This window comes from Calypte anna, chromosome 2 (genome assembly GCF_003957555.1).
Source record: "Calypte anna isolate BGI_N300 chromosome 2, bCalAnn1_v1.p, whole genome shotgun sequence".
NCBI lineage: Eukaryota > Metazoa > Chordata > Aves > Apodiformes > Trochilidae > Calypte > Calypte anna.
The window spans coordinates 106,119,334-106,191,422 of record NC_044245.1 but is presented as its reverse complement, the minus strand read 5'-3'; the positions used below and the strand labels follow the sequence as shown (position 1 = coordinate 106,191,422).

Sequence of the window (72,089 nt, the reverse complement as noted above, 5' to 3'; positions counted from 1 at the left end):
GTTTTATGCAGGGCAGAGTTCTGCACCAATTCTTTCTGGTCAATCAATTTACCATGTAGACCATTTAGCGAAATGCTTATTAAACCAGAGCTCTTATGAACTATATAAATAATTTGAGATGCAAATCCTGGAGCAAACCTAGGAGCCTTGCTGTAACAGCCTATATCCCTCATGTCCCACCTTCTGCATCATCTGACGCTAATCTAATATACTGAAGCTCATAAAACATGAGCCTAGTTAAGTCTGTAGTTATCAGGCTTGTGTCTGTGGAAGGACTGGCCTGGTACTTACTCCTGTGTCCTGGCATGTGTTTCTCACCCTCCTGTTAGTGGAATAATGGTTGTTGAAGAGGTTGAGTCAAGGTAATTAAATACATGAATAGAATAAATGAGGAAGTATTCAAACATAAATGATTTCTTAATCTCGAAGCACAAATAGCAGGCATGCCTCTCTCATGTATAACTGGGATGGGACTCCTTCCAAGCAGTGGATCTTCTGCAGTTAGGTATTTGTTAGGAGGAAGTATGTGATCTCTTCTGCCAGCTTGTCTGAAGGGCTCAGCTTCCAGCTGCTAATTTTGCTCCCTTCTGTCTGTGTGTATTTCTTACCTCAAATCTCAGAAATTTTCAAAGAGAAGAAAGCCTCTTTCTCTAAAGAAGAAAATGTCTTTCTCTAAGACTACTAGTATCTTCCTTAGCCAGGTAGTGTATCTTCATTCCGCAGCTGGTACTCTTTTAAGCCTGGAAGGGTCTTGATTGGGATATGCCTTGTCGTAGCAGTCCAAATTCATGTTTGGTTAGCTGCTTGGGCATTTTGAGAGATGTGTTATGTTTTCAGTAGCTTCAGTGGTTATGTAAGATGTTAATTCCACAGAGGAAAGAAGTATAACCCAAAGGTTCAGAAAATCAGAAGAAAGTCTATGGCATCTCTTCCACTCTGTACATGATTTCCCTCTGTAATCACAATTCACTTTTTTCCATAAATGGTAACTATAGGAACTGGAAACTTTGCACCATCTTCTGACTTTAATGCTCTTAAGTCTTCATGGCATCTCTGCCACTGTGAGGTTGTACTGAGAGCAAAGCAGAGCCTCTACAAAGTGTAGTCTGGTTTTTTGGGAGATGTTGTGTCCCAGCTTGACCACAGTTGTTAGCAGAAAGATATCAAAGGCCTTAAACTTCAGACTCAAGTTTTAGAGGTAAATCTTACATGCTATGGAAAGAGCAAGAGGTAAAGCAGTCAGCAGTCCGTCTCCATCTGAGCAGACTGAACTCTGCATGTGTAAGCATGGGTTTGTGGGGCCCCTTTGCTGGGAGGGGAGCAGGAGCAGGTGGCAGAAAGTGCTGCTGTCTGCTGAGAACAGGGCAGGGAGCATGGTGAAATGGCAGTGATAATCCCCTGATAGGCAGTGAAGCTAAGTGCATCACAGCCTAAACACAATGGGAACCTCTTATTTTTATCTGACTCATTGGACTCAGAACTATGTTGTGATTTCTCCTTTCCAGCATAAGATCCTTCCTCCGTCCAACTGGCACATCTTCTCATTTATTAGGCCTTATGCCCTTGTTTTGCAGTCTTCCACTATTATTTCTGTTGCTCTTCCATACTTAGCTCATCACAGTTTTCTTCAATGGCCTATTAAAGCTTCCCTCTGGATTCTTCCTGCTCAGTTGGGTACTGCTCAACCATTTATGGGAAGCTTTTTGTTTGTGCTCGTCAACTGCAATGTGAACTAGAGAAGTCATTCCTCCTTGTCAAGTGACAGCACTAATTGCAATCCACACTGGGTATATCATCAAGGCTATTTCAGATCTAGTGGTGGGAGCATTTGCCAGGCCAGCTGGTACCCATTCAAGGTCAGGACTTGTGTATGAGTTCCCAAGGGGCAAGTCTGCACACATCTAGCAGTAGCTCACTGGAAGGGTTATATCAGAACACAGACTTTTGAAAGGCTGGTCACCCTCAGACGCTAATTCTTGTCTAGACTGTTTACCTGTAGGCAGTCTCGACTTCAGAATTGTAAACAAATTTTTCAGTAGTTTTTTTCCTCTGGATATCTATGTATAAACAGCCTCTGATTCGTACTGACTCACTCTCCTTTTCAGAAACACTACTTAAAAACAGGCCCTTGTTTCAGTCCAGTTAATCTTGCTAAGAACAGAACTATTTTATAAAGAGGTTATCATTTTTACATAAGAAAGCAACCAACCAAAGATAAAAAAAAAACAGCCAAAACACCCTTACTCCTCCTTGCAATTGCTGTTTTTAACTTAGTGGAAATATTTGCATAGGTGGATTAGACCATTTTACTGGTAGGGCATGGAGTTTTCTTGTGACTTCAGTTAGTTTCATTTATCATCATCATCAGCCAAGGTATTTATTTTGATAACACCAAAGTACCTTTTGGGTTTGAATATGCCCTGCAAAAACTGACTTAAGACATTTTCACAGCCCTCTATGCAGTTGCAAGCACTTCCGAAGTTTCAGAGAAGAGATGTTAGCTGTGGAAGCAGCCCCCCAGATGTACATCTAGAACCAACTGATCTTGGATCTTAGTTTGCTGGTGGTTTGCACAGTAGCCCTGTGCAAGTCTTTTGACTTTGTATGTTTGCCTTTCCTCAGCTGCACAGTAAGAATACTTGCCCAGCTGAGGATAATATTGTGATGATTTAAAACAAACAAACAAACAAAAAACCCAAACAATAAACCAACCAACCAAACAAAAAAGTTTGTGTGCCCAAAGTCTTGTGTCATTTTTTTAAAAAACTATGCGGCTTGGCTTAATGGAAGATACTTTTTCATTTAAAACTTGTTCTTCAATGTTAGGTATTTCGTGTTTGTTGCCTGGGCTTCTGGCCTCTCCAGTGAAGAGGGGAGGTATTTTTAGATGGCATTTTGCCCAGCCTGCCTTAACCCTTTAGGAAAGCAGTTTGTCTTTTGACTGAGTACAGAAAGCATCCAGATGATGAGACATTTGGATTCGCTACAGTTGGTTGAAATGAATTCCACCAACTTCAGCCAGCCATTGCCATTTTTAAGATGCTTATATTTATTTGATAAATTGAGTAGAAAATGGGGTAAAAGATATACCAGATACTTTTCTGGAAATCTGGTTCTTTGGAGGATGAGCTGGAGACATGAGCCTTTTCATAAATATTGGACATTAGAAGCATCCCCATACCAAGGATTTAAATTTACAGTTTACTTAGGGCTGGGATATATAGCACTTGGTGTCCTAAGGCATTGATATGCATTCATATATATTTGCTAGTATGCTCACTTAGAGCATGCATTTATAGACAGACAAAGCAAGTATGCTAAAATGTAGAAAACCTGTTGGTTTAGATTCTGAGTACCTTTTGCATTTTTCTGTATCCCCAACTACTTAAAACATCACTTTTGTTAGGGTTCTGAAAAATATTCTGAAAAATATTTATGTGAGGTTCTCTTGGCATCTAATAATTTGTTTCTGGATAAAAGCCAAAGAAAACATTTTTGAATGGAAACATGTTAATACAAGCAGTTTTGCTGCTGGTCTTTTATTCTTTTGTTCTGCTCTGAAAATGGAAATTGAGCTTTTAATATCAATTACAGATACAGTCTTAAAAAAAAAAGTTTTCAGCAGTGTTACTAGCAAACTTAGTGATTGTGGAGTGTGACCACTTTGGAGTAAGTGTAGCAACATGTATTTTGAAGTCTTGGATATTGAAATTACTTTGAAAATAAGGTTCTAATCCATCAGAGACTTGAATGACTCATGTGAGAACTCAAATGGTTCTGAGTCTACTTAGCAACTTCGCAGGCAACCAGATTTCTTCTGTGAAGTATACTTAGCTGTGTCTTTAGCAGAAAAGGAGCTTGTCAGACTTGATGTTATGAATATTGCATTAGAGGGGAAAAACATTTAATTTTTAATGTATAGTTTATGCAACATTATTGAGTTAGCAATGATTTACCCCCAACTCCATAAAACACACACACACCTATAATTTGAAAGCAAATTGGAAGCCTGTTCATTATAGAACTGGTGTTCCTGTTGCTTCTGCTTAGCAAGCTGTTATGCACACAGTCAAGATCTCTAATATTTATTATAGGGCCAGGATTCTCATTTTGCTTTTCTCCCCACACTCATATTTTCTGTATGTTAGAGCATTCTATCTCTAATCCCTCCTCTACAGTAAGACTCTTTGTGAGCATCAGTGGGAGCTGACAGTAAATAATTCTAGTGAACTTCCCTCTGTTTTGGTGACACAATCCCACAGCAGGAATAGAGGTTCGTTTTGCAATTTTTTGGATCTGCACAGTAGAAAGGAGATTTAGCCTGGAGAAAATGGGGAAGGGATATTATACATAGATTTTTAAAAGTAAGGTGAAAATGAGCTAGAGGAAATAACGTTAAAATATAGTATTAACAGCCTGCTCTGATGGGCTTGAAGTTATTTTTTTGCTATTTTGGAAGCAGATAACTAAATAAAGCAATCAGTCATAGATACCTTTTTACTAGCATCTCATACCATTATTTTTTTACCCTGACTGTTTACACCACAGGAACAGCATGGATGTAAATACCAGCTAGAGCTTTATAAGTAATCTTAGCACCGGGAGTGTAAAAATTAAGTATTTCACCTACTGTATGAATAAAGAGATGTGTTAACATTCTAGGACTGCATCTCCACAAGGATTTATACATATGTCTAATTACAAGCATATAATTAGGTTTGTTGACCATATTTTTATTACTACAGAAATGATGTTACTGGTTCAGACTTTGCTTTCCAGTCAGTATTTCCAGTTGTATTAGCTAGGGCTCCAGAATATGCTACTTGATTGTGTGGTGTAATACTATGTATGTTTATGTTAAAAATGTCATTCCTCAATGATCATCCTTTGTTCTGTGATTTTTGACTTGATTTGTTAGGATGAAGGTTTGGCTTTGGAAAATTGGAAGCAGACCTGTGTTTAGAATTGTATCCATAAGCCACGCAGCCCTTAGTGCTGAAGTCTAAACAAGGAGCAGAATTCCCATAAAACAGTGTAATGGAAGCAGGTGGCTTCTGCTGTGAAGAATGAGACGCCCTTCTCTACTTAGTGATAAAAGTATCAATATGGTAGTTGGCAAATATTTATTTTGGGCATTGATTTTATGAAAATTTATTCCCTTGGCTGGTCATTGCTGATCCAGAAACCATACAGAGGTTTTTTGTCCCAGGTGTTAATACGTGCACAGAGTTTTCATTCTCTTTTAGGAAAAAAAGAAAGGAAGAAAATATTCCAGATTCTAGTTTTTACAGTTATGTTCCTTTCTGTTGATTTTAGGGTTTGGTTTACCAGGACACAGTAGGTGGGTCAGTGCTAACTTGGAAATTTGGCAGTCCCTGTACATGGAGCACAGACCCTTACAAAAGGTCTGCTAAACTGAGCTGCAGTGATATTCTAGATTTTGAGCTGGGGCAGAGGGGAATGCTCTCTAAGTAACTAACCTCTAATTTGCTGTTTCCCAGCTTTGCTATGGAGAAGTAATTTTAATAGGCATCTAGTATATAGGCACAAAGGAACAATTCAGCTATTGGTAAAAGTATGTTATCTTTTCAACTGCACCTGGCTATAAATAGATGTGGTAGAAGATCTTAATTATTCTTTGCCTGAAAAGTAGAATTAGAACTTTTCAGGCTTTTTTCTGGGTGTCAAGAGGAGACCTGTGCATGTGGTTATGAGGTTTTTGAATAGGATCCAAGGGGAAGATGAAAGGGCTAGCTGAAAGTTTCCTTGCCATTATTATTATGAATATTGTGTAATTTTTTTTACCAAATGGATTTGATCTGTAAACACATCTCATGCCCCAATTCTGAGCAGGATGTAAAAGCATCCACTAAAATAATGAGATAGGCTATGTGTGGTCATGAAACCTGAAAAATTATTTTGATGTAAAAGTGTGCAACAAATTTCTAGCTTGTTTATCCTCTGGTTGCTTTGCCTGCCTGTTAGAATGTATCTCTAGTGCAAAATTAAAAAATAAATGCTATTGTTTGCTTTATGAATCTCAGATAATATTTCTTTAGTTTAGTTTAAAAACAGGTGTGGATGGAGAAAGATTATTATGTACTGTGTTCATATGCTGTCATCAAAACATGTTCCTGTGTTTCTGAGCCTGGTCTTAACTGTTGGGATCGATGTCTGAAATCAACTTCATAGAAGGGATGATGATATCAGGAGTGCAAAATTCACCTGTATCCATACCAGAGGACCCCTCTGTGGGAGGCAGGATTTTGCACTGTACTACTGGTGCTCCCCGTTGGATAATCGGGGTTTTGATTTTGCTAACTGAGGAAATAAAATATCTTTTCCTCATAAATGCTGCTGATTGTACTGTCACATGCTTTAGGTATACAGGGTACCTACACCAAGGAGTAGATCATCTGTATACAGAACGTTCTCAACTTAGTCATCATCAGAGAAACTCTAAATGATGCATCAGAGACATTTTTATTCTGCCAAATTGGACCAGTCTGGAAGACTAACAAGAGTTTTAAGATTTGTAATTCTGCTGCTGCTGTTTTTAAGGCAGTACTGGCAGATTTGCATAATATACTTGTGGATGACTGACAACTCAAAGATTGTGCTTTGAAGAGAATGACCAAGCATTGGTCAATAGGATGCTGCAGCCATAGTGATCACTCAGAATTCCTTAGATTTTTGGCTTGTACTCCAAAGGAAGCTGGGGTGTTGAGTAGATCTTGTGTGTTTCAAGTATGGACCCATGAAATTACAAACAGAAAAGAGGGATTTGTCAGTGTCAACCAGTTAGGTAAGCTTCACAGTGTGAGAGTAAAGAAGTGTAGCCAATGTGGACAGCTGTATGTCCTATTTGTGGCACGCCTCTGCAAGAAAAATGTTGCTGGAGGATACTGAACCTTTAGCAGTAAAGCAAACACCTCAGACTGAGCCCTGGGAAGGGTACAGTCAGATGTTGTTTTGGGTGGCATTTGAGGCACACTTTATTGGGGAACAGTATGTCTGGGATTTTTTTAGCTGAAAGTCACAGACTCTTCAACTGAGAAGTATTCTCCTTGGTCTTGATATGTCTAAGCCATATGATGCTGGAAATGAGGTTCCAGAATCCATAGTGTGGTATCTATAAATAATTCAGTTTGTAGCAGTACCAAAAAACACAGCTGCTGTCAGCAATTCAGTAAATACAAGATATTGTTTTGCATCCTGTGGCAAGGCAAATGGGCCAAAATTAAGAGAGATGGTGATCTTACAACTGCTTTACTGTGCAGGCAGATCTGATATGGAAAGACAGCAGCAGCAGTTGATCTGACCAGATTGAGTGCTTTTTGCATAATTTGACCCAGATTTTCTTCTGTTTCCAGTCATAGTTCTGAGAGGGTAGCAGTTGTTTACCTACAGATGTGTAGTTTTACTTAAAGATTTTAAGAGATCTTTTACGTGCATGGTAATGGTGCTGATTATTCCAATATCTCTTCGTTAGGTATGTATTATCTTCCATTTTGTAACCCTTCAGAACACACTGGGATGGCAAGGAGTTATCTTTTCATAGCTGTGCTCCTTCCCTTCTTTTCAGTCAACTGTACAGACAAAAGAAAGGAGCATCATGAAGGAAGAGGTTATGATGTGGAAAATTATCAGTTTTTACCTGTTTGTCTCCTCTTCACCCAGCCTACTGTCAGTCAGAACTAAATGTTGATGTATCATGGATAACTTGTGGGCATAGAACAGTCAGCAGCCCATGAAATCAGGAAATGTATAAACATTCATGCAAGCAGACAACTTGTGTCAGGGTAAGACCTTCCACTTTTTTTTTTTTTTTTCCTGGGACAAATAGATACAACCCCTGTGCTCTCTTTGCAAGTAACACTCAGTATCACACCTGTCCTACAAGAAGTTTAGATTGAGAAGGCAGAGAGCCAGAACCCTTACAGCAGATGTGTTTGAGCTTGTGCTATAACTCTATCAGGGTAGACATAAGCGTTAGAGCTTTGTTCAGGGATTGATGGGTGCATGTGACAGCGTATATCTGAAGCCAGTAGTTACTATTGTTGTCATGGCATCCTCTGATGTAGGTCTGAATTATCAATGAGAAGTGCTGCAAATTGAAAAGATGCTTGTACATGATGTATATACGACAGTGCAGCGTGGAAGAGGTCCATTCAAACTGAGAGCTGCTTCGTGGCAATAGCCTCCCTTTCCAAGCAGGTTAAAGGGGGAGAAAAATTACATGCTTGGCCTGTCTCCTCACAAAGCTAGGATCTGACAGTTTGGTAGCTTGCAAGTTACACATTACAGAGTTACAGGAGTTACTTAGTAATTGGAATAGGAAGCGTTCTTCTTTCATGGCCTATCTAGAAAATAAACTTCCATTGAGATACCTCTCTGCATATCTCATCTGCAGTGAGATTGAAGTTGCTGTTTTTATAGTTACTTAAAGCCTAAATGCCACCAGCCATTCCTCTGCTAGCTGCTGTAAACTCTGACTCTGTTGCCTGAAAGTACATTGCTGGATTTCTGCCTATAGTTTGGAAAGAGCCTTGCAGAAGACAACACGATAAAAAGAGAAAGTCTCCAGGGCACCTCCAGGACCTTTGCACAAAGCAGGAGACAGCACTTGCTTCACTTCTTTTAAATCCGATGATAAGGATGATATGCTTTATTTCTCTTAAATATTATATGATACATGATCCTCAGGTGGAAGGGTTTAATGCCGATACAAGAGCTAAACCTTCCAAGTGAGCAAACACAATTCTCATTTGTTGAAGCTGCTGTGCAGTGTGTTCCTGGGGACAAAGAGTGCTCTGGGGCTGCCTGAAACAAGTCTGAAGCAAGTGGGGATTTCTTCCTCAATGAGCTGGTCCTGCTGCCAGCATTCTCGGCATACCCATCCCAGGGAGGCCCTCCTCCGTAAACTCCACATGAAAGAGAGCAGACTAAAAGCCTTAGAAAGTGCATCCAGCTTTTTGTTTCCTTTGTCATCAATACAGTGTGTTCTGGTGTCTCCAAGACAACCATGGCTAAAAGGCTGACTGCATCTTTCACTGCTGCTCTATAGCGAGCTTGCTGGGATGGGGCTATGAAGGCCAACCTCTCGCTGTTTCTATCCAGGAGTTTTTTAGGTAGCTGCTTCAGTTTCAGTTTCATTGCAAGAATTAAGTCTATCAGTTTTAAACACAGTACTTTGGGGGTTATTCCTGCTTGTCTTTCTTTGAATGAATTTAAGGAACAGTTAGTCTGTTTCCTGCAACAATGCTGGCTTTCTTTACATTTCAGGACCACTCTGCATCTGATGCCTTCCTGCTGCTGAATAGAGATGTACTGAATCTTGTGATCTTCGTTGCCCACGTGTGCTGCCTTCTTGAGTAGTTGCTGGTTTCAAATTTAAGCTTAGTCAAAATACTTACAGTTTTAGGATTTCTGTATAGTTGTGATGTCAGTTTGCAGACTTACGAATCTGCAGAATTTGGAACGGGGAGGAAATCGTTCATTGTATACTTTCTCTGAGCAGCAATGTTAGCAGTCCTTTTGCAGTGCACTCTGCCCCAGAACTGTGGCCTTTAGTGTCTTCTTCTGTGTAAGGTGCTTCTCTGCCACTTGCTTAGAGAAAACTGATGATGAAATACGGCTTCAAGGGCAGCACATGGTGTTTCCCATGAGGTTGGGGGCTTTGGGAATCCTGGTGGTTGTTTCATTATGGTTGTCTAGGAGAAGCTGGATCCAAGACTAGTCTCTTGTCTAAAGCAAAGAGTAGTTAATATCAGTATTTGTGGTTTGTAGCTCCAGCAGTCAAGAACTCTACCCCATCCCTGCAGTGGACCTTGTCAAGGTAGTTACTGTGAGCATCTGTTGTAGGAGTAAAACAACTGCTTTTCCTACTCACAAATGGCTGAGACTCAATATGCTGAGGCAAAGGAGATAAAAATAAAATTGTGCCACGGCAAATTCCAGTCTTGGTGGTTGTAATTCCGTTGTTTTGGCAACCTCAATGTACTGAAAAAATATGGATAAACGTTTAGATAGTTAACATTTATATATATGGGAAATGTTTATTAGGGCTCTTTCATCAAATCTGCTTGTGTTATGTATGTCTTGAAATCTGTTTCAGATCATGAAGATGCTGGATCCATTTAGTGTTTGTTGTTGACCATTAATTAATGGCAGAATGCAGTATGTTAAAGGTAGCTTTTGCAAGCAGTCTGTGTTGGTATAGTTGAAAGGGTAAGTAAGGACTTAGCCTGTAGACGGCAAGAAAGGACTGGGAATAAGGCAGTAGTAGTGGAGCTGTAGCCTGCAGTGGAATGAATGAGAGCAACCCGTGATGTGCATGATCAGGACCATAACTAACTTGGCAGAGGCATTTCCCCCTTATCTGCATGCAGTGGTTGAGATCAGTCCTGTATTCCCTTAGCACTGTCTGTTTAGAAACTTTTCCTCTGGTTTTCTATCAGAGTCTCAGCAGAGCAACCTAATTGAGGAAGGAAAGGGTTATGCTGTCAAGGAGTGGGGAGACTGGGACATGCTTCATGCTTTTCCAGCTTTTCCCTGCCCCATTGCCCCCCCCACCTCTCCCTCCTTCCTCACTGAACATTATCCAGGAGAAACTTCAGGAGAATCCACAGAAGCAAATGCTGTTTGGAGGAAAGATTCAGAAATCGTGTCGTGGTTCATTTCCCTAGGTTGCAGTTTTGCAGTTCTCATGCATACCAAACTCCCAGATCAATACCGTGTGTGTTACAGGGAGGTTTCTGGTATTTTGTGTTTCTTTTTAGCCCTTTCTTTGCAAACACAGTGACTTTATTCTGGAAAAGCTGGTCTTTGGTTGCAGATGGTTTATTTATGTATTAGGTATCAATTTGAGTTGCCTGTCCAAGAAGTTTTTTGTTCAACATCCAAATGAAATCACAAGTAAAAACTCCATTTCCCTTTTTAATAAGTCTATTCCTCTCTTGCCTCATTTAAAGCAAGTATAAATAATGCCAAGATTACTCATGCTTTCAGTCTTTGGGATTTTTTGGAAAACAACTTGAACTCCAGTCTCCAGTAGATACTATCCAACAATTTTAATTGAGCAGTAAACAATACCTAGAGGTTGGAGGGGAGGCTGATTTAATTTTTTTTAGGTTTTAGAATTCAATATAGACTTGAAATAACTTAAAGTTGATTAGCTTGGTCTTACTACACTAACAGGCTATGGATGGTTGGTTCAGGCTTTTCTATTCCTGCTTGAATTTGCCCTAATATTGTAGCTGCCCTCTTTTAGAATTGTTCAGTTGCACCATAAATCTTTTGTTTCATGTAATGTTTTTAGTAACTTGTCTGATGTGGGCATTGAGTTTACGTAATGATAAAGACCTTGAAAGTATAATTAATTTTACTCTACCACATGCTGTCAAAATGACCCAATAGACAAAGCACTTTTCTCTGAGTTATTGTTCGTAGTTGCATTTAATAATAACAATTTATAATATGCTTAAATTTTAATCATTTCAGTGTTTCATAGTAAATGAACATTTTTGTTTTCAAAGGTGGACTGTACCTTTCTGTAAATGAATCAGTATTAACTGAAGTCACCCTCTTAGATTTTAAAGAATGTAATATTTTACAGTTGAATTTCATTTTAGGAGTTTTGACAAAAATTGCACTTTTACCTAGATAAAAGTTGAGTGAGGAAGATAAAATGATTCTTCAAGGTTATTACTGAAATTCCCTGTTGTCACCAGCTGTGTTGTAACTTCTCATTTAACATGTGATAGTGGTGCAACATAAACTACATAATGGCCCATAAATAAACTTTAAAAATCTGTATTTCTGTTTTTATCATTGGTAGTCCCTGCTCAGGCACTGTCAGTTAACTTCTGCCAAGCTGTAAATAAAATTAGTTTTCAGACTTTTATTGCTGCTTTCAGCTTGCTGTTCAAATCTTTATCCGTGTAGAGGTGTTTCTCAAGAAGAATCTGCATGGCGTTGCATTTTCTTATGAAGATGAGGGCAAATTCTTGAACAAACAGGGAACCTTTGCAAAAGCACCTTCCTAGATACTAAGTCTTGGAGGGATTTGTTTGACTGCTTTTTGTTTGCTTTAGGACTGGCATACTTAATGCTCTTTCTGGGCATGTTAAATGGAATAATTGGGGCTGGGAGAAGGAGGGGGAAAAAAAAAATGTGAGTGTGCCACACATAGCATACCGCTTGGCAAACTTGGTAAAGGAACAGACCTAGGATTTGGTCTGATTTCCCTGGATACCAGTCAAGTACAAACGCTTTTATAGCTTTCACTGCCCAAGGCAAGCTGGAAGAATTACCACTCCTCCTAGTCAAAAGCCACTTGCACAGTAAACAAAACAGTCACTAAACAATTTGCTGCCCTTGATATTTTGCTGACCAGTGTGACCTCTTCTCCTGGCTGTGCGGCAGAGCTGCCCCTGCAGCGGCGACACTGGGGAACTCAGGGCTGCAGCATTTCTGTGTCATTCCAATTTCTGCAGCATTCCTCCAAGGCCGTTGTTCTGTAGCTGTGTGTTTGTGTGTCAGAGCATCAGTTCCGAGGCTGAGGATGGCTTCTCTTGGCTGGGAGGGCAGAGGTCTGTAGCAATTATAGAAGTAGAAGCTGCTTGTGGTTGGGCTCAGATGGTGCTTGCCCTGCGCTTGGTTGGAAGCTGCCTGGCTCAGCCGTGGCAGTGGTCACAGTGAATGGTCCTCATCGCTCAATCTCTTGACGTACGTTGTGTTTTCTGCAGGTAAAATCCTCCTGTTTGACCAGGGGCAGATGTTCCTTGGTGTCACCCAGTACAGCATCACTAATAAGGGCAGGCACAGATGCTATGCCCCATTCCTTGCCTCCTTTGCAGGGAATCTATATCATCTATTTGTTTGAGAAGATATTCTGTAGTAGATACGTTTGAAGCCCCCAAGAAGTTTCATGTTTGTATCTTAATTTATCATCCAGTTTAAGGAAAAGGAAAAAGTCACTTCATAACTGTATGTGCATGATGTTTATAAGCAGATGAGAAATGCAGACTTTGCTATTGGTCCAGTAAATGTAATGAAGTACTATGTCAGGAAACATAAATACACTTCTTTAAAGCTTAGTAAATTTAATTTGGGAAAGCAGCAATGAGTTACAATGCAGCATTAAACAGTATCAAACTGCATTTAGTTTTGATGAGCCAGCCCTCTAGTTCAAAGGTACATATATTTGCTAGCTATGCCTTCTAAGTGTATTTCAGCCTTGGATGAAAAAAAGGGCAAAGCCTTCATTCTTACATTAACAGAAAAACCCCAGTGTAGCCTTCTGCAGTTGATTACTACAGCTAAGAGAAGGATCAAGTATTATTAATAAATATTATTGATGTAAAACCTGCTGCCTTTCTGAACAGACAGTAGGGAAATGGATCCTTTCCATTTTCATCTAGAGAAAATACATTGCTTTGGTTTTCTTAAACATTCAGTTTTCCCTTCAGTTCAGTGAGCACCACAGGCTTGACTATGCTTTTGACCTGTTGAAGCTACAAAGAGCAAATGGTCCTACTTGACAAGAGAGGAGGCATTTACATTAATCACACTGGTTTATTTTGTTTATTTTAAATAAGATGACAGTGATTTCTCTATGCAATTTAAGTGGTGACTGGTTTTTAGGAGAGTGTTTTGAGAGTAATGCTTTATTTTTCCTCGTTCATTTTTTTGATAACTCAGTATGACTTCCCAATTTTTCTTCACTTACCTTTGTGCTGATTTTTGATTCTTTTGTGGAAGTCTTCTGAATTTAGGTCTGTTTGTTAGAATGGCTTTAAGAATTGTTTCTGATAGCATGAATTACGTTCACTCTTCATCTGTCATTTGATAAAAACATTTGTAGTTTTGATGGGGAGAATGCATTTGACAGAATAGTGGAAAGAAGTGATGTGTCCCGTGTTATCACCTAAAATACCATGGGGTAAGTAGTCCCAGGTGAGGGAGATCTATTTCCTTAAAAGACTGCTGTTTGTCTTGGTTCTGCCACCCTGCATCAAGATTTTGGTGAGACCATTGTGTCTGCTACCTTTGGAGTTGAAACACTTTTTCCCATCTTTCCCACTTGGGACAATAATAGAAGAGCTCTAACTGGCAAGATGAAGGACTTGCATAGCAATAGTATTGCCCTAAACAACATGGACATACTTTCTGACAAACACATCATGGAGACATCTGGTTGAAAAATGTGAAGGCAGATACTTGGATTGTGTCACGTGGAAGGCAGGTGAAGAAAAGACATGGTGAAGGCAATATGTAGTGAGGAAAGGGAGATTAATTAATACTAAAACAGGTTAATGTTGAAATACTTGGCAAAAGAGCACAAATCTGAAGGTAAGCTAAAGTGAAAACAAAGCTATGTAGCAGTATATGAGACCACTGAATGTGATTTATAAATTGAATGCAGTTACTAACTTTTGTCCTGTTTTTGAGTGCCACAGATAAATCACAGTTGCATGACTAAAGTATCAGATGTCTCAAGTTAATTCTGTTTCCTTTTTCCTTTAAGAAAATGTAGAATTGTAGTATTGGAGACATCCAGCAGAAAAGGAGTTAAGAAAAAGACATGTAGATTGGTTATGTCTATAATGGGCAAAATGCCAACAGCTGCACGTTAACAGTGACATCTCTGCATTTCTTTTTTAAAAAGCACTGTAGTGACCTTTATCAAAATGTTAACTTCTAATAAAGAACAGCAGCCATGTTGTGTGCTTGTAAGCTTACAGAAGTCTTGTTAATTCTACCCAAAACCTTTTTCCGTACCCATTAGAGTATGTAATTCATTTGTGGCAGCACTTACATGTTCCTTGGTAATTTTTCTGATTTATGACACTAGCAAGCATGAATCTGCTAAGACCTTCATGTGGCAGTAATATTTTATGACATCATAGTCTGTTGTCTTTTGTAACATACTTAAAAGTTATGTACACAGCACTACAAGGATCATTGAAAAATAGACGTGACTTTTAAATGGAGTTCAGTTTTCAGTGGCTCTTTGCTTTCCTTTGGCAGCATATCAAAGCAAAGTAATAATGTCTTGGTGCCGGTCTTTTAAAATGTAACTCAGATGCTTAGTGTAAGGTCAGGTCTGTTCCATTTCACTTGCTGCTTCCTCCTGCTGCTAGAGAGGCTGCTTTTAGTTTGTAGAAATGCCTTCCTTGTGGGAAGATGAGCTTTAGATACTAAGACCTGAGTCCTGGGTGGCAAATCTAATGCCATTTACCATAGGCATTGACCAAACTTTGTTATTCTGAATAAGAGCACTCAGTTGGGATGCTCAAATTTATTGTATTGCTTGCAGGAAGGTCTGCAGTATTTTCCCTGTGAGCAGCCTGTCCAAACAAATCTTAAGATCAATAACGCCCCAAGTTCTGGATAGTGCCTTTCGGATAACTACTGAGCTTGTGTTTACAGGCTCTTGGGCTCTGTTTTTTGGGAGCCTCCTCCCACAGCAACTGAATTTTCCTCACTTTTAATATCAAATGAGGTAGGATGGGGTGGATACAACTCCGTTCTCCAATTACAGTGTACACACTTAAATAGAAAGTAGATTGTAATGGAGAACACCTGCACTGAAATTACTTGGACAGAAAACATTGAGCCTTGGTTTTCTTTTGGCTTGATCTTCAGGGTCAGCCTGTGTTGAGGCAGTTGTTTTGTGTTGAGGTGGTTTGTATTTCTGTTTGTGTATTTTTGGTGTGGCTATTGTTGGGGGGGGTTTGTTTTCTTTGTATGTGTTTGATTTTTTTTTTTTTTTTTTTTTTTTTTTTTTTTTTTTTTTTTTTTTTTTTTTTCCTTTTAAACTTCTTGAACCCAGCCCTAAACCCCAGTGCAGTAGATCCTAACCAGCTTAGCAGAGATTGATTTCAGCCTTTGCCTGCAGGACATAGGCTGGCCCAGCCTGTTTGCAGACGGGTGTTAATTCCCTCAGACATAAGTGGGAGAAGCAGGTGGTTTTAGCTCCTGCTGATGAACATTAGACTCCCAACATCTGATGACAGGTTGCTATTTCACACTCTACAGTTTTGTTTCAACAGAAATTCAGTGTGTTATCTCGCTGAATTACTTTGTCTTCTCTCAATAGGTGAAACTATTGCATTTATGGATTGAAAGCATTTTCATCTATATAAAAAGACATGTCTTGGTTATAGTGAATTTCTGAAATTTATTTGCCAGGAACTAAGCGTCATGCACCGGGAAGGGGAAGAATTTTGCCATGAGTAACCTTCACAATCATTTTGAGAGATCATGAACCTGCTTATGTTAGCTATCAAAGTACAGTGTTTCAGTGATCTTTGTACAAGATGTTCATGATAATGCTTATCCTAAGGGAAAATATCACTGCATCAGTGGTTGTTACTGTAGAACCCACTGGGTAGTATTTTCTGAAGTACATAGTGTGTAGTGGGGTTTGCGAACTGACATTGTTTTAAAGAAGAGGAAGTGAAAAGAGGTGTTTGTTCTCGTGAGTGAATGCCACAGGTGCCTTTCATGGGAATCCAAACATTTGGAGGAGTAAAAGAGGGCAGTTGAAATAGCCATTGAAAATGTTATTACAATGGGACTTTTCCACTCAGATTCCTTTTGGAAACAAATATTTAGTATTCTAGTAAGCAAAGCAAGGACTGCCTTCCTATAGGGGTAACAGACTTCTTGGGTTCCTAAAGGCAAATTTAGTTTTGTTTTTGTGATGCATTGATTCTGCAAGTTATCCATGTGCCTTGCTTGATTTGTGTAAATGCTAGAAGTTATTATTTTCATCTGTTAGCTAGGACTCAGTCAAGGATCAGTCCCTTTAGACTGACTGCTGTAGGGATAATCCCCATACACTTTGCAGTCTGGGCATTAGGAGGGCGATGCTACATAATCTTTACTAAGAAACCTAGGATGTCATGACTAATAATTGAAAAATCAAGGCAGATCAGAGTACAATATCTTGCTGCTTCTCAGCAAAATAGTCTTGACTCAGACAGTAATAGGTTAATTGCCACATCCAGAAATGAATCCTAATGATCCCCTTTAGGAGCCATTGTCACATGTGGGGTTTTCATTGCAATATTTACACCTGTAATCTTTGGTCTCGAAGCTCATGTAACTGTTCAACTCAGAAAAAAGGTTCAGAAAGGTAATAGCCTGCTCCCATCCTTAGGCTTTGCTAAAAGTAGAATTTTCAGTTCTAGTTCAATCAGTCAAGCCCCTGCCATTTTCAGGCATTATTCTAATCTAACACAATTTGAATGTCAAGTGTCTTGTGTTTTGTGCTCACAAGGCCCATGGGAAAGTCTAGACACGCATTAAAAAAAAAATTGCTGTATTTATCATAGGAAGTATATCTTCAAATATATCAGAAGTTCTTTTTCTGTTCTTCTGTGGCTGGACTGAGTAATGATTGTTAAATGCAAGTCCGTTCAGCCAGGTTTTTTTCTCTGTCCCCACCTGAAATAAATTGCATGAATTTGCACAGCATTGTCTTGGCATAGGATCCTACAGTATGTCTCAATTTTGCATGGCTCTATTGAAAGCTGCCTCTTGAATGAAGTCTGTCTGTATCCCTCTCATTTGTCTGCATATTGTATCCAAGGATTATTTTTCTATCTCCTTCCTGTATTAGCCCAGGTACCATGTTGTGCTGGTGTCACGCTTTTCTGCGTTTTGTGAAGAAAACAGTTTTTATCAGTGTGTTTTCCTAGCCTAACACCTTTTTCATTCCCCTCAATTTTATTACTCTCAATTTGAATGTAAGTGGATTATTTGAGCCTTGCAATTTTGTAATCCCTAGCCAAGATACACAGAGAATGGTAAATGTTCTTGAAGGAAAGTAGCATCACTTGAATTTTTACTTAAACTGTGTGAGCTATACACAAGTGACCTCACGTTTGTTATTTTAAAGATTTTGCACTGTATAATGCAATCAAGACATGAAGCGATAATACTATTTCTGTTTGTGGCTACTGTTTCTCTAACTCACTAAAGTCAGGTGGACCTTATATGAAATAAAATACTAATTTGAAAAGACTCAAGTCTGAGATTGTGGAGTCTGTAGCTCAGACCCAAAGAGGCTGAATTTCTTCCTCTTTTTTTCTTTTTGTGCTATTGAGATTTGGTAATGTTGCAGTGATGGATGATTTTCAACTGACTGAGAATGTGGTTTAGGTAATCAATCCAGAAGATAAAAAGTAGTTAATAATAATCTGTGAGCATTCACTAAGTGCCAGTCTCTAAAACGTATTTCAGCACTGGATTATTATTTTTTCTGATCACTGTATTTCTTTTAGCTCAAGAGGAAAAATGTGTAAAATACGTACTAATTACTTTGCTGCTATGTATAGCACTGAACACAACTTTAAGGTTTCACTATGGGGTTGCAGGGTTTTGGGTGAACTTCTTTGGCCAGCAATGTCAGCTGAGTCCCTGTATATTTCTAAATCATTTAAACAGGATGGCTAATATTAGTGGCCTTACATTTCTTTCTAAGGTTGTCTACACACATTTGTTGCATCTATAGGGAATGAGAGGTGCTATAACATGCTACTGAATGAACAACCCAGGTGACAAAGGTACCTCCAAATATCAAATTAGGCATATTCCTGCTGGTTCTTTTGGTATTTCCTCTCTTTAATGATTAATTAATGATTAATTAGCATGTCATCATTGCCATTTTAAATGATGAAAGCAGTAAAGTGAGGAAGAGAACACCCATTTAGAGGTTACTTTCACCCACAGGTACTCACTTCTAATGAGACAGCCATTATTGCCCTAGCTTTTTGAGTCCTCTGCTTTGTTAGGGAAAGTATTACTGTGGCCTGGCTGTGAAATACACTGTACTAGCCTCCACCAGTCGCCAAGTGCTTTTTTTTAAGGTCAGATATCAGTGTTTAATAATAATAAATAATAATAGAAAAAAGCCCTGAAGTCTGACTAGATAACATTAAGCTGCCATGGCAACTAGTTTTCTGCCTGAGGCCTACTGGACATGATCCAGTGATAGCATAATCCCCGGGATTTATGATTTTTATTACTATCTAACACATCACTGTAAATACTGCTAGGCTGCCTCTGCTCCTCTTCCACCCTGTTCAGTAACTGCCAGGATTTTTTGCCCTTGTTTGATACAAAAGCACAGCTTTCAAGCAGACAGGGTATTTTTTCCACCATTTAACTATTTGCTAAGGTAACGAGCACCCCTATATTTATAGGGTGGTTCTGCTTTGACATGAGCTGTACCTGCTGTTTGCTGGAGGGCTGCTGGTGCAGTTGTGTCCATGTGTCCACGTCAAGCTCTGGTAGCTCCGAGGTTCTCCAGGTTCTCCCTGGAGATAACAGAATTCATCTACTTAGGAATCAAGTGGCACACACAGCTGCTGCAGTAACTTGAGGATGACTAAGGACCTTTTAAAAATAATTGCAGCTTTGGAAAATCAGACTGTAGTGTAGTCAGAGGAATGACATGTGGGAGAGTGACAAAAGCTGCCAGGGTTGGACAGACCCTGAAGGAAGGAGAAGGGAGAGGAAAAGTAGCACTGATGTTTGTGGGGGTCATCACACTCAAATGGATACTTATTGGTGAAGCTGAAGAACATCTTAAGGAAATCAGACTCCTTTCCCCTTGCTGCATCCATAGCCACAAAGGAGGGACTACAAAATACACTTGCATGGGATGGATGGAGTTTTGGGGTCTGGGGCAGAATGCAGAACATTAAATGGCCTTGCACCTGTTTAAATACACTTTAAAAAAGAAAAAGGAAAAAAAAAAAAAAAAGGAAGTGGGGAGTGTTGGCAGGATCACTGCCTTTTTTTCAGAGCTGGCAATTCTTGTTTGTTGCAATGTGGTGGTCTGCTGAGCATTCCTGTGATTTAATTAATAAAATGCCTAATTTTGTTTTTATTTCTTTTCATGGTAAGAAGTGATGTATAGCCTAAACGTGATATATGCATGCTTCTCTATGTTCTGTTGTTCCTAAACCCTTCTTTGTGTGGGGGCTTAAGCCATTATGTAGAAATGCTGACTGCTTGAATTGGTGAAACAGGTCATCAGCTCTTTTGAAAGTACATCCCCATTTGATTCTTCAGCAAGTCATGGCTCTTTACAGGAACTCCAGGAGCCTGCATTTTTATTTATTTGGTGAATTAGCTTATTTTATTTTTTTTTAAAGACACCCTTCCAATGACAGGCCCTTTATGCCCAGGTGTGCTCGAAGTCTGAGCTGCAACCTGGGATTGTCAGCCTGAACTTAATAACAGGTTGGCACTTCTGTCAGCAGCATGGTTGAAAGAGAGGGCAGAAAAAATGGGAGCATCAGGGAATAAAGTAAGTTTAGAAGAATCTAGAAAACAGAACACCTAGAGAGAAGAGGGGGAGGAAGAATGAAGAAGAAAGAAAGAAAGAAGTGTAGGGGAAAAAAAAACCTGAAACCTGAAGCCTAGGACTTCAGGCCAGGAACAGTTAGCAAAGAGGAAAAATAAAAGCATCTATTCCTGTTCCCTCTCTCCTTCTTGCTAACAAGAAGAAAGAAAAAAAAAAAAAAAAAAAAAGAATAAACTTCACTTTTTTTTAAATTTTCTAAATATAGGCTAAAAGGCAAAGCTGCTTATCTAGTTTTTCCTAGATATTTAAGTCATTACTGTAACAATAAAACTGTCCTTTAATTGCTGCACCATAATTGTAGGTATTTGTTTCTTACACTGCTTAAGGTCACATGAAAATGAATAGAGGTAAAAATAGGTTTCTGTTAAGTGCCTGAATTTTGAAATGGTTTTCTGCTAGCTATCTGCAGAGACAGTACTTTCCCGTTAGTCTCCCGGTTTGACTGTTCAGTAGATATATTTTTTAATTACTAAACTGGATTTTAGCAGGTGTAGTCAGTTGATGCATTATGGGTATAAGAGATTAGTGTTTAATCCTTCTTTTTATTACTGTGTAGAATGGTATACTTGGGAAAGTATTAAAGGTGCATTGCGTACTCCAGAGTACAGAAATGACATTTATTACTGAGTTTTCTTTCAGCTAGCATCATTTAGAAAAAAAGCTGGCACAGAACTCTGCAGGGGCCTTTAGGCTCATCTGTACTGAAACTGCCTTAAACAATACGGAATGGAGGAAAAGGGAAAGAAACCTTTTTGTATTTGAAAACAAAAGCAGTTGTCGAAATAGAAGTACTTCCCCTTCTGGAAGATGCTTATTCTCTTTTTCTGCATTTTATTTTTTTCTGAAATAAAGACAAAAGGGGTGTCAAAGCGCAGAAGATCTTTGTGTCAGTGAGCAGTAGAGGCAAGGACTGAAAAGGATCAGTGAATCGGATATAATTTGGACTCTGTTTGAGATACCAGTCCTGTGTTTTGCTGATGGCTGGTATTCCCGTTCTGAAAAGCTGCAGAGGCATTTCTGTCGAATAGAAAGAACATTATCCCCATTTTCATTCTGGCATGCCTGTTACGACTTTGTTCTGTAAACAAAGAGGATTATGGGAACTGGAAACTAGATGGCATTTTATTAAAGAACTCTGTGAGTCGTTCTCTGTGAATGCAAGAATTGGACAGTCTGGTGATAACTACCTGTGATAAAAAATACAGCTTGGTGTGTGAGTTAGTAGGGTGCATAGAAGTAGTTCCCTAATTTAGGACAGAGTATGTGCTAGGCTTACCATTTGCACCCTGCAATAAAATACTTGAAAAAAATATCAAAATTAGTACTGGAAGAATATATGCTACAGAAATAGTGGGAAGTCTTTGCCCTCTAACCTATGGTTGTTTATACTGCCAGATTGCTTTGTTATTTTAGGAAATCTGCATATTCATCTATCTAAAACTAGCTGCCTGTGTAGTGGGGCAGGAGAGAGAATTACATTTAATGAACATCAGTTGCAGTAACCAGCACAAATTATTTTTACCAGCACATCATACAACTTTATAGCTTTTCTGCACTAGAGTACTCACTTAGCATCTTAATTCCATAGAGTAAAGTTATATATTAGTACTAGGTTTTACCTAATGCCTGCTGCAGATCATCCTGGAACTGCTTGCAGTTAATGAAATAAGAGTACAGTATGAATTAAACCATAACTCTTGCAAATCACTTTTCCTTTTAATTATTATTTTCCTAACTGAATAGACAAATGATAAAGGAAGCAGCACAGCATGGAAATGTGGAAAGCTAAGCTGCTATGAATCAGATCATGAAACACTGAAAGCTGGTAAATAGCTTGACTGTATCTCAAGCTTGAATGTATCTCAGTCAAAACTTTGCTGTCACACTTTCTCCCTTCATGTGAGCCTCACAGCCTGGCTTTCACTTGGGCCTAGGTTATAAAGTTTGTGAAGTCAGATAAAATCAGGAATTAGAAGCAAATGGCCATATTTAGTCCTCACTAAGTGGCAGAACTCCAGTTGATTTTTTGTGACCCACTGACACGGGTGGGCTTCTACTCAGCGTGGGCTGGAGTGGTAGAACGAAATGCCCGGCACAAAGGCAGAGGTTTTCAAAAGCAATTACTGAATTAGCAGGCTTGCCTTTCAGAAAGTGGTAAGGAGCTGCCTTTTCACAGCCAGGCTTTCTTTCAAAGTGTCGTAGGTTGGTTACTCAAGAAAGGCTCAAAATGCATAGTGCGCTGAGATTTTTCTGGTTGGTTTGGAGTATGGGGTAAGCTACACTGCATGAATATGAAAGTAGAAAAGACTAGAAGAAGCTATTAGAAACAACACTGGTGTATTGAAGTAGAATATAATGACAAATTGAGTTATATAGGTAGGAAAATGCTGTTGTCTAAAAGAGCCTGATTATATTCCATATTTACTTTGCATCAGCAATTTCTCTAGCTAATTTTCTCATCTTGCAGGTGAGAACAAGACATTTTTGTGGCTCTGGTAGACCACCCACCCATTTATAAAAAGATTAAGTAATGTTTTTTAGCTGGTCTCAAGAAGTTCTAAAAGCAGACCCACTTCGGATGTGCTGTCTGTGATGGAAGAGTCAAGTTAAAATCTTGTTCAGTTCCTTGTGATTGTAACAGACCCCCATGATGTCAAAGCCTCTCTTGAAGGCAGTCTGTAGTTGAAGTAAAGGATTGCAGTTGAGGATATCTTCTGGGCAATACACATGCCATTCCTGCAAGCCATGAGCTGAAATAGGAGCATCTGCACGCTGTTAGTAGAACTAACAGATCATCTTACAGATACACAAGTAACCAGTCTGAATAAATTACTAATTTATAAATCAGTTAATATTTTTCATGTGTTTTAGTGTAGTTTTCTCCAGTTTCTCTTTCTAAAAAGCAGAAAGACTTGTTAAATGCAGAGCATTCTTGGAGAAGGTAGTGTTCAGATATTAAGTATGCAGAGAGATAGGCAGTTCAAGGAGGCTGTTTCCATATAATTCTAATTCTGTCAGAGGCAGAAGGGGTGTCTAGCAGGTAGTTGTCTGTAAGCTGCTTTCTTATTCTATTTATTTGCTGCAGGGTGATCCTGACTGGATTAAATACACCTAGGGTTTCCATTTTATGATGTACACTTCTCACTGTATTGCTGAAGTGTGTATGTTGTTAGCACTTGGATTTGCAATTTCCATAATGTCCTCTAAGGGAATCTTATCCTTGAGGTTGATGCTTAGTCATTGAGTATTGCATTCAGGAGGAGTAATGATGTTCCAGGATATTTACAGAAGGAAATTCACTTTGTGAATGTTATCTAGAAGTGAAATGTGGATATTTCCAAAGTGCAGAAATCCAGATGGCAAACTCAATACAAATGTCTTGGGAAGAGAAGGAAGTAATGAAAATACTGTTTCAGTAGTCTATATTGTATGCAAATATTTGCACATAAAGTTGATATTAATAATATAGCCCATTTAATAATCTGTGCTTACTCCTTGTAAGGAGTTGTGTTATTTGCCTAAGAAAAAAGAAGGGGAAAACAGGTTGTCAAAGAGTGCAGACCAACATGAGTATCTGAAAAAGGGGTTTTATTGTCTGAGAAATGGTTCTAGTTAATTGAAGATTACTAGTAAGGTACATGAGATTAGACATGGGTTTTATAGATACTATGAATCATTCATCCTGTTAAACCTGAGTGTGAATGCTGTGGATGGTGCAAGTCTCTAGTGCACTTTAAATGAATTTGCATGTTTAGTTCTTAACCATTTTGTACACTACACGTATGCATACATTTTAATTACTTTCATGCAAGAGTGTTAACTTGCAAGCTTGCTTGAATACCACAGAGCTGCAGATTTTCATTTTAGAATGTTGTAGTCACAGAAGTTCTAATAGATTATGCTTGTCTTGGTTTTAGGGCAAGAAGACTCCTGAATTACTACCTGGTCTTTTGTCTTAGTCTAAAGCTTAATTACCATATGCTAATATTAAATACAGTTTATACAGTTTTTCTTTTGTTTAAAGGCTCTGTTTTTAAATCCTTCTGCAGTGTCTTATTTTCAGCATGTGAGCTAATTGCATTTAGTCGCATGCATCGAAGCTGGTGTTCCTCTTATTGTTTTGATAGGACCAAAGGTATTATCTTTAGAACCAAAATAGTTTTATTTCAGATTATGATTTAATAATCCTAGAATCAATATAAAATAATCTTCTCAAAAGCAGATACTTTTCAGAAGATGCAGAAAATAGTCAAAAAAGGAATACTTAAAAATCAGCAAGCTGTTTTTACAGGTTGTGAGATACTTGCATCTGATAATTTATGTAGAGACTGCTATTAAAAGTACTAAAATAAGGTACTTGTTTACTGTTCCCATTGCATATAAAATTACTGGATGCTATATAGTATACGGTGGTCACGCCTTTTAAAATCAAAAGAATCCATATGATAGATTTGTCAGCAGAAAATGACTTTCAGAAAGCATGCTTCCCTTCCTTGTGCTTGCTTGTTAGAGAGAACATGACGTGTATAAACAGTCTTTATTCTCTGTGGAAAAAAAACCCAACTTCTGTCTCATTTTTGCAAAATCTTTACCTAAAAACCTACAGTCAGAAATCACTCTTTGTTCATACCAGTTGCACACAACAAATGAATCAAAGTGATCTAAATTGAATTTACAAGACTGATAACCACACAGTAGGGGTGAGAGTAGCTACTGTACAACCTGTGCTCTGTCATGGTAATTTAATTATGGGTGGTTATACTTGAGTATAATTTGGTAATGTGCGCTCCTTGCAATGGGAGAATCATTCTCACAAAGCATTGACAATTTTACACATTTTTACCAGGATACTGTCAAAGGAAAGGGTTTTTCATTGAATTTCATAATATGCAGTTGCCTGGAGGAGAAACATCAATGAAATGGCTCGCAGAGTGGGATTTTTCTTAAGTTTTCTTGGTTTCTGGAGTCTTATATATAAGAAGATGGGGGAAATAAATTATTCTTCTTTGTGATTTTGAATATGTAAAAAATGAATTAGTTTTGTTAATGTGCAGTAATCGGAAAATAATATTTAATAAAATAATGAGTTATCTTAGTCTTCTGAACCACAGTGATGCTACTATGCATTTTAAATTTTACCTTTTTGAAAAACAGTAATGATCAAAGTTTAGATTATTATTCATGTTCTTTCCTGCTCCCTACTTTTCAGAAGTAAGTCTGAGAAGAGGCAGAGGTGAATCTGGTTCATTCTTCGTCCTTTTAGTCCAGATACTTTTTTGAAGAGCAGATTTAGAGAGTGCTGCAGCTGAGATGAGAGGTCAGCAAAGCACAGAGCTATGGTGTATTTCAGGCTGTTTTCTTTCTCGTTAGTCTCTTAATGTGAATTGTTTTTAACTGAAGGTTTTGTTTGTGAATAGGGATGATGCTTGGAGGAGGCCCAGCTTTCTCCATTCCTGGGGTATGGGTGGTCTGGGCCAGTGAACCCAAGTACTAGCAGCTCTGTTTGCTAGTCCAGTCATTAAGTCCTTAAATCACTGGATGTGGTGACTTTCGAATAAACTCTTCTTAGACACCTCTTTGATTTTTTGCTAAACAATACAGAATATCCAGCTCTGAAGGCTGAGTCACCAGAATTACAGAATTGAGGTTGTGCTAATAGTTTCTGGGTACTGATAATAGTTGGTTTAAGGGCTAGTTTTTTATCCTTGACTTAGAATTTTCTCTTTTCTCAGTTGTCTGTTGTGTTCCACATTAAGCTGACTCCAGCCACTGGGCTAAGTGTTGAAAAGACTTGAGATCACTGGGTTAAGTAGGGAGCATATGGGAGCTGGACCTTCTGCCTGTCGATTTTCTCCTTCTATGCAAACAGCAAACCAGACATTCTTTTACCTTCTCCAAGTCTTGCAAACCTGTAGTCTGTAGATCCATAGGAGAGGAACTCAGTTGTACTTCATGGAGTAGATAGGATGGAGTTGAGGAGCAGTGGGAATTGCCTAGAGAGTAATACATATGAAAACTTAAGTGAGAGGCTGAGTACTGATTAGTATTTCAGTGAAGCAGTCTCACCACTAATGAGGTGGTGAGCAACATCTAAAAGGAGGACCACAGGACCAGTGCTAGGACTCATCAAATAGTGAGGTGTCAGCCTTTTACCCAGGCAAATTTGTTTTTCCTGGGTTTAGTGCTCTGTGGGATGTGGCACACTCTTCTCCCTGAGGTGAGGATGGCGTATCATGGAGGGAGACCTTCAAATTCTGCAGTTTATCTGGAAAGAGCAGTTATCCTTGCCAACACAGCAAGATCAGTATTAACAAGGTTGATGTTTTAGTATTTATTTTGAGGACTGTTGTCCTTTGTCTCATTTTTGTATGTGATTGACCCCTTCAATGGAGGATTTTGTACAGTCTCTTCTGTCAGGAGAGGGCAAATGGAGTAACCTACATAACTGAAAGGATGCAGTAAGGAAACAAATTTTATATGTCATCTGAACATCAGCTCCCTCTTTGAAGGATACAAAAAGGTAGAATTCTTCTCAGTACATTTCTGGTAAGAGGGCATTACAGAATGAAGCACATGATGCATGACATTGAGTAGTGATTTTTCTTGAGAAAGGGACCTTTACGTTTTGAAGCTAAACAGTTTGTGCATGGTTTAGCACAATATAAAAAGTCCAATAAATGAAATGAGGCAGAAAGCTTCATCTTCATCTTCACTATGTGCATTTCAGCACAACCTTCGTAATGAAGTTTCGCACTTCTATTGCTCGTACAATCAAAATATTTCATAATTATTTAGAAACATTAAAGAACCAATCATTGGTTATAAAAGCACATTTCCATTATTTACCTACTATTCTTTGCAGTAACCCAGAAGGTAACTGTCAGTGAAAGCAGTTGGGTAAGGAAAGCAACAACCAACTTGTTACCATTGCTATTTGGTGAACTTCACATTGTTATCTGTATGATCAGTTTTACTGACTTCAAGTTCCAACGTGCATCTTTCAGATGGGACAAAGGGAGGAGGGAGGGAATTAAGCAAGAACAGGTAACTCCTAAGTAGATGAATAGGCAAGAGGTACATGAAATTAACTTTTCTTTTTTTTTAAAGCTGTCTTTAACTTAGATTTTTCTCTGTGTGTTAAGTATTTACTGCTGCCCCTGTCTTGTAGATGAGGAAAATCAGGCACATAGCTCATAAGTGGCCTACCTAAGATGACATAGCTGAATGGCAGGTTGAGCTGGGACAATCTCTTAGTGGACTTTTGGGGTTTCTGTCTTACCCCCATTGGTAGAAAAGGCACTGGAAGCATGAGTTTGTTTGCAATTATTGTTGCAGCATAACAAATTTGTTGAGTGTATGTGATTACTTGATTTGGCTGGATCTTTTAGGTGAGGCTTGAGGATCACATCCTTTCAGCTGTACCAGTGGAAGAAGACTGAAATGTAGTGTAGGGCCTGAAGGGAAATCATAGAATGGTTTGGGTTGGAAGGGACCTTAAAGATCATCTACATTCAACCCTCCTGCCATGGGTAGGAACACCTATCACTGTAATCAGGTTGCTTAGAGCCCCAGTTAGTTTTCTTGTGGAGAGAGGAAGGCGGTGCCTTCGGCTGATCAGTGTATCTGGGGTTAAAAACTTACCTCTGCCTAGCAGTGCATCCAAGGATAGTGCTGTCATGTGGACTGACCCCTAGAAGTCTTAACTCATAATTGCATGTGATAGTAGCAGCAACAAGTTAAGTCCTTCTGGTTCTGCATATTTGTTCTTAATGCATTTTATGTCACACTGAGTTCAAGTGGGCTGCTTTTTCATTTTTTATTCTTCATTATGTGTGTCTGCTTTACAGTGAGATTTCGAAGCTGTGATGGAAACAAAAAAATACACTTTGGAAGCAGTGAGCCAGAAGATTTCAGAGTAGGTGAAGATGGTGTGGTCTATGCAGAGAGAAGCTTTCAACTTTCAGCAGAGCCCACGGAGTTTGTCGTGTCTGCTCAAGACAAGGAAACACAAGAAGAATGGCAAATGAGGGTGAAGCTAACCCCTGAACCAGCCTTCACAGGGACTTCAGAAAAGGTAAAACAACGAAACATAGCCTGTGTAAATGTATTTCCACAAACAAGCCTAAAAATAGGGGTTCCATTCTGTCTGTCGTACCTCTCCATGAGGCATTTTATTAATGGACAGCTAGTGAACACAAGGCTGGAGCCTCAGGAAAAGAGGTTTTATAGCCTGTTATTCTGTAGCTTTACTACAGCAGGGAAAGGTATGCTTGTTTAAGTATATAGGATTCATTTATGTTGGAGCTTTTTGTTTGTATAATTTGAGATTTATACCTGAACTTAAGTTGGACACGGTCATTTCTTTATTTTAAATTGCTTCAAAGTATTGCAGTATTTATTCAAGCAGTTAAATATAACCACAAAATAAACAAATTTGTGCTAGAATGCATCAGTCACGTTTATTAGATGGGAACTGTAGATTTACAGCAGTAACAGGAAAGCGTTTCTGGCAGGTAATATTGGCTTTGTCTTGTCCCTTCATAATCAAATGGAGATTGTAAATTATTCATGATTCCAGCACTACTTGGTAAGGAAGATAGTCTCCCTCTGCTGGAAGCTGCCACAGGATAAACCATGTACTAAAACAAAAATCAATCCTAACAAAATACAAATAACAATGCATTTACCTTAGGAAAACAGTACTAAGCTCCCTTATTCTCTTATAATTCTTGCTGCCTGCTGTTTCCTCCCTTCTCTTCATTTGTAAACTAAAATTCTTAGTTTACAAAGAACAAAATTCATTCATAGATTAACATACCCGTAATAGGTACGCATTAAAGATTTAAGCATAATGTCAAAATACAATGTGGTTATGCAAGACATTTTTCCTAATAACACACTGGAGACCAAAGCTGTGTAATCTTTAGGTTTTCATTTGCTTGCTTGATGATTCTTTTAAATCTAAGGCATGTTTATTACAAAGGAAGTATCATTCTACCTGTAAAGTCTAGTAAAAGAGCAGATGGATAGGTATGCCAGGGCATGCCCTGTTCTTCTCAAACATCCAGTTCAGACATCCTTGCCATCAGCAGAATGTAGAGTAGTGGAATATCGTCTGCAGTTGGGCATGTGTTTTTACTTTGTGACATATTTGATTACAATTTTTTTTTAAGTAAGTTTTTCCCTTAAAAAATTTTGGAAGAAGTTTTTGTTGCCCTGTCTCCATCCTTAAGAAACCTAGGGTGGCCAGATGTGTGCTGGCATCAAAAAGGCTGAAATGAGTGCAGATATAGAAGGGAACAGGAAGGGAATGTTGACACCCAGCAGAGATTAATGCCCAGTGTGTAAAGTGGGTCATCTACTGCATCCATCATGGCTGACATAGGTTTAAAATAATTACAGCATTAATTCTATGGGATTTAATAGGGTCATAAATATTTGAGACATTCCTTACCACTATGTATTAAACTTCTCTTGGAACTCAAATTATATTTTAGCACACTCAGATCTAAATTTAATGTACAGTAGCACATTACCTGAACTGAAGTCCTGGGTAATGAGAAATACATAAAGGCTTACTATTAAATTCTGCAAAATATTAACTACTTCTCAAAGTGCAGAATAGTTTACACAGTAGTGCCATGTTTTAAATGGTTTATAATTCCACTTCTCCTCCAACTTAAGGAAAAAAGAAAACAGAGTTCTTAAAATTTTGAGGCGCAGTTACAAGCAATATTGATTATTTCCATCCTGCACTGTGAATGCAAATAAAAAAACAGTTCTGTGAACAGAGGACAGGCAGCCTTTAAGTCAGTTGTAAAATTGTATCTGAGTTATTTTACAGAGTCTACTAGTAATTCTTCTAACATGTGCTTAATCTTGTACCTGGGAAAGGACCAAAAGAAAACTGAAGACATCATATTTCCATGGCAACAGTACAAGCACAGCAGCCCTCTGAAGAGGCAGAAGAGAGACTGGGTTATTCCTCCAATCAACCTACCAGAAAACTCCAGAGGACCTTTTCCTCAGGAATTAGTTAGGGTAAGGAAATTAGTAGAAATGTGGTTTCAGTGTCTCTCAGAGGGCTTTTGGAAGAGATTTTGTGTGAAGGTTGTCTTGTTCACACTCCAAATGTTTATCACAGTTTTTTGGGCTGGTGTATGTTGCTGTACATGATGCGCTGTGCTGCATTTACTAGGTTTTATTTAAGTTGCCCCTATGTTCCTGTAATACTGAAAGATGACCTTGGTGCGGGTGGTAAGTGCAGTGTTGACCTCTTTAAGTGGTTAAGGAGGATCTCTTCTGGTTGAGCAGTTCTTGTAGCTGCTCCATAGGATCCTGCAGCACAGACATGGCCATTGCCAGGGACCCAGCACAGGATAGGGCCTTCAACCACAGCCCTGGTTGGTTGTGATGAACTTCTACAAGGGTATTTTGGAACTTGGTAGAACATCAGCCCAAGTTGCTTGGATTTGTTTTGCTCTGCTTTGTTGATGTGTATGCTGGTGATTCACCTGCTCCTCACAGATACGCTGCCCCATCAGTGTTTTGCTTTGAAGACGAGACCAAAGTTCAGTCTTTAAAGAAAAAAGGCAAGGTTTTTAAAGGGCTGTTTTCAGTAGTTGGAACAGAATCTTTAGTCTGGTATGCCATGGGATGAGGACAACAGACAATATGACAAAACAAACTATGTAATTTCTTAGGAAATTTTATTACAGTGTATGTTTTTCTTTAGGATCTAAACAGTTCTGCTTAAGAAGACTTAACTTACTTTGGTTTAATACAATTTATCCTATTATGAGAAATAATCAGGGATATTTTTAGTTTCCTGAAAATCCATTGACTAGCTTTCTGTCAAAGAGTGCAATTGAAAACAGCAAGCTTTTCACTGATTTTATACTATTTCCAGGGTAATGACTTTAACAATTTTTTTCTCATCTTCAAGCTATAAGAGAGTCACTGCTTGTCTCAGCAGCACAGTCCCATCCACCGGTTGTCTGCGACTAATGTAATCATTACCTTTTTTTTGACACGTAGATTAGATCTGATCGTGATAAAAGCCTCTCGCTGCGGTACAGTGTGACTGGTCCAGGAGCTGACCAACCTCCAACAGGCATCTTCATTATCAACCCCATCTCAGGACAGCTGTCTGTGACAAAGCCTTTAGACCGGGAACAGATTGCTTCTTTTCATGTAAGAGTTTAATTTACCATAAATCAGATTATCAAATTGAAGATTAACATCTGCTTCAAACATGACTTGAGCAGCCGGCATTTAGTATTCTATGAGATACGATTTGAAGAGTTTGTAGCAGATTCATATTTATTGTACTTACTAAGGCTAACTCTTACTATGTTTAAGCAGCTTAAATGTATTAACATATGTAAACAGTGATTAAATGTGTTTAGATGAAGTCATTTTTAAGACTGAAATGTGGATACTGTAGCTTATATTTCAAATAGAGACCACTGGTTCATAGTCTCCACCGTATTGTATATTTTTTAAAAGTTTTCCTTTGATTCATCAACTTAAATTAGGACGTGACTGCTATTAGAATCGCAGCAGCTGTGATTTGAGAAATGGATGGGAAGAATAAGCTACCAATTTTCATTTTCAGAGGCAAATCTAAGCATTTTAATGGAATTGTAAATTAGAGCTGTCATCTTAGGAAAATGATATTCTTTGCCCTAAAGAAATTGACAAAGTAGTCCATGGAGTCCAGTAGTGGTAGAAAAGAAAGGTTCTAAAGAAGGGGGGAGACCAGGCTCTGACCTCACGTTGTCTCTGCCTTAGAGACACCACGGTGAAATCATTACAGAATGTGCTCAGCTCCTAGTGAGAGTTTCCAGTATGCTGGGGATTAAAATGCTCCTTGCCTCCTGCGTGCTGCTCCTGAACAGAGGACACAGCAGGAGGCATCTGGGGGGAGGTGAGGGGAACTGCTCTCACAGGAGCACAACAGCTCCAGCAGTTGTAAGATTTTTACTGAGAATTTAGCATTGGCAATTCAAGATTTACTGACTTAGGAATTTACATTTATATGAGTCATTTCCAGAGTGATGAGGTAATAATGCCCTCTTTGCTCCTTTCTAGTGGGTTTGTAGCCAGAAGATAAGTATGTGTGTAGAGATATAAAATGGGCTTCAGCAAAACTGCTACAGGAGAATGTTGCTTTCTTGCCTAGCAATTGCCAGATTCTGGCCTGAATACATACGTTTACATTTTCAGAAAGCACTGTGTTCCTGATTTTTTTTTGACTGTCCAATTTTAAATGATTTAGGTAAACCTAGCTGTCAAAGGTTACTCAGTTCTTTTTGACAATCAGAGGCATCATATTTAAGTGTCTCAGAGTCTTTGAAACTCAGTCCATAAACTTTATATTAATTTTAGCTTGGAATTTCAGTGTGCTTACTGACAGTGATTTATCACAAACCTTACTTTGGTGCACCAGGTAACAGCAATCTATTGTATATGTTCCTCCTATGCATTCACGCCTATTAGATATCCATAATATCAGAAAAGAATTTTTGAAAGTGATGCCAGTGTTCGTTCATTCCTTTTGTGCAGTTAAGAAGTTGTCATCTATTTAATATAAATCTGCATATTTCTAGTCAGTTTTCTAATGGTCATTATTAAAAACTGGTCTATATATGACAGTACATATCAGTATTAATTGAGATGTTATGATTCAAAATAATATTCAGCAAATCAAAGTAGTAAGTCTGCAACTTAGAGTAGTTAAAAAGTCCAAATAGAAGTTCCATTATCAATCTGCAGACTCAAATGGTTGATAGGAGGGAGCAGTGGCAGGTGTAACAAAATACGCTGAGCTAAAAATGTCTGGTCTGAAAGTTCTGTATCTATTATTGTATCTACCATTATTGTATCTATTAGTGCAAATTCTAATACTTATAATGTCTTTTGCAGCTGAGAGCACATGCAGTGGATGTAAATGGAAACCAAGTGGAAAATCCTATTGACATTGTTATTAATGTCATTGATATGAATGACAACAGACCTGAATTCTTACACCAGGTTTGGAATGGGACAGTGCCTGAAGGATCAAAGCCAGGTAATACACAGGTTTTCAAAGCATGTGGAGGGGAAAGGATTGTGGTAACATTTTGAAGATGATGAAGGGGATGCTTTCAGACCTTGTAACAATTTGGAACATGTCATTAGTCTGAGCACAGTCCCAGATACTGTCATCCTATCTCACCTTACTTTTAATTCACTTTTTAGCATCCTAAAGTTAATTTTCAAAGAACAAAGTATTAAGTACATAAACTAAACCAGAGAAGTCTTTAAGAATATGACTTTTAGGTTCCTTTTTAAAAAAATACTATTTATAGTTTCACAGTTCTTACAGTTATGTTCACGTTGGCCATTGACATTCATTTAGTTGACAGCTCAGGGTAAAAGAGACTTCCAAAATACCAGCACATTCAGTTCTGGTTCTGAATCTCAGAGGCTTTGGAAATACTGGGATTTGAAATCAAACAGTTTCATTTGAGTTCTTGAGAAAACCATAAATGTTGTTCACATCTCATTAAAATTCTAATCTGCTCAGACTAAAGTTTGCACTATGGCTGGAGCCACTTGCTTAATTTGTCAGTAATGCAAAATGAATTTTTTAGAAAGGTTAGCGTAAGAAATGTCATTTCTCACTTTGCAGTGTTGACTTAGCTTTTGAGATGGAAAGAACATGTGTCTCAAAGACCTTTGAAAGAGTATTATTTACATTGATTTTCAATCACTGTCAGGATGTGCTCCAATTCTGAAAATTAATTATATTTCCTTTGGCCCAATTAATAACATTTTTATCCAAACGTGAGGAGCTCTGTTGTTACAGAAATGTTATTTATGGCAGGATTGTAGGATTTCATTGTTTATGGAGCTTCTTCAGTTATAAGCAAATCTGATATTTTATAAACACAAAGTATTTTTATCTCCTCTTATGTATTTTAATTACTTTGTTGGTGAGTCTTGAGTTTAACCAGTTTGTTTTAAGTAAGAGAAGGAATGTTGGAGACTTGACCAAAAGAAATACTTGCTTTGACCATCACTTGTAAGTGATCCTGTGTAATCTGAGTAAACTGTTTATATAACATCAATTATTCATCCTGCTGCTAGGAACCTATGTGATGACTGTTACTGCCATTGATGCTGATGATCCCAATACACAGAACGGGATGCTGAGATACAGAATCTTGTCACAGACTCCAAGCAGCCCTTCTCCAAACATGTTTACAATCAACAACGAGACCGGTGACATTATCACCGTCGCAGCTGGGCTTGATAGAGAGGTACGGCAGGTCGTAATCCCATTGATTGTGTTCTACTTAGTGTTTTGAAGAAGCACAGTTTTTGCTTGTAACTTCTTACCCTTCTTAAAATACTTCTTGCCCTCCCTGGTCTGAACTTTCTCTCTGGAAAAGAGGATGTTAGTGTGGGGATAAAAACTGGACCTAAATGTTCTGTGTGAATAGATGCTCTGGGTTCCATGTGGTCATGGAAAGGATCTTGTCTCAAAAGCTTGTTTGCTTTAAAGAAAAGGTACAAACTGAAGCAGTGGAATCCAGGTAAGGACCTCTGGTGCTTGGCTTGAATGTAGAGAGTAGAGTTTTCCTCAGCTCCAGCCCTTTACTCTTGGAGACCTCCATAAGCAAAGAGTAGATGGAAAATGGAATTAGCTATGGCTTATTTAATTTGGAAGTACCAGGAGAGTTTCTGTTCTCTTGCTTGCTCTTCACAGAGAGATTGTAAATATTTGAAATATTCTGTATGCTGTTTTGCTAAATTTGCAATAATGCCCTGATCTGAATTTTGCTTATAAAAATAAATCTGGCAAAATATTACTGATTTTAAGATTTGAAAAGTACCTTTTAAAGAAATATACTAGTCATTCTGGCAACATTGTAGATGGAGATTTATCTCAAAACCTGGACAGGTGTTCCAAAACTTTAAAAAAAAATAAAATTAAAATCTCTGTCTATCAATAATTCCTTTGTAATGCTGGGCAAGTTCTGTTCTGCCCAGACAGTTTTTAACTGCACCTACCACTGGAGAAGGAAGGTGCCAGATCCTCTGCTCTGGGTCAGCCATCTGTGAGGTAGGAATAAAATTATTTCCCTCCCAGCTCTGGACCTTCCACGTGGACTAACTGTGCTTTTGAACCACTTGAAAATTTCAGAAGAGATAAGCATTGTTTTATAAACAAACCATAAAACCCAAACAAATCTTAGTTCAGCACATCTTGTTTCATCTTCTGTTTTACTAACCTCAATTCAGCTTGTTAAATCTGAAGGGTTTTTTAAACTGGATTTGCTATTCAGCTTTTAGCTGTTTGCTTATACTTATTTAAAATGGAGAACAAAAATAGTTTCTGATGCTCTGGGTGGGCTATTAATATTCTGATGTATTTCAGCTTGAAAGAGGCAATCAGAAGATTTGAAAAGCTAAACAGACTGTTAGATACTGCAATTAATTTTTAAAGTTTTATTAACATTCATTATATTTAAGTTGGCGTTGAAGAGGATGGATTTGAGGGAAGCAAAACCCTGAACTTTGCACTATTGCCCTATTAAATATAAAGAATGATAATCAGATTTACCATTGCTTTTAAACCCCCGTGGTCATCTTTGACAAGTGAACATTCAGAAGGACACAGTGATAACTCTGGAGTTCTGTTACTTAGTGACTAGGTGTACTGGAGAGATTTATCTTGAAAGAAACCAGCTGTCTGTGGAGCTTAAAACCCTTGCATTAACAGTTCAAAAAGCTTTGTCATTTGCCATCAGTTCTCTTGATGGATCACTGTACTCATGCCCAAATGAGTATTTATAAACATTTCTTACACATGTTGAATATTAATGATTAATGTTAAATCATTCAGATATTAAATTAGACTAATATGAGATAAAATGGTTTCCTTCCCAAGCCATTGCCCTGCTTCCTTCATTTCCGCAGTAATTTTGTGGAAGTCAATTAAATTAAAACGGACAGATTTGAATCAAGCTGGTCTTCTGCAAGTGGGCTAGGAAATGCCTTGTTGTCCAGGAACCTCAGCTGTTCTGCCCACTTCTGCCTTTTTTTCTATGTTATGACTCCCTTTGTGAAGCACTAATGAGGCTAATAAAACACTAGACAAAATTATAAGTTATTAAATTATGTGACCCATTACTTATGGCAGCATAAGTCTTGTTCATGTTAAAAAAAAAAAAAAAAGTAAGGTGTGTTTCCTCTGATAGCATTCATCATCTCCAAGTATTTTAGGTTAATGTGCACAATTCATGCTCTGTGCTAACATGCACAGAAGGAGATTTGCTTAGGTAGGGGACTCAGCTGAAGGCAGAAGATATCTTTCACTTGCTATCAAAAAAGATGCTTTTTCTTGGAATCCAGCTGTTCTCATTTATTCTGCTGTAGCTGTGGAACTCACTTCAGCATTAAAACATCTGCCTTACTGCTGGAGGTGCTGAAGAAGTACTTAAACTTCCTCACATTCCTCCCTCACGTGAGGCTAATTCAGTGAAGTGCTCTTTTATTTGGCCTCTGTTGAAGTGGAAAGATGTGACCTGATGAGGTCTGTGTTTTTTTTCTTGAAACTGCCAGTATGTTTTCAGATTTGTTGCTGTGAAGTCTCTGTGCAGGCTGCTGACACATGCTCCGTGGCTTATTCCTGGCTGCTCCTCAACCCGCAGTAAAAAGAGGAGAGATGCCTCCTCCAGCTTCCCCAGGCTTGGAAAGTTGTGTGTTTTCCTTGTTGTTTTCTGAAATTTCATTCCCAACAGTTGATCTACATGTGAGTGATGGGAATGGGGAAAAGCAACCAAACCCACATATGTGCTGTCTTTTGGGCACTTTTGGGGGCAGTTTCTAGTGCCCTGCTTCTGTTGGCATTAAATAAGAAGACTGTATGGAAGTCGAGTCTCCATGTAATAATCATGGAGTTTCTTTAATGAAATTTACTTCTTGGGATCAATGTGTTAAGACCCAGATGAATCAGAAGCACCTGCTGTTTCAATAACGTAGAATCATCTGGCTGCAAGATTTGCTTCAATACTGCTATAGATTTTATTTCTTCACAATAACTGAAGTATAGTTTTTTCCTGGATGAAAGTTATAAAAGTATTTCTTTGATTCCATTGTGACTACTTCTCTTGTTAGTGCCACAAAGGTAACCTTTAGGATGTTTATTTAAGCCTTTTGAAGGTCACTGTGCAAGTACATTTTCCCAGACAGGACTTCTATATGTATTTATACATTATTAAACATATATTACACTTCTGTATCAATAATATTAGTCCTGATTTTAAGAAGGATGCATGTGCAGTTATACACATTTGACATGTTGCAAGGGTTGCTTTGTGAAAGATGAGAAGAGCGTAAATTATATTCAGTAGGTGATAAAGATTCATAAAGCTTGTTTTAAAATAACTTTTTTAATTCAATAACTCGTGTTTGCTGTGTGTAACCATTAAATCTCTCGTGTCTGCCACAGTGTCTGGCCAAAGTCTGAAAGAGTTAGACATTATCAATGGAATTGCCCTGGCTTATTTTTCATACCGATATCCACAGTCCCTTTTTCTAAAGTTTCCATTAGAAGCCATCTGTCATCTATTATCCCAGTCTTTAAGTTGTGGGAGAAAATAAAGTACCAAGTGGAAAAATAATACGCTTTTCTTTAAACATTTTTATTTTGCCAGCAGTTTTTTTGCCAGTGTTAGTAAACCATTCGTGAAAGTGGTATTTCGGAGTGACAGCAACTTCATACGCTTGTGCATTTTCTTTTGGGGAAAGAAGTGAATGACAACAAAGAGAGCTAGGAAACGGGTAAATGAAAGAGCACGCACACAGTATTTGCATTTCACGGCAGAAACCTGTGATGAGTTAAAATTATCGACTTCTCAGCAACTCCACACACACACACACACAATTGTTTGTGTTGCTAAAAAATAAACAACAACAAAAAAAACCCCTAACCACGTCGAGTTTGTTTTAAACTTCTCACCCGTTTGAGGTTCTCCGGCTTCTGTCTGCAGTTCCTTGTGCCTGAGGCAGCTCTGGTCCCGCTCCCGCCCAGGCCGGGGGAAGGGGAGGAGGAGGTGTGAGGGGGAGATGGTGGCGGCAGCAGCCATCTTTGGCCGGGGAGTTTGAACATTTATGGCATTATCCCGTGTGGTTTGTTCCCTCCCCTTTCGCTCCCGGTGCCCTTAACTCGTCCCTGCTAGTTAGCCGTGACACCTCCGGTTTCCATAGCGATCGCAACAAGTTGCAGCAGCGGTTTTACCACTTGGGCTCGGCTGAAACAAAACCTTGGCGGCTGCGGCCGCTTGGCAGGCAAACCGCCCTTGGTGCACTTCTCTCAAATGCTTTTGAGGACTTGCCCTGTGTTAGTATGAACCGCACTCCTGGGGTTTTTTTCCTTCAGCTTTAAAAAACGTTGCTAAAAGTGTGATAATAGCATTAACTGTATCTAGTAGGTTTGCTATTGAGCAGGCATTCTGTCCTCGTCTCAGTGATGTTTGAGGAAAATGAAGCGGTTCGGTACAGCTAGATGCAGTCCTGTGCTGTATTCCTGCCACACAAACTTTACTCCTGTCATTTTGGGTTGATGCTAACTAGAATAAACAGTGTGATAGGCTCCACTGCTTAGCAAAGTGCAATTTTGGAAACATCTGCTGTCCTGCGGTAATGTGAGTTTTGTCTAAAACTTATGTTGATGTCATTTTGTGTTTTAGAAAGTACAACAATATACATTAATAATTCAAGCTACGGACATGGAAGGAAACCCAACATATGGTCTTTCAAACACAGCAGCTGCCGTCATCACTGTGACAGATGTCAATGACAATCCTCCGGAGTTCACTGCCATGACTGTACGTACAGGGTGGGAGTAACTGTGCATATTTATAACCCTTTCCCACTTTTCTCATTACATTCACAGGCAGTAAATATTTATTACTTATTAAATAGTGCACTGACAGGCAGGATTGAAGTGTGTACAGAATATATATCCCTTGGATACAGTATTCTGCTTAGGCCAAAAGGCAAAAGCTGACAAGGGAATCAAACCATCAGTTTCTGGGTGGCCTCAGGTAAACTTCATTAAAGAAATTGTCAGGGCTCTGGTGAAGAGAGATGCGCTCCTTAAAGTTGATGAATGTTCAGTATGCCATGGCTCCTGCGAGCTTCTGCAGCCAAGGTGAAATGTTATCTTGGGTTTTTTTGCAGTTCTACGGGGAAGTACCAGAAAACAGGGTAGATGTGATCGTAGCAAATCTGACGGTAACAGACAAAGATCAGCCCCACACGCCTGCCTGGAACGCGATGTACAGAATGACCGGAGGAGACCCCACAGGTCGATTTACCATCCTGACTGATCCCAATAGCAATGATGGGTTGGTGACTGTTGTGAAGGTAAGAGATGCTTCTGTTTCAGAGAATGAAGCAGAGATGGAATAAGTGGGAGAACAATGAGGGAGAAGAAATAGGAACTCCTGAGGCCAGCATGAGTCTGGAAAATAAAAGAGATGGGCACTCTCTGCCTTGCAGAAGCCAGCCATCCGCCTCGGAGCGTTCCCTTGCTTAAGCTATCAGTAGTATCCCAACTGATCAGCTTCAAAAATCAGTCTAGGTTGTTGAAAATAACAGATTTTGAAGCTTTATTTGTCTCAAATAAAGGGGTATTATATTTAAGAATTAGTCTGTGAAAAATCATTTGCTTAGTATTTCTTGCTAGTGTAAAGAACAGCTTCCTACTTCTTGGCTGCCTCCACTGCTCGTCATGCTTGTTGTCTAGACACAGGTTTTATTTCAACATGTTGCCATGAAGGAGCAGATATAGGCAGTCACAGATGAAAAAGTGATAGGTAGGAGGCTACTTCTACAAGAGCTCTTAAAGACTGGCTATTTTAAAACCTCATTTAAACTCCTTTTATGGAATAGCCTGTCTATCTTCATTCTTCAGCCAACACAGCTATATGGTGAGAGGTGACGTATTTCAAGTGATAATAACAATGTGGTTCTATAATTAAACCTGCCAGGCCTCATGGCCTTCTGATAAGTGTCTCATCTCTTGTGCTGGCCTGTTCATGTTTTGGCTGAGCCACTTACCAAGTCAAGTGTGAGATGCCAATGTTCCCATTTGGAGATTAAAACTTTTTTTTTTTTTTCTTTTCTTTCTTTTCTTTTTCTTTTTCCTTTTTGTTTTTTTTTTCCTCAGTGTCTAGGTGAGAAAAAGATAAAAATGCGATGCAGCTGTAGCAGTAGTTCACACTAGTTTGTTTGGGGTTTTATTGTTTATTGTTTTTTTTTTTTCTAAGAACTGTCTCTGTTTTATAACTGCACTTCCCCAGAGGTACCAATTGTTATATTGCAGTCTTAGAAAAAGAATTATTTGAGTGTCTGTGCTTTGTAATTAGGCACATATCAAACTAGAAACGTCTGGAAAATTGAATTTAAAAAATGCACAGATTAAACTAAAGCTTTATTAAAGGAAGTGAGCCTAAGATTCCAGATCTCTAACCTTTTTGGTACAGCTTTGCTTACTTACAAATTTATTTTTATCAAGTTCTATCCCCTCTCCTGCCAGAGTATCTAAGCATTCTGCTACATCTGACCTGGTTGTGGGAGCCTAACTGCAAAAGAAGCTTTTTTCTACAAATGTTAGGAAATGATAGGCCTGTTCAGAAGAGGGCTATCTATACCATCTGAAATCAGAAGCTCTTAAACAGCATAGGAAAGTCAGCCTAAGGTGGTAAATGGCAGTTCTTTCTGCAGTCTATCCAGCAGCAAACCTATAAGCACACAGACTTAGGAACAGTTGGAACCCTGCCCACAGTTTTTATTGGCAGTGCAATGACTTGATCTGTCAGCTTGTAATGAAGATTAGGTTGTCTCTTGTCACTGACTTCATACTGTCACATGCCAGCTGGGCCTGTAAGGTACAGGATTCCTTCAAGTCTAGAATCAGTGTGAGCAATACAGTGTGTAGTACTTAGGCAAATCAGGCCTTGGGGAGTGCCTCACCTGTGTGCAGTGCAACAGAACTTTAGCCTCAAACTGTTTTTACTCATCCTTAAACAGTTCAGTGAGGAAGTCCCCAAAATGAAAGTTGTATGGACTGTGAAGGTGGGAGTGGTAGGTATACCAGAAGTGGGATTAGCTGGGATTACAGAGACTTTTCTTGTGAAGCATTAAGGGCGTGGGAATCTCTGATCTAAGGGCTAGGTATGGTCATGATCATGTTTGAAGGAAATCTTTGTTGTAAAAGAGAGAGGCAGCTTTCTCTCCTGTGGAGAACTCCTCAGGAGGAACCATCTGTTCATATGAGTGCCTGGCACAAAACTGGGATTTTCAGCATTTTCTTGTGAAACTACTTGTTTCAGCAATTATCTCTAATGGCACTTCCAGAGTAAGTAGAATCCAAGGATGTCACGGTTTCTAGCTGTTCTGACTTCACAACTGCTTCTGATTTTAGGCAAAACCCCAACCTCGTTTCGTGTTAAACTGTTATGTTGATTGAGTTCTCTTTAGGCTCTGTGGTCATTTTTGAGAAAAGCAGTACAAGTAATTTACAAGTACAAATTTGAAAATGAGCTTTACAGCAAAAATGTTATGTGTTACCATCACTATTATGAGTAAAAGTTAACACTTTATGCTCTTTGCTTTTCCCAGCCCATTGACTTCGAGACCAACAGGATGTTTGTACTTACTGTAGCTGCGGAAAATCAAGTGCCTTTGGCTAAGGGTATTCAGCATCCTCCTCAGTCAACAGCAACCGTGTCCATTACAGTTATTGATGTGAATGAGAGCCCATATTTTGTTCCAAACCCTAAGCTTGTACGTCAGGAAGAAGGGCTGCTTGCTGGTAGCATGTTGACAACTTTCACTGCTCAGGACCCTGATCGTTACATGCAGCAAACCTCTCTAAGGTCTATATAAACATTTTGTATTTATTTAACAGTTCAAGTGCAATATCCAGGTTAGAGAGTGGGTGGGAAAAAAAGACTGCATATGAAATGTGTGCGTTTGCCCCAGCACACAGCTGTACCAATACATCCTGTAGCTTTTGTGCAGCACTCTCTGAAGGGTTTTTTTTTCTGTTTTTTTTGGTGCTGTGACCAGCATAGATTTGTAAGCTGGGTCACCTTCTAATGCAAAATCCCACTTCATCAAAGTAGAATGAATTTCTGCACCTGTGTTAAAATATATTTGGCATTCCAACAAATTAATTCAGAGCAGACACATTCTTGTGTCAACTAAGATAATTTGCAGTTTAAATTTAATTTAATGAGGGCAAATTTAGATTAAATATTATGAAGTAATAGGTGAGGGTAAGGAGACAAGAACAAGTTGCCAAGGGAGGTTGTGGCTGTGCCTTCCTTGCATGTGTTCAGGAGGCATTGAGCAACCTGGTCTAGTGGGAGGTGTTCCTGCCATTACAGAGAGATTGGAAGGTTGGAACTAGATTATCTTTAAGGTCCTTTCCAAGCCAAACCATTCTGTGATTCTGTGGTATTAACCAGTAATTTGTCATGGCAGTAAAACAACATCAGATTGTTTACCAAGTCCTTTTTCTTATTTATTCTTCAGCAATGCAAAGTGGTGCTGTTGTCCACCCGTGAACACTTGTACTGATCATAATTTGTCTATGCTAAATGAGTAAAGTGAAGAAAGCATGGTTTATCATTTAAAATATGGTGATTGACTGCAAAGCTAAGGCACAGCATGTAGCTGTGAGCTAGGACTCAAGTTCCTAATTTACCCAGCAGCTGCATAAGCTCATGTGAAAGACACTCCAGAACTTACTTTCTGTCTTTCATTTTAAAATCAAGGTTCTTAAAAATTGTATTTTCTCCTAATTTTGGCTAGCTGTTTCTGATACTGATAGCTCATTTCTGGACATCACCCATACACATTATACCATGAGAACCTAAGGATATATGCATTTTTAATGACTTAAGATAGCTTGCACTCGAATTAATGCAAAGGGCAAATGAAAATGAAAAGATGAAAAGACACTGTTTTTTCTAATTAAGATAAATATGCAGTAAAACCAGGGCCTCTAAAAAAATAACTTTTAAGTGGTACTGGAAGTGCTAGAATAATGTGACCTATTGCTATTCTAACACTCTTCACTCTTTCTCCACTGTTACCTCTGTCTTGCTCTCAGCACTCGATGAAATGTAGTAGAAATGGCTTTATAGGTATAGCACAAGCAGTAGAAATCCTTAATAAAATATTTTAATGGAGTCTGAATATGTTTGCTATGTGGTTTACAGTAATTGTGATATTTATTCCAATTACATGGTAACTTAATGGCAGGGCACACAAAGAATGTCTATACAGGACTGGTCTTAATGTGTTTTCAAGAATTTCAGTGACAAGGCTTAATAAAAGTAAATTTGTGAAATACTGTCTCAACATTCCAATGATGTGTACAAAATATAAAGTAAAATATTAATAATGTCTTTGGTGATACTTAAGTTGGCAGATAAATAACACATCTTGTGATCACACAGGTACTCAAAACTTTCAGATCCTGCAAACTGGCTGAAAATTGACCCTGTTAATGGACAAATAACTACTACAGCTGTTTTGGACAGAGAATCAATATATGTTCAAAACAATATGTATAATGCAACATTTCTTGCTTCTGATAATGGTATGTATCAACATTGTACATGTTGTCAAAAAGCTTTTTTCTTTGTGGTTGAATGCGCTTTGTTTCACCAGGACAAAACCCAAGAAATTATTAGAATTATTAGAATTCATCCAGTCTGAAGTTTGTATTGGTATTAAACCTTGTATATTACACAGCTACCCAGCAAAAGAACTGAAAAATAATTCTGTGACTTTGATGAAAGGGACTGGCTGAGTTACACTTGTCAAGGTTACAGAAAACTGAAAAAAACTGCACAAGAGTGCAGTAGGCTGAGTGAGTGCACAGCTCTGAGTGGACTTCATGAGGAGTAATGTTTTGGGGGAGGCATATTGTATTTTTTCACATTTTGTCTAATGCACTGCAGGTGGCAAATTGTCTTCTCATTGCCACTTTGTTACTGACAATTAACAATCTCTGATCAGAAACCAGTTCTTTGAGTTCGGCTGGAGCTCTGCACTGTCCGTAGCTACTACGAGAAAGTGGGTACAGTTAGGATTTTTCTTAGATTTGAGAGCAAAACTGAAACACTGGGGCTGTTCACCTTGGAGGAAACACAAGTGGTAAAGTTTTGTGAACTGATAAGTCATAAAAAAGCTACATGGACTATTTCTATCCTTTTGTCTCTGTTCTGACGAACAAAATTAACTGGAACTGGAAGATGATGAGGGCTTGTGAAATGAGAATCACTGCTAATTATACTTAGAAATTCAGTACCATATGTTCACATAAAAGTGACTTCAGCAAGGTTTACAGAAGCATCACACATTTGATATAGATATCAAGAATGTCTAGAAGCAGTGTTCTAAAAGTATTAGAAAGAATTGAAAAATCGCACTTGTGGTAAAGGGTGATTGTAAGTCTTCAAAGTTAGAAAATATTTTCTCTAGAGGATAAACTAGCCCAATTTTGCTCTCTTTTCTCTGAATCATTTGATGGGCACTCTGTGGAAGGGAACTAGCTGTCTAGTCAGTAAAGTAGTTGAATCCCTGATCTGTAGATCTGCAATTATTTGCTGATTTTTGCCAAGTAGGGAAGTTTTTTTGAGTGCAGACAGAATTTGTGTGCTAGCACAGGTAGTAACTGCAAGATCAGCTTGGTAAAGACAGAATTAAAAAACTGAGGTGAATGCAACATGTACGTGGTAATTTAAAAGTGTTGGTATAGATTAATTTAGATAACTTTCCAATTGGAAACTGGCTCAGTACCATTTTCTTTTCTTTAAGGAATCCCTCCAATGAGTGGAACTGGCACACTTCAGATACACCTGCTGGACATCAATGATAATGCCCCCCAAGTGAATCCAAAAGAAGCCACAACTTGTGAAACACTACAGCCCAATGCTATTAACATCACTGCTGTAGACCCTGATATAGATCCAAATGCAGGCCCGTTTGCCTTTGAGCTGCCTGACACACCTGCTAGTATTAAGAGGAATTGGACTATTGTTCGAATTAGTGGTAATTAACTGTCTAGAAATCTTAATCTTTTTAAAGACATTAAAGACATTTAAAGACATATTTTTAAAGACGTGTTTTTCTGTGCTTTGCTTTATTATTATTTCTATTACTTTATTTTAATATGATTTTAATATTTTTAATAATTTTTACTTAATTTTCATTAATTTATTTACTTTTTTTTTTTAAACTGGTATTATTTTACAATGTACATTAATTTGGTTACTATGAATAGGAAAACACCTTACTGTTAGTTTTCCAAAGATAAAAGAATTCTAAGAAGGAAAAGATATAAGTAAGAAAGAATTCAGTTATCTGGAGTGTCATGTAGTGGATTGTACAATAATTCAATGCAGGCCTGAAACAGGAGCCATTTCTGTCAATACTGTTTTAAACCCATCTGAGTATTACTTGTTAACAAATGCCTTAATTTTACACACAGGTGATCACGCCCAGCTCTCTTTAAGGATCAGATTCCTGGAAGCTGGCATCTACGATGTGCCCATAGTAATTACAGATTCTGGGAATCCACATGCATCTAGCACTTCTGTGCTGAAAGTGAAAGTTTGCCAATGTGATATAAATGGAGACTGCACTGATGTTGACCGGATTGTTGGTGCAGGGCTGGGCACTGGTGCCATCATTGCAATTCTGCTTTGTATCATCATCTTGCTCAGTGAGTAGATCAGTCTCTTCATCCTAACTCTTTTGTTCTTGTTTTGCAAATACCATCTTGTGGTTTAGATCCCTGTAACTTGACAAAGGCTGGGGAATGATTAGAGTCTCGAGTCTGAGAATTGTTGCTGCTTATTTTAGTGTGTTGGACAAGTATGAAAACTTTCTGATGGTGAAGGATTAGAGGTTTTTGAGACAGGTCATAACTATCACTTGCATGGCAGTCAAGCCCCACTGTCGCTTTCTGAAATAGCTTTTCCATCTATGCCCATGAGCACTTGCTATGTTAAGTCAATGAGAGACTAGACTGAAGATGTCATTAAACCCCAGACATATAGTCTTTCTTGTGCTGCTGGTGCAGTTTGACTTGATGCCACCCACAGCACGTAACAGTGCCTTTATGGAGTGCTCTGCTGTTACTATTGTTGTGCTTCAGATTAACGTTAAGTAGTCTGATGATTTTGGAAAGTAATGCATCGCAGTCCTTCGTGTAAGGCAGGCAGCCATGCAGGAACAGCAGAGATGTGTATGTGTTTAAGAGCTACATAGAGCTGTGCTAGTATTTTATTTTTGTGTCAAATGCATTCAATAAGGGAAGTGACTAAACATCTTGACTAAGTGTTTGTCCAGTGTAGTAAATTAAATGCTAGCTCTCATACACATTATGGTTAACTGATACCTGACTGTGGTGGAAGACAAGGAAGGGATTAACCTCTTCAGAGCATATTGTGCACCAGTTCAGAACATGCAATGGAAAGGAGTAATTTTTTAAAAAAAGTATTTGAGCCTGGCTAAGCCCATGGCTGGACATAAGACGGTACAATTCTTTTCCTGATACAAGATACTCTTAAAATGCTAGGTATCAAATTAATAGATCCTTAATGAAACTGCCAAATCCTTTAAGATATTCTTCATATACTAACATTCCAGATACACTGGAATTTCTTTCTGTGATGATTGTAATTGGAAACATTCCTGTTGTATTAGAAATTTGTTTACTCACAGCTATTCTCTTCTGTTCTTCATTCAGTTTTCTTTGACACTCTTAATTTATGAAGAAATTAGTGCCACTTGAAATTTTTAGGATTAAAAGTGAAAATATGCAGCTCTGAATGCCACTGTGTTTTCTTCAACTTGGTTTCCTCTTTTGTCTAAACATAAATCTTAAATTTATCCAACGATCTGGTCTGTTCTTATAAACTGCTGAGCTGTATGCCAGATGTCTTAAACTTGTTGATGTTCAAACATCAGAATTACTTAAGCTGATAATTTTTGCTACATATTAATGGGATGTAGCAGAAAAACATATTAATAATCTTCTAGATTTCATGCCACTACTGGAAAGATTCCTTTCTGAATCAAGTGTTCTGTCTTACTTTTGTGACAAGTTTACTTTACAGGTGTGGAATGGATTTATGACTTACGACTTTGAATGCATGAATGATTTCCAAATCAAATTGCCTATAGTAACCTGAGTGCAAACAATCTCATAGACACCCGCTATGAAGTTGTTTTTTTTTTTTAACAAAACAACCTTTTCTGTAGCAGTCAAAGCCAACTTTCTTAGTCGCTTTTCCCTTTTTAAAAATCCTGGTGTTAAGTTTGTTCAATTTTCTGTGCCTGTACTTCTGAATCAAATTGTGGTCTTCCTTTTTGCAATGTAGTTTTAGTTCTAATGTTCGTGGTGTGGATGAAACGCCGTGATAAAGAGCGTCAGGCAAAGCAGCTCTTGATTGACCCAGAAGATGATGTGAGGGACAACATTCTGAAATATGATGAAGAAGGTGGTGGAGAAGAAGATCAGGTGAGGTTTTTATTACATTACTGGTTTTTATGTATATATTTGCACCTCACTCTTCATCTATTTTTATGTCACTGACACACATCTTGATAGGTAGTTAATTTTTGTATTAGTTACTGAAGGCGATGATTAATGTTTTAAAAGCCTGAAATACAGCATTGCTTTCTCATACTGCTTTTTGCAGTTCAGAAATACCAATTGCTTGCCTCTTGGCTGAGATGTAAACCAAATATGCTGGTTAACTATGGTCACAGTACTCTGACTATATTCCAGCTAAGGCAGTTGTATTTAAATAAAAATGAGTAATCCAGTTGCATTGCAGTCTGTAAACCTCCTTCACTCCTTGTCTAAGATCTGTACAAAATCAGCAGTGTGAAGTGCCTAATAGCACCTATTCCAAATATGACCCCTTTTTTAGTGGTGGGTGAATGCCTTTCTAGATACTGGCTATTAACAGATTGGCCTCTACTGGGGTTTCAGCTTGGAAATATTTATGTTTCAAGTAGCTGTCAGGGCACATCTGTGTTTATTCAGATACCTTTTCAGGCAGGTGCCATATGCATTTACTCTCATGTCACCTCTGATTGAACCACTGCTGATATGTCAGAGGACTAGAGGTGATGTGTGGATGCTAAGAATAGCTTCCTTCTCCCTCTTTCCAAGTTAGTGAACTTGCAAGCATTTCCTTCCTTCAGAAGAGGTTTATTAAGTGCTTTATGAATGTGACAAACAGTAGATTTATGCACGTTATTAGTGATAAAAGTAAGTGTAATAATTACAAAGAGAACAGTGTGTATAATAGAGCCTAAGAAATTTTCCAGTTAAAAACCTTGAAAAATTAAGTGTAATTCTTTACACATCCCCAGTCACAGTCATCCGGCACTTGAGTTATCTCAAAAGTGTCTCCCTTCACTGGTACAGACATTCATAGCTTACTTCTGCTCTTTCGTTTGTCTGAAATTTATGTTCCCCTTAGTAATTTCCATGCTTCCTACATTTCCCCAAGTACTGTTCCTATTTCCTGGCTTTTCTGCATAACTTTCTTTTAAGCAATTTGCAAAGGAAATTTCAGTTTATGCAGTTTCAGAAAATTACTTGGCTTACTAAATAAATTGAAGACAACCCTTTGAATCTGTGTATGTATGCCAGTTGTTTGTACAGAGATAGTTTGAGTACATGAAATGCATCCTGTTTGTTCATCTTACTGCACAAAAGAGTTACAAGCTTAAAAAACATAACGAAAACTCAGTCCTGTGAGAAGTAATTTTCCAGTTCACATATCCCCAGCACTTACTCACCCACAATTCTCAGGAGGATCTGCTCAGCAATTTCTTACGTGGTTTTGATTTTTAGTGGTTGTCCACACAGCCCTCAGGACATAGTAAGCTGGAGAATATACTGCTCATTGGGAAGTCATAGGTGATGCTAGAGTAAGGCTGAGAGAGATGGTGCTGCAGATCAGAGACTTGAGGCATTTTTGTAACAGCACACAATCAGAGTAAAATATTTAATAGTTCAGAAATGGTGCTGAAGTCTCTCTTCTTTCCATCTTGTGCTGTGCTTCTCTGTGTTTGTGACAGGTGTAGTCAAGAGTAGTGCAGCAGGAGGTAGCATAATGTGAGTGCTGTAGAGATTAGCAGGATGTAAGCCATTTATAAATTCAGCCTTCCACCAGCAGTGAATGAACATAGTGCATGCATTGAAAGCACCTAGACTTAGAGAGGATTAAGGGCAAGTTTGTCTTAAGACAAGTTTTAAAACCACAGTTGCAAATAGTTACCTTAGCTGCCACCCCCATAGTACACTGGTACCCTGATCTGTTGTACAGGAGACCATAATGTCTAAGGGTCTTAAAGATCTCTATGCATTCCAAATACAACAAACAGTGCAGGAAAAGAAAACAAAAGCTCATACAAAATACAGCATGCTTTTAGCAGCACTTCTTTAGCAAGAGTTTAGACCACTATGTAGGTATAAAGAAGGTTAATTTCTTCTAAAGCTCCAAATTTGAGAATTTTGCTGTCCAGAATGGCTGAATAGAGAGCACAAACTTTTATATAGGTGTTTAATTTTCTGTCTACAGTGGATGATGGAAACAAATTCTGTCCTGATTTTCAGAGAGATTGTTTTACTTTACTTTGGTTTGACGTTATGTAAAATCTAATTTCTCCCTGTGATTAACTAGATGATAGTAGTTCCAAGGTTAATTTGTTCTTGGTTCCCTCCTTGACCCCCTTCTCCTCCTGTGCCCAGAGGAAAGAGGGAGGATTATATTTGGATGAGTTTTATTTGATTTTACATGCATTTTATGTGAGATTTAAGAACTTGTGAAGCATCCCAACAAGTTCCCTATGAGTACTAATCTAGTATTTTGCAAACTGTGGCTTAGCAATGCATACTGTGCAAGCAAAGCTGTGTGTAGAACATTGTGGGCAAAAGCATAGGCCATAAAGGTAATGGTGTTTTTGTAAAAATTCAAGCATTTAGGTGTCAAAGTTAGGATTCTAAAAAAGCATGAGACTGACATCAAAAATCTATTTTCAAAATGAGACCTCATAGGGTAAAACTGCCTTTGTGCTATTAAAATCAAGAAAAATTATTTCATGTCAACCGTGCATCAACAAGTCATCAGCAAATGACAAAGGAAAATGCACCACATTTATATTACCTTTCCATTGTGCACTGTCCTCAAAAGCATGAGGACTGACTAAACATGCAGCTCAGTAGAAGGCAGTGCACAAGGTGACTTGGGAACTCGGAACAATCTAATCCAGGATGCATCTCATACAGCAAAATAGGAGGGAGTGCTCGAAGCCTCATGTAAATCTCAGTGAAAACAGTATTTTAAAAGCTTCAAATATTTTTGTAATCTGTACCTTTAAAAATTACTTCCTTCTATTTATAGCAAGCAAATTACATGGGCCTTTTCTAAAATCAACTGCTTTTCTGGGTAAATACTTGAAGATTTACCTTCTGTGGCCTTGTATTTTTGTTGTTTATTACAGATGTTAAGCTGACTTGAAGGTATGGCTGGTAGGGCTTGAATGTTAGTTATAGAATTCAGAAATCTTTACACTCTGAACCAAACTTGATTGTACTTTGTTTTTCTTGTGGAGTAGTTTGTTTATTTAAGAGGGTTTATTTATTTATTTGAAAGCTGTGCAAGTTGGCATTCTTAGCCATCACAGTAGACCCAGAAACTCCGAAAGCATGCTCAGCATGTTCCTTTCAAACCCTTTGTACATCCTATCGGAATAACGTCTCTCACAACATATTTGATGAGTTCCAAATTCCAGCTGGTTCTTCTGAGTCATAACAACTGTCAAGAGCCAGGTAGAATTCCTGCTTGGTTTTCTTTCCTTTTTATTTTTATTTTCTTGCCTCCTGTGCTAGCATTTACAAGGCATTATGATGTAAAATCTGTCATAAAGAGCAGTTTATTCCATAGTGAAGGTCTCCTGTTAATCCCATCTGAAGACATCCTGGCCTGCTTTGTTCAGTCTGACAGACTGGATGCTTATAAAGAAATCTGAGGTTCTTGAATGATTCATAGTTTTTCTCTAGCCTGGCATGATGTACATAGAGCTGTGTGATCTCCACAGCAGTTGAGAAAAATGTTTTTAATTCCCTAAGCCAGAAAAGCTCTTGAGCTGTGGGTCGTAACTGTCAGCCTGCTCTCCACTGAAGAACGCTGTCAGCATTGGAAATGTTCTAGACTTCTTTCACCTTTTTTTCAGTATTTGTTTCTTGGAGATGTGGGCTGAAAAAATGGCTCTGAAAGCTGTACAGCACTCCTGTTCCAGGCAGGAACATTTTTTCCTTTTATCAGCAGAGATCTCTGTACTAGCAGATGCTGGGGACAAAGAAGGATAGGGGGCAGAGGTATTCCTGATAGGAAGTCTATGATTCCTCTCAGGATTTAAGTCAGTTTGGCCACCTGACTTACAGGAGCTGGGCTGTGAGATGCTTTGAATTAGTATCATTCCACAAAAGTCAATGAGACTGGTTTGGGAAAGGAAGGATTTTTTGTGGCATTTCTTGTCCTGTTGTGGATTTATTTTCATTACATCTGAAATGGGCAACACTGCAGTTTTCAATATTCTGAAATAGATGTGCCTAGTTCAGGTACAAATTTCAAAGCTTGGAATGACTACCTTGTTTATTAATGGACCAAATGATCTGGAGCTTGTAGTTGTTTAGCAAATGGGAGGTGTGAGACATGAATGCAAAATATTTTCCTCTGCCATAATGTGCTCTCAACTTGTAACAGTACTGTCAGTTCTAAATACCAAAACCTCATGTTGGCTGAGTGTTAAAGCACTTAGCACATGTCTGCAGCATAGTTCACATACATAGCAGATCACAACCCTTAAGCATCACTAATTCATTTTTATCACAAAGCTTGGCCTATTCGTGCAGTTTATATTGAGGCAGTGGTGTTTATCTGGGATATGTGTAGCATATGTAATTTTTTCCATTTAATTGCTTTTGTATATATGTTGTTGCACGACATGGGCCTCCCATCTCCTTTGAGCTTATTTTTGGAATGTTTTCTGAATTTTAGTAGTATTTTCTGATGCATGTGGTCTTTCTGAAGCTAGCTGCCCAAGCCAAGTTGGTGTTATACTTTGAAAGTATTTCAGATGAACCAGTTTGATTCTGTATTTTAGTCTTGCTCACAGATGTCTTCAGCACAGGAGTTTCTGTGTTTTCTTCCTCAGGATTCAGTGTATTCTTTCCTACATCATCTTTGCTTACAATTGTATTCAGACATTATTCAGTAGACTGCTTTTCATCATGTTTTATTATATGCTTATATAGAGAAAAATAGTAGCATTTATTTTAAAGGTGATAATAGTATTAAAAATAAAAACATAATGGTTTGGTTTTGTGTGTGCAGAATTTAAGTAGAAAAATTGCTTCTTTCTATAAAGGGTAGCTTTGTTCCAGACTTTGTGTTTCAATGATTAAAAATAATTGAGTGATCCTTTGGATTGTTTGCTTCTTTTTTCTTACTATCATGACTTCCTGAATGTGCCTACATCTTAAACTTACATTGGTCTTTTGTGCTGAATTTTGCCATAGCCTTCTTGTAAACACAACAATGGCCCTTATCCTACTCAATTAACTTTATAAATCCCTTTAATGACACTGGATTTTCACCAACTTAATGTTATTCAGATCATTTACTCTCACTTTCTAATCTTTATTTTGCATTGCATTAACATTGGAACACACTAGGTTCAGAAATTTTAATGATAGTGAATGAAATATCTGTTGCCAAGATATCCATAGGAATATACAATATTATAATTCGAAGGTAGTTATTTTGGGGATTGTTTTTGTTTACTAAGACACTACAGTTTTTTGAATGAGTGATTCAAGCAGTGCTCTTGGGGAAATTACTGTTGTTCTTTGGTGAATCTCTTGCCTTATAGCAGAAGTAATGTTCCCATAATTCCATTACAAAATTATTCTGTGTTTTATTTTATCCTATCTAGAACCTTCACTGGTTACTGAGTTTTATCTGCAGCTGAAGTTTCACTTTCGCCCTTTTTATTGTAGAAAAAGCATGAGCTAGCTTCTTGGTATCTTAAAAATTAAGTTGTAATAATCCAGATGAATCTATAATAAAAACAAATGGGAAAGCAGTATGGCAGAAAGTAATAAAAAAAGTGAGTGACAAATAAAAAGCAGCTGTTGGCACAGGCACTTTAACTAGCCTCCCACCTGCACTCTACATCCAGTCATTCCTCTCTGACTTGCTTCTTTTGGAGCCATGTCATTTCAGCAGATGTAAGATTTAGGATGAGTTGGAGCGTTTTTGCAGAATTTTATGTGCATATTTCTCATAGTTTTTTAGGGTGCTGTTTGAGGATAGAATAGTAAATTATAGCAGGAATGCTTTTCCTTTTTCTTTATTTTTAAAAGACCTTGGCGGATGGGTGTGCTCAACTGTGTAAAATACTTCTTCCTTTGCTTCCCTATCCCATTTCTTTATTGGAGTAGACAGTAATTGTCTTTGGAATATAATGGCAAAGCAGAACATGTGTTTTATCCATGGGTACCTCAAGTCATAGTTTGCTCTGTTCTCTTAAGCCAGCAATAAAAGTGGGTTTATACTAAGGCACCATCCTGTAAAAGGGGTGGGTGAAATGCAGACTTCTGGTGGTTCTGTTTTTCATGTGCTTTGACCACTGCAGCTGAGGTTGTTCAGTGAATGACACAGCTGTCACCATCAAATTAATTAATCTGGTGACAATTATATAGATTATTTCTTGCATGATGATAGAGCTATACTTTCATATTTCTTAGCAAAGGCTGCATCCTTTGAAAATGAGAAACAGGCTTAGTGTTTTTGTTATATTAGTCTTATGTCCAGTCCTGTATCCCTTGAAAACCCAAAGCCTAAGTTCTATACAAGGTAAAAAAAGAACTCATCCTCAAAAGTATGTAACACAGTCTAATGAATGGCTAGGAAATACAGGAAGAACTCTAAGATAACAGAGAAACCAGATTCATAAATCATTAATGAGTATGTCAGTCAGGTTGCATGTACTGGGATGCATCCCTGTTAGAGAAAACTTCTTAGTAGTGGAAAGCTCAATTTAGATGTAATGTATTCCAGTATTTTCAAGAGTTTTCCTATCTGGGAAAAAAGTCAGCAGTTTATAGTTTTAGTAAGCAATGGTTTGATTCTGCTATGTGCACTTCTCCTTTGTGATGTTCCAGGATGCATTCATATAAAGCAGGTGCCACTACTGTAAAAATTTTTACTTTTTTAAGTTCTTGCCAAGAATTTAAGTATGTCTTCTAAAATGCAAACACAACCAGAACAGCTAATCCAGGAGAAAAAAACTGACTATATAAAGCTAGAAGCTTCTGAGAAACTCTTATTTTCGGGTCTGTCCCCTCAGTCCATTTCAGGGATAGTAGAACCTGGTAACTATCAGTCAGAAATCAAGGTATGTTTAAAATAAAATCTCCTACTGCCATAAGTTACGATGACTGCTGTATGAGGGATTATTACTTAAATGCTGTTAAATTACTACATGCCTTGTACCAGAGAAAGCTGCTCAACAAAAGAGATTTTGAAAGCTGCATTATCTTCTTTCTTTGTAAATCAGTGATTACAGAAGAATATAAAATGTCCTTTTCTTCTGTTATGGACATTTTCTCTATTCACATTGAGATACTTGGGCTGTACTTCCAACTACTGTGTAGTTGTTCTTAAAAGAGTGCTTTTTGGGGTTTTGGATCCCTCTGCCTACACATCTGGTAAAGGGGTTAATTTGTGGTGCTTAGCTCTCTTCTTTTTTTAGCACTGTCTCACTGAGATCTCATGTTTCAGGAATGTGAGACAGGAGCTAGTAATCGTGTCTTTGCTTAAAGCTGTCTAGAATTAAGTGAGTAGCTAATAAGGTCAATGTTTGTAATCAGCTCTGAGGGGAGGGTGCTAGTGGGGTTTTGCAAGGGTTTTTGAAATGTGTTTAACTTCACAACATGCAACTTCTGGTTAAATGCCCTTGTAGTCCATTGTGACTTTTATTTCCTTTCTTAAACCAAAAGCAAATAAAAACCAGAAGTTTTTCTGCTTCAATACAGATGTCAGTGCTTTTTCAGCAAGAGGAAATTGTGATGCCAGAGATGCTAACCAGAACCATAAGTGTTAGTACATAAGGAGAGATACAGTGATAAAGCATTAAGGCTCATTAAGTCATTTTTTAACCATCTTAAAGGTTCTGTATTGTCTCCTCTGGTGATACCAGATCCTTTTGTAAACAAAGGAAAAGGCAAGGGATCATACAGCTTGCTTCCCTTAGATCCCCTCCATAGAATGGGAAGTTTCTCTTTCCCTGTCGACCTTGAAAAAGACCAGTTTAAATTTCAGGCCTGAGTTTTTGCTAGATTAAAGATGGGAACAAATTAACGTTTTAGCCACCTTCCAATAGATGAAAATGCATACTATATTCTCCCTGCTGTCTACAATCTAAGCTTGTCCAGACATTAGATGAGGAAAACTCATACTGATTTAGTGAAATCCAAACTGAAGGGAGGGAAAAAGGTATTTGTTCTAAAATTGCTAGTGTTCAGGAAAAGCAGCCTAAGTAAATAAATACCTCTCACTAAAATTGACAGCCGTATGAATTAGATGCTCACAACCTTTGCTCAGGTACATTTCCAATGGATGGTTCAGTCTTTTTCCTCACTAGTCCGTTAGCCGACTGTAATTATGAACAGGTTACATGGAAGAATGCTGGAGCAAAGATAAAATTTTGTTGACTTGTGCTTCTGAAATTAAGAATAGAAACGATGACCCATAATGTTGCTTCAAGCTGGCTGTCCCAACCTACCCCAGCATGTCTTGTTCTCTCTCTGATGTGCTGTAGTTTTCCATTAATCATCTTAACAACCTCTACTTGAGACCTAAAGCCTGTTCAGGAGCTTTAGGTAATACCTGAGAAGTTTTCCAATTTTTCTAGCTTCGAATGCAGCATTGAGTGAAAAGGTGGGAATTCTTAAATGCTTTACACCCTGGCTCTTTAAACATTTTTCCTTCTTTTACTTTGTAATAATTGGGTAGAGTTGACTTGAGACAGAGTGTTGAAACAGCTGGAATCATTGCATGATGATGCATTCGTACGGCAGTAAGTCAGTTTGAAGAGGTGAGGTGGTGGCTGACTTGCCATACCTGACTGATACACAGTTAGTATAGATCTTAATGACAGGAGAGATTTGAGTGTCTGTGGTAATAAGCACAATGGATCTTCTCTTCTGTCCATACAGTAACAGAACTGCAAAATAAATTTCCTCTAGGATGCTGGGTGGCAGTGCTGTAAATTAGAAAAGAAAATCAAAGTAGGGAGTACACATAATGACACATTCTGCACTGCTGCTGTCTTGCAGATGGCAGTCCTTGCTGTCTTTTTAGCTGTAGACTCTGGAGACTATACATAAACACAAGAGGATGGCTTTAGATGTACAGATAGTAATCTGACTGATGCATTGTATTTCTGTGTGACCTCTAGTCAAACAGAATTGTATGCATATGAAAGTGGGTGGTAAAAACATGTTATCTTTATAGTACTGAAATGACCAGAGAGGGTCTCCAGGTTTTAATATATTACTATTTAATCATACTTGTTTGAATTCCACCACAATGAAATGCTCGGTAGAAAAAATGAACATTTTTCATTTCACCTTGTTGGTGTTTTCCACCTCTATGTTTTGGGTAGGTATGAAAAGCACTCGTGTTACATATTTTTACTTCTAAAAAAGTACACTCTTCTCTGTTTAATAGGATTTTCTGATAGTATGTCTCTAAACTATTTTGATTTATTTTATGTAATAAAAAGGAAAAGGATAAAAAGTTCTGTTCTGTTTACTTTTCATCAGTTCATACAGCTTCGTGGAGATCACTTATTATTCTGTTTGGTACATGAAGAACCGAAGGGTAGAAGTTACAGCTCTGCCCCAAGGAACTTGTAATCTAATTAAAGCATATGAAACTGCATTCTCAGATCTCAGTGGAGCTGTTCCACCTTTTTTGACTGTATATTTTTGTGCAGTTGGTGTGCTACCCGAGTAGCAAATTAGATGGCATAGTGGATTTGATAGTCAGTTACAGTTCTTCCAGAAAACTACCTTTACTGCTGCCAGTAGTTGACAAAATCTGGTTTTGGGGTCACAGCAGGTAATACTCTCAAAAAGAACCCACATCCCATGAGGTGGAAGCAGAAGTAAATGCTTGCATTCTTTTATTTAGGAGACAGATAGGAACCAACTGAAATGCAATTGTCTGCACCAACAGCTTCCAACAAATTGTGATTATAACTCAAAGTTTTTGCAATAACAACACTGTTGAAAAATAGACTGATGATATAAAGGAGCTCATTTAGGATACTCCTCAACTGCTTGCATTATGTGTGGTGCAGGGTACCTGGCATACAGTAGAGCTGACTTGAGCCCCAGTCTGCTGGTACTTTGTGAATGGATTTAGTTTAAACCTTTAAACCTTGTTCTTTGTTTTCCATTTTTACCAGTGCCTTGTGTGAAGGCATCCCAGAGCATGACTTGCCTTCTAGACATGACAGCAGTGAGATGAATGACAATGCTGCAATGCATCACACTGTGCAAATAGTATTCAGGCATATCTATCTTAAATGCATAAACATTCATCTAATTAAAATTTTTATATACATACATACTGCCTATTGGAATTCATAGCACTATCCCAGCTTCATCACTCAGCCAGAGTTTGAAACTGCGGCATCAAGTACTTAATGAACAGATCCACAAATAATCTCTAGAAAGTGCTTAGAATTAAGGCCAAATCTTAGGAGATTTTTAGTTCTTATGTTTTTTTTCCCCTTTTGCTTTCATATTATGGAAGCCACATGAAATCAGCAAAGAGTCGTAAATTCATTCTTTGAAGGTATTACAACACTGCAGAGCAGTGCACTTGACTCTTTCTCAGAATAAGAATGTCTGCCATTTATTTGCTTAGAAAATTAAGAGTTGGATTTGGCATCTTTGCTCTGTGCAGTAAATCATCATTACTAGGCAAAGCGTTTAGTCTCTTAATAGTAATACTCAAATCCTTGCTTTTTAATGGAAAACTTACAAGAAGCTCAATAAATCTTGTGGAATAGAATCAAAACGGCAGATTCAAGGAGTATAAATCAAATAACATCCTGTTGGTATGCAAATAACAGTGTTATTGACTTGTTCTCAGTAAGCATTACATTCCCAAAAATGGGACTTAGGGTGAAACAATACTTTGCATTTTCTCTTTTTTCTTCCTCATGTTTTCCCCTGACAGATATTGTTTGAAATTCTCCTAATGTGCTGTCTATGTTTTGTATTTTTCAGGATTATGACTTGAGCCAGCTCCAGCAGCCTGACACTGTGGAACCAGATGCCATTAAACCTGTTGGAATCAGACGTCTTGATGAAAGGCCAATCCATGCAGAACCTCAGTATCCAGTCAGATCAGCTGCTCCTCATCCTGGGGACATAGGGGACTTCATTAATGAGGTAAAGGAAAGAAAATGTTTCCTCCTAAGATCTGATAAGCTTTTTCATTTTGTTAATTGTACTCTGCATGACTAGCTGTTATGTTTGAACATAATAACTTTCTAAAACTTACTTAGACAATTAAAATTGTCTTGCTAAATAGAAGTAAATCTGTTCTTTTAAAGTGCAGACAAATTTAATTAATTCATTCAAACAGAAAGAGAAAATATATCACTTAACTTCTCTATGTTTGTATTAATTACATCCATAATACCTTATCAGCTGCAACCACAGTATCTTCAAGCAGGATTAGTGTGTGGGTTCCAAGTAATAAATAGACTAACAAAATTTTAGTTTAGCCTAAATACATTTATTAATTTGCAGTAATGTAATAATGGAAGAAGTTCATTTTCCTCATACATTACCCTTTGAATCTAGATAATAGTGGAAATTCATTACCTTCAATAAGACCAGAAAAATTCCATCAAATACGATTAGTGAGCAGGGCAGCTAAATTAAATGTTATGTAAGTGCTGTTAATACTTGTCATAGAGCTTTAAAAGTCTTTGCATGATCTTTGATTCTTCAATCTAATAAAGATAAATGTAAGTAAGATTCAGACTATACCAGATTACTCTGAGTTCTGGAAGAAAAGCTTCAACAAGTATTTGTTCCATTATTTCTATCACTGATAAGTCTTTAATCATTGGTTTTGTGGAATTAAGATAGAATGTGTTTCTTGTGCTTGGTGTTTATAGGAAAATAAATACTAACCCAAAATTTTCCACTGAAAAATAAGCTATATTCTGTAGATGAATAGCAGTAGTTAATAATTTTCTTTAATTTCCTTACATCTTCCTTGGCAATTAGAGCTAGACAAGTATTGCAGAACTGCTTTTGCAAATGTTTTTATTCTTGTTTGCTTTAAAGGAAAGTGAGGCTGACATACTGAAGTCTTCCATGTTAGCAAGGTTCAATAAGTTGTTCACTCCTTTTAAGGTGTACACCAATACAGTTGTAAGAAAACCTCCAGGGAGTTTACTAGCAGGAAACATACAAAAATTCTAATAAGATCTTGTATTTTAAGAGACTCCAGTCCAGGTTTGGGGAAGTGCCGTATTGAAAATAGATGTCTCAACAAAGAGGATTCTTTAATGCCTTGCACTTCTAAACATTAAAATTTTAATTGGCTTCTGGAGAATAGTGGAGCCATGGGACAATAAAAGGCCTGCATTGTTGACCAAGGCAGCACAAGAACTTCCTTGTGCTTCCTCATCTTCTTCCAGACAATCAGAATTTCCTGTTCTCAGATGACTGTGACTAGATGCTACCCACCTGGCAGGTGGTTGGGAAGAAACCATGATCCACAATAACCTGATTTTTCTTGTCTTTTCTGTGAAGCTCTGGTACAGAGCTAAAGCAAGGAATGAGTGTGATTCTCTTGGAAAGCCAGAATGGGGACAGGGTTTTCAGACTCCTACAATTTCTAAATGACTTAGCAAGCTGTTTTTGCAATACTGTTTTTCAGTAGGTTATGACTCATGAAGATTATAGCATCAATGTGTACACATGGAGCTGTAGAAACAGTACATACTGTCTTGATTTAACCCAATATATTTATATTGCAGTACAGACAAGCATGGAGTAATTTTTTTACTGCCACCTACTGTATTAGATCACTACTCCCTTAATGCTTCCTCTTGCCATCCACCAAAGAAAGCTTCTCCCAGGTATTCTCACAAAGTAAATATCAATAATGTTATGGACTCTGAAATGAAATAGTAACTGGAAATACATACAAAATTAAAGAAAACATGACAATTTCCTTGTCTGCAAGCTAGCTCAGAATTATGTCCTCCATTTGAAAGGAACTATATGAGGTGTTTTCTTTGATTCAAGCGTTATATATTTAGCTTTTTTTTGTAAGTTACTTCTTTCTTAGTACTTCAGAGGAATGTATCATTTTACTATGGGACATTCCACCTAATCCTCTCTAGAAGGCAGTAGCAATGCAAAAGTTGTCCAGTCTGTTTCACCAGTAGTTTGAGCAAAATGGAGATTTTATTTCTCTAAAACAGTTCAATCTCAAAAAATTCCATGGCAAGTGTGATTCTAAAAATTCTGTTGAGGGGGGAAAAGAAATCATACTTTCACAGTTTTACTAGGAGAAAATGGAAGAATTATCTTGGGTGAAACCAGGTATTTCTTAGGGTAGCTCATACAGAAGCTATGCTGAATTGTATAAACAACATAGCAAGTTAAAAAAGGCCAAAGTTCCTGTCTGTTTTCATCCACCTTCCAGATCACTAGGCAAAGAGCTTTCTTCCACTGTAACTGAAGTCACAGCATGACCTTTCCCTTGGGCAGCTCTGACCCAAACTACCTGCAAAACTATCCCAGGCACTGACTGAATAGCCTTTAAGTTGTCAGTACCTCAGTAACAACATTAATCCATTGGTTTGAAAAGGTGCCACACTTTTGGCCCTCAGTCTGGAGAAAGTCTTTGCACTATTCCCAGAGATCAGTGCAAACCTTTGGGATGCTGACCCATGTGCTGGAATTAATTTAGTGTAATGAATGCTCACCAGCACCTCAAATAGACTGTTAGTATTTTTCTGATTGGCCTCAGAATTACTCCCAACTTGTGAAAAAAAAATAACAGTAGGTCATTGATTTCAGATACTGGACAGTCCGGCTGCCATCTCTGAGCAAGCACATAGTGGGTTTTTTCTTCTTACTTCAATTACGGATCTGTAGAAACAAAAAGTCACAAACACCTGCAGGGTCATTGTGGTTCTTTCCTTTTTGTACTACTCTCTTTCTCCTGATGTATTTTTTCCATCTGTCATTAGTTGTATTAAATCTGCCTAACTCAGACATACATAGGTATGACTATAATATTCTAATGAAAAATAAGTATGATAATAAAGTAAAATATTTTTATAACACTTATAAAGTTAAGATTATATATACCGCCGAGCTATGAACTTTCTAAAATAAGAAGGTTCCAGAGGTGCCTCATAATCAAAATACGTTTTGCAGGCATAAGCTAAATGACCTCGGGGACTTTGTTTGTTTTGTCTGTTTCAATGGATAGATGAATCTCTAATTTAAGGAGGGAAGGGAAAAAATCTCCTTTTCTTCCAGTCTAGTGTACAAACAAGTCAGTAAAATAAATCATGTGTTATTAAGAATCCTCTGTAGACCTTGTTTTCCATTTTGAGCCTTTTAAAACATAACCTGCAGGGTGTGGAGCATAATTAGCACTTAGAATCCTCAGAATTTTGAGGACAGTATAAATTAGGCCTGTTTGGAGTAGCTTTGTTAATCCTGTTTTCAGGAACCACATATGCTTCCCTAGAAATCTTAAATTATATTGTGATGGAGAGTTTGTGGCTAAGAATATATTTCTAATCAATAAAAGCCATTGCCTGAGGTAAATTAAATTTAAATTATAAAGTAAAGGTATCACCCTGTGAGGACATGGAGAGGACCCTCAGTTTGTTCTTTGTAAGTGGTTATTGCTATGGCGCACCTCCAAGTAGAACATGGTCCCTTGCTATTTTCTCTTTCTCTTGGCAAGTTAAAAAAAAAAACAACATTCCAAATTTAACAAATTTTTTGTATTTCCCTGCAGGGCTTTGTTCTTCCTTTCCTTCTCATCAAAAGCCTACTGAATCTGATTAGGTAGTAGGATTAATGAAAATGAAAGCATAAAATTTTCTAATGCTTCATGTTAATTCAAGATTTTGAGGGTTTTGCTTTTCCTTGGTTTGAGACCAATTGAGAATACTATATGTACTGAAGAAAGTATAACTTAGGGTTACTGTCCCTCAGTCAAGGCACTGCAGTTTCTCCTCCTCTGCCCATTATCTCCTTCTTAGTGAAAGTTGCCATTACGTATATAAAAGAGAAAAAAGTGAGATTGCTTTTCAGTCTGTCCTTAGTCTCTCTGTGACCTTTGTATTGCCATGGCTCTTCTGTGTCTGCTTGCTGTGCACTGGTGGTATGGTAAATGCAAGGAAATGTGATGTAGTTCACTATCTCCCAGCAGGATCACCTCATCCCAAGGATGTGCCTCAGCAATTCTGTTGTTGAACAGCCTTATCTTTCTAGTCCAGTAAAAACTTGAGATTTTCAGATCAAGAAACTGCAAACCAAGTAACTATAACAGCTTTCCTGCTCTGAGATTCCTGAACACATCTGGGAAAAACTGAGATCTCTCTTCAGAAATGATTGGCAATACCACAACAGCAAAATCAGTAGGAGCAGTTCTTGGCATTTGTTGCCTACTCAGTTATCTCAGTACAGCAGTCAGTGGCACCACCAACTAAAAGAGATGCCATAATAAGTAAAAAAGGTGTCAGTACTGAAACAAAAGGGAGTTTCACAAGCAAATTTCACTGCCAGAGCTGACATCCAGTAACTCTAGCTTGAGATGTACTGTAGAACCCAGCAGCATGGTGGAGCAGTGCCTTGGGCAGGTTCAGAGAATATACTTAGCAGAGGTAAAGTAAAAAAATTGTAGTCCTTCTTTGCAATTTTGTTACAAAGCTTGCCACACAAATATAGCAGAAAACTTGCTTGTCACTTGAAGAGTTAAAGACTTAGGTTCAGTCATTGTACTGTAAATCTGAGGAATGTTTAAGTGGAAGATAGGTGCAAATGTCAGTGTAACCTGGGATGTACAGTTGAATCAATATCTCCATAACATGGCCCATAGCTACATTTTCTGAATGAAATGGATTACACAGTAAGAACAACCTTGACACCAGTGAAATTGATAGTGAAATGCTATCTTGTAAGTCAGTAGCTCAAAATCAGTTTTCTTTTTAAATACTATCATGATACCAGCAGCAAACTGCAAAAAGAAATTCAACTTATCCATTGGAAAAACAGGTTGCCTGCCACCTTGGATGGCTGGTAAGTATCAGTATTTCTGCAGTGATGTAGGCAAATGTTTTGTTCACTGATTTTTATTAAATTAGTATCCCATGGTTGGCTGACTTGTTACTAGAGCTGCAGGGAAATAGTATTTCTTCTCCAAGCTAGCTTTCTAAATTACTTCTTATATCCTGATACCTGGGATTCATACCTCAGCACTCCTTAAGCTCAAATGGTATTTATCCTCCTTCTCGGTCACCTGTGTTCAAAAAATATGGGTGTCTGTCATCCCAAGCAGTCTTAAGGGAAGTTAACTGCCTAAGAAATTAAGTTACATTTCTGCTTGAGCAGCAGAAGTTGAAAGTAAGCTTTAGAACTGTTTCCATCTCTGAAGCTGGATAAGGGATGCTCTAACACTTGCCTTTTCAGAATCTCAAATCTTTTGTCCTTATTATGGGCATCAGGATGAAAAGTTCCAAGAGAAGATAACAAGCATCACCAATTATTCTTATCAGATAATTCAAAATCACCCTTCTGATGCAGGCTATTAATAGTCTTCCTAATGTTGTTCTACTGCATGGAAGGATCTTTTTAAGTCCAAAATGTGTTCTTGGTTAGAGGTCATTAGTTTGATAAATAGGTTGGGCCTTCCCACTACTGATTTGTATAATTATTTTAGGTACATTTCTCACATCTCTGAATTATTTTGGATAGGCAGTAAAGACGCAGGAATCTCTTTTACCTTACCAGTGCTATATGCTCTAATTAATGGGTTTCACTATATACTTAATTGTAGAATAAGAATCAACATCCATTTCCATTGTGTCACACTTAGACTAAACACAGTTGAGACTAAAACATATTCTCTAAAAACAGAACATGTTAAATAATTCGCAGGAGGCAAACTCAATCCTTCTAGTAGTTGGGAGTATAATAAAGCATTCCTTAAATAAACAAACTTTTAAATTAAAATTAAAAACAGCAGAAATAGCACTTTCTGTGAGCAGTTTAAAATCTTATCTGGGCTGTATAGAATTCTGGAAGAAATATTATTCCTCGTCAGTAGCTGCCAAAGTAGAGATCACAGATCACAGAATTGTTTTGGTTGGAAAAGACCTTGAAGATCATAAAGTAAATCCTGTTGAAGTGGAAGATCCTTAAAAAAGCATTGCTAATCCCATGGAAGGAACTGTGAGGTTGAAAAATCCAAAACATTAGGGCTTTTTAACTTCAGTGTTCATCCTTGTATATTCAACTTGTAAATCTTCCCAGGTTAAGCACCTCAGATTCTAAAATTAAATTGACTGTTTGGGTTTGGACCCGAGTAAGACAACAGGGAGGGAAGAGACTGTTCTCTAGAAGAATTATGGTTCTTTCCCTACCTTCCTCTTGTTCAAATTGTGTTGGTTTTAGTTATGGTTATTCAGCTCTAGAGAGCAAAAGTTTAAAATTATTGAAGTTTGTGTGTTGATAACTTGTATGCTTTGAAAGGAGAAAACAAAAATTGTTATAATCTTGTATTTAGCTTTGCCGTCATTGTGTGTGTTTTCTGAAGAGCAGGTAGAATGTTATGGGTTGTGATGGCAAAGCACATCAGGTTTGAGACACAGAGTATAGTGTCTTTTTTCAAATTATCCTACAGAGGTACCTGAATCCTGCTGGAATAAATAAATACAGTTTTTGGCACATGCAGATGGACTGCAGGCTCACAGTGTCAGTGGATGTGTTACTGGCCATGTGAGATGGCTGTTGAAGTGAATCTTTGCATGCATGGCTATTTCTCCTTCCCCAGCTGTTTGTTGAACCAGGCCTGGATTGTTCATGCTGCAGGTTGTGGGCTTTGTATATCTGAAACTGTGTATTTGTTACCATTAATCTTAGTGCTTGGATCTTAAGATTTTTTCAGAGCTACATTCATTGCAGCTACATTCATGATGTGCAGCATGATGTGCAGTGCAGTAATGCTGGAAATGCTGCTGTAGTAATGCTGGAAATCTGACCATTCTAAAAGGAATTGAAACAAGTTCTTGCTGGAGCTACAAAAAAGTGAATCCTGTTTTAAATTGGGTTACAGAAGAGCAAGAACTTAGTGTTCTCAAGTGGCGATTGATCAGTAACTGTGCTGAGACTATTCCAGGTATGTTTTGTGCCTCCCTCAGATACAGAGCTTTATCTTTTTTTCTCCCTCTCCTTGCAGGGACTTAAAGCAGCTGACAACGACCCTACAGCCCCGCCATATGACTCCCTCCTAGTCTTCGACTACGAAGGAAGTGGCTCCACTGCTGGATCCTTGAGCTCTCTTAACTCCTCAAGTAGTGGTGGTGAGCAAGACTATGACTACCTAAATGATTGGGGCCCACGTTTCAAGAAACTTGCTGATATGTACGGTGGAGGTGATGACTGAACTTCAAAGTGAACTTTGTTTTTGGACAAGTACAAACGTTTCAACTGATATTCCCCAAAAGCATACAGAAGCTAGGCTTTAACTTTGTAGTCTACTAGCACAAGTGCTTGCTGAAGGCTTTGGCTTAGGCTGCAAACCAATTTGGGCTCCGTGGAATATCAGTGATCCAATGCTGTTTGGAAAAAAATATTGAGCTCAGTTACACTTGAATTTTACAGTACAGAAGCACTGGGATTTTATGTGCCTTTTTGTACCTTTTTCAGATCGGAATTAGTTTTATGTTTAAGGCTTTAATGGTACTGATTTCTGAAATGATGCATTAAAGAGACAAAATATGTTGGGGTGGGGAGGAGTAAGGTGAAACACAATATGCTTCAACATGCTTTTGTTACATCGCATTGCTTTTATTAAAATAAGGAGATTAAAAATAAACAAAAAAACCCCTCATGGAACAATTTTATTATCTGGGAGAGAAGACCATGAGGTGGAACAATGTACATTACTTCTAGTTTTAGATGTTAGGGGATTTTTTTTCACTAAAATTCTAAAACTTATGCAGCTGGTTGCAAATAAAGGGAGTTTTCATATCACCAGTTTGTAGCAGAATTGTTTTTTTTTTTCTTATGCTAGAATGTTAGACACATTTTGGTCTTAATCCATGTACACTTTTCTTTTTTTTTTTTTTTTTTTAATTTCTAGTATTTTTTCCCACTTCACTGTAAAAAATGGTATGTGTACATAATGTTTTATTGGCATAGTCTGTGGAGAAGTGCAGAAACTTCAGAACACGTGTATGTATTATTTGGACTATGAATTCAGGTTTTTGCATGTTTATATCTTTCGTTATGGATAAAGTATTTACAAAACAGGTTGCAAACAAGTGACATTGATTCAATTGTTGAACTGTAGTTAGAGTACTCAATATTTTTTTTTATTTTTATTTTTATTATTTTTTTGTTTGTTTGGGGAGGGAGAAAAGTTCTTAGCACAAAAGTTTTACATAATTTGTACCAAAAAAAAGCAGGGGGGGAAGGGGGGGGGGCTTGGCCTGATACTGGTGGCACGAGTAAATATACAGTATGTCTTGGGGGTGGGGAGGGAAGGGGGAAGGAACTTTGAAACTAGAGAGACTTCTGAGAACAGCTTTGCCTCTGTATTGTGTACCAGAATATGAATGAAACACCTCTGACCCCAACGTTCTGAATAAAATGCTAATTTTGGATCTGGTGCTTGGTTTGGCATTTTTTGCTCCTACTTGGGCAGCCCTGACCGTAGTAAATAAAAGAAGACAAAGTTCATTTGAGTTTTGTGAGATGCACTTTCCTAGAATTTGATGCTGCTGGACTGAAAACAAGCTGCAAGTAGAATTGGGCACAAATTTGGAAGGCAAATTCCCAGGTGAAAGGAAAGTGATCTGTGCCGTTTCTGGGAGTTCAAAGTTTCCGATTCTACATGCTAGCTCTTTGGTTTAATGTACATTATCTAAATAACAGAGCTTGCATCATTTTTGGCTCCTTTCTAGGCTGACAGTTTAATGATTGTGTGATTATGCTATAGGTTGCATAAATAAAATCAATTGCAGCTCCTGGCAGTCAGCTGCCACATGAAGTAAAGACAAGCCCCTGGTAACTTCAGTACACATCACAAGGAGGTGCTCATGGTCATGGAGTTTTACCAAGAAGTCCCATTAGGAGATAAGTCATTAGCAAACATGTTTCTAACCTGTTAGTGATTTATTTGCAAACAAAGCAGACATAGTACAGCAGTTCTGATGCCTTTTCACTTGCAACAATCTGCTCAGGTTTAATGTCTACATTTTACACTCATTAAAGACCTAATTCTGAACAGTGTGAAGCTCAGACTCAGCAGAACCACCACATCTCCAGAGTTTGTTGAGAGAATTGGAGCAGTGGGAAGGGATCAAGGTGCCAGGACTGGCACAGCAGCCTTTGGGCTGGAAGGCTGAGTGGGTGATGCTCTTCAGCGTGGTGCCTCTTCAGTGCTTCATCAGCACTCAAACCATCATCTGCATAATCCTACATAAGTCACCTGTGACTTCCAGAGGTAAATCCTGAAATCTGAGCTGGAGAGCTTTGAACTCTGCATGTGAGGTGTCTCCACTGCTCTTTTCATGGGCACATCTCCCTTCTTCCTTCGTATTCCTGATGATGCCTGTGAAAGCTGAGAGGGAGCAATCCTCTTAAACTGGGGTATAGCATTTCAGTGCTGCATACCTGGCCGTTACTTATCTCCTGCATTGTAACTATAGCTTGATGCTGCAACAAAGCCTTAATTTTTCAGTAATAGTGTCAAAATTATCACTGACCTTCTTTAAGCTATTTCCATGTTGATTACCAGTGTGGGGAAGAAAGATGAGCATAAATAATAAAACCTGTCCATGCCCAGTTAAGTAAGGAAAATTTCATAAAGGGCAGCATTTACGTGGTAAATGCATTTTAAATAAGCAAAAGGCCACTTTTAACACACAGATTTTCTGTCTTCTGTAATTTATGCAAAAAGTGTATTTTAATCATAGTAACTTTATTATCGTTACTAGGAATGAACAAACTGGAAATGCTTAGAGTAATTTTATTTAATTAGCATCGAATGCTAAAAGATACAGAGAGAGGGAAAGATTTGTGGAAGATTTTGACCATTGCACGTTTTTCTGTTAGAATGGAGCAGAGGTCATCTCCTGTGAGTGCTCAGTTCTTTTGGGCAGCAGTGGGAGTTCTATCATGATCAAAAAATCTTCCAGCTCTCTCTGCAGCTGCTTTGAACTTGTAGTAACATTTCTTAGACCTAGTGCTATGTCAGTATTAGGCCTACAGAGCAGAACGGGGTAAATCATTTTTATGCATCTCAAATGCTTTTACAAGACAAAAAGATGTTTGAATCGGTCCTCTTTCAAGAAGCTGCAATTTGGTTCTTACTCTGGATACAGTTTTTTTACCCATGGTATATGCTTAAATCCCTGTCAGAGATCTACACCAAGGGAAGGAGGATTGCTGACCTTTAGACCCTATGGTGATCTTGGGAAGTTTTGGCAGCCTGTTTGCAAATGAGATTTGGCATTGATATGTATTATCTCTGCCTTGTAGACACTATATCCAAGGGAAGTCACTGGCAAGAAATAAGGCCTTAGAAACTTTCCCCTCTCAGCCTCTCTACAATTTGTATTTGCTTTCAATGATACACCTTCAAAGCCTCTGTTCTTCTGAAATGCAGCATCTAAACATGATGAGGAAAAGGGAGTTTTGGGGGAATGAACATCCTAATGGATGCATAGGGCCTTACATGTGGATGGATCTGGCTTCCTGTGTTTCCTCTGGGATTGCAAATTATCAGTGAAGGATGCTAATACTCAGACAACAATGTCTAAAACATGCTTACGCTCCTTCCAGGTAGTAGAACCAAGTAATGTTTGAGTTCTTATCTCTTGACATTACTCTTAAGAGATGTCCTCTGCTGTGGTGTAGCACTGTTGACAGTCTGGGCAGGAAAGCTCTGCAGAGTGATCTGGACAGGCTGGACTGATGGGCTGAGGCCATCTGTATGAGATTCAACAAGGTCAAAGTTTTAGGTCCTACACTTCAGTCACAGCAACCACATGCAACGCTACAGACTTCAGGAAAAGTGGCTGGAAAGCTGCCCAGAGGAAAAGAACCTGGGAGTGTTGATCAAAGCTGACTGAGTATGAGCCAGCAGTGTGTCCAGGTGGCCAAGAAGGCAAATGGTGTCCTGGCTTGTAATGGAAATGGTGTGGCCAGCAGCTCCTTCTCTTCTGACCCAATAGCTTTTTTGTTGGAAGAACTTGGAGAACTTGGCCTCTTACCTGGGGTTCTTGGTGTTATGCTGCTGCCTTTCCTGCTGGGGTGCATTCCATCACCAAGCTTTCCCAATTTTTCCCCATCTATTCATCTAGATAGTTGAACAGTGCTGCATCTCAAATCAAACTGTACATATCTTTCAGCTTACAACCTCAAATAATGGAGGCCTCAGTCTTGCTTTGTTTTTGCCTTTTTGCTGTAGACTTGGAGTCAGATCCTCAACATAGCAATAGCTGGGAAGACTTTTCTTCCTTTTCATAGCTTAGTGTCCCAAACAGTATTTTTCCCCCTGCAGCCTCTGTGGAGTTTTAGAACATCTAAAATGCTGCAATTGCCTGTGATACAGTAGCTTGCTACAATCAGATTTCATATTTGTATGGTCTTTTGATTTTTCTGTCACAGAAGGACATACACTTACGTAGTGACAGTGTGAAGTTGAAGCTCCCGTAGAGCTCTTTGGAAAGATCAATCAGAGTTAGATGGTGGGCATGTGCTCTTTGAACTGCTCTTCATGTAGCTCTGGCTGTAGAGAATCCATCTACGTGTGTGTGATGAACTGTTGGCACTTGGAGGATTTTAAGTGTAGTCACAGCTCTCCTGCTCCCCTTCCCTAAGCAGAAAAAAGCCACCCACCTGTTACCCCTGAAATGCAAAACATGGAGCTCATGGGCACCCCACATCTCACCTCATTCCAACACACTGTTCCCTGATCATCTTCACAATCAGCAACTACCTACATGAGATGGTCATTTGTAGCGGGAGGAGCCATTCTTGCTCCTGAAGCTCGACGAGCTGCTGGTCTCTTCCAGGACTCCAGCCACCACACAGCGCTTCCAGGGTAGAAGTGTAGCAGGAAGAGCATTTCTTGCTCCAGAGGCTCGACGAGCTGCTGGCCTCTCCATGCCTCACACCAGAGTGAGCTTCCTCTGTGGGTGTGTGTCCCACCTTTATTGGCCCCCCTGGTAATAGGGGGCCTGCCCTAACCAGGCGCAGGTGGACTCACACCCACTCTTTGGCAACTTGAGGCACCTGGTTTATCTTGTTTCTCTACAGTCATTATTTTCTCATTTATCCCATCTTTCTTCTCCTCCCCCACCTTGTGAGATAACTGATTTTCAGAAAGTATTTAGGACTATTTTCTCTTACTAACAAAGGGCACACCCTCTGGTTTTTTTTTCTTTTATTCACAACAAATCAGTTGTTTCATCCTGTTGAACCAATTTGTATGCACAATAATACAAGGCCTTTGTATTGTGGAACACCGCAGTTATTCAAGGGACACAAAGTGTAGGAAGAAAACAGGGGGGGAAAAAAAAAGTATCTAATAATATTGCTTGCTTATTACAACCAGATCATTGAAGGATACAGTGTACATAGCTGTTGTTGCTTGTTGCATTTCCCACTCCTAGTATTTTAAAATCCTTTTGGTTTGTAGCAACAGATTCTGCTTTCATAGTTCTCTTGGCAAGCCTGAGAGAATGTTCCTGGTTTCCCCCTCCCCATTTTATATTTGTGTAAACAGCTTTTTTGCTGTTGTTTTCAGACCTTTGATCAGTCACCTGTAACTGAACTAAATGCTCAACCTCTTCTTCCTTGAACCAGCTGCAATTTTGCCTTCTAGTGGGGAGCATTTTTGTTGACTTCGTATTTTTGTGTGTGACATCCATCAATTAGATTTTGCATCATTCACAATGGCTCATATTTATTACTATGTCTTAAAATAAATTTGTTTTGAGGGACTTTATTTTTTTCTTTATTTTTTTCCCATAGTGGTACACATTTATGTAATTTTCATTAATTCGGGTGCTACACCCCCTCCCAAAGAACCCAAATACTGGTTCTGAAAGCAACTCATTTCACTCTGGGTATGAATAGTAGCATTGTGCAAATTACTTCTGTAGTCCTGTTTCTGAAGATAAAATTTGTTGATGTGGTATGGGTATATATAGACAAAGAGATCTGTGGGCC

General features: G+C 38.3%; 1 protein-coding gene across 1 annotated transcript; it reads left to right on the top strand.

Annotated features, from left to right (window-relative positions):
* The first annotated feature begins 27,126 nt into the window (after positions 1-27,126).
* CDH2 (cadherin 2) lies at positions 27,127-67,292 on the top strand. The gene is made up of 15 exons (XM_030444682.1): positions 27,127-27,151; positions 28,234-28,460; positions 30,281-30,427; positions 31,424-31,579; positions 33,314-33,458; positions 34,520-34,692; positions 39,130-39,267; positions 39,623-39,808; positions 42,068-42,324; positions 43,915-44,057; positions 45,281-45,514; positions 45,954-46,187; positions 47,851-47,990; positions 58,860-59,024; positions 66,085-67,292. Exons 1-15 carry the CDS (start codon positions 27,127-27,129, stop codon positions 66,289-66,291), a joined length of 2,577 nt encoding a protein of 858 aa, XP_030300542.1. The 3' UTR covers positions 66,292-67,292.
* The last annotated feature ends 4,797 nt before the right edge of the window (positions 67,293-72,089 follow it).

Bases quoted from the DNA above. Each gene is read 5' to 3' on its own strand.
- CDH2 (XM_030444682.1), top strand. From the start codon at position 27,127: ATGAAGTTTCGCACTTCTATTGCTC. The intron at 45,515-45,953 runs GTAATTAACTGT...TTTTACACACAG, and splicing joins GACTATTGTTCGAATTAGTG to GTGATCACGCCCAGCTCTCT. The intron at 47,991-58,859 runs GTGAGGTTTTTA...TGTATTTTTCAG, and splicing joins GTGGTGGAGAAGAAGATCAG to GATTATGACTTGAGCCAGCT.